We start from the raw sequence: 72,089 nt of genomic DNA, 5'->3' as shown, positions 1-72,089 counted from the left end.
GCCGTCTTCCCTGGTTGACCTCATCCTTCTGTCTGCCCGGATTTATATACGGATCCGTGAACGCCTCCAAGAGGTTCAACGGGAGGGAGCCCTTCCTATGCTTTTCCCTATGTTGCAGCAACCCCTGCTGTCCTCAGATGTCGAACGTCCTAAGAAGTCGGTAATAAAGGATCAGTATAAGTTATCTACCCAAGAGAGACAATGCAGATGCACATCTGGACTCTGTCTTTATTGCGGTCTTGATGGCCATCTGGTGCGCCTGTGCAGACAAATATCCCAAAACCTTGGGTTGCTTGGAGTGACGACCTTGGGTAAAGATGGACTTCCGTCTAAATTGTCCATACCTGTGACCATAGTGTCCGGCGAGAGAACGCATCAGGTCTCTGTGTATTTGAACTCTGGATCCGCTGCTAATTTCATCCGCAGAGATCTGGTGGACCTTCTACAATTGTCCACCACCCCTCTGGAGAGCTCGTTGACAGTTGCTTCAGTAAATGGACCACCTCTGCCAGATTCTGTTATAGCTGTGACCAAGCCACTGAGGCTCCAAGTGGGAGGTCTTCACTCCGAACTTCTGCCTTTCTATGTCCTGCCCAAAGCTGTTAACCCTGTGATGCTAGGCCTGCCTTGGCTCCGTCTGCATGCCACAGTTCTGGACTGAAATTCTGGAGAGGTTCTCCAGTGGGGCCCTGAGTGTCAAGGTCGTTGCCTGGTGCGGATTCGTTCTGCTCAGCCTTCGCTGCCTCGGTCATTGGCAGGATTGTCGGGTCATTATGCTGCCTTTTCGGACGTCTTCGGCAAGAAGGAGGTGGAGACATTGCCTCCACATCGGGTGTATGACTGCCCTATTGAACTGATTCCTGGTGCATCCCTTCCCCCTGGTAGGGTATATCCTCTCTCCTTGCCAGAGACTCTGTCCATGTCCTCCTATGTGAAAGAGAACTTAGAAAGGGGCTTCATACGAAAGTCTTCCTCCCCGGCAGGAGCCGGGTTCTTCTTCGTCAGAAAGAAAGATGTCTCTCTTCGTCCTTGCATCGACTACCGTGGTCTCAACCAGATCACGGTGAAGAATAAATGTCCGTTGCCACTGATCTACGAACTGTTTGATCGTATACGTGGTGGAATTTTTTTTTCTAAACTAGACCTGCGTGGGGCTTACAACTTAGACCGGATTCGCCAGGGTGATGAATGGAAGACTGCATTTAACACCCGTGATGGATACTATGAGTATCTAGTAATGCCCTTCGGCCTGTGTAATGCTCCCGCGGTCTTCCAGGAGTTTGTGAATGACATTTTCCGTGACCTCCTCTATGTTTGTGTTGTAGTCTACCTTGATGACATCCTGATTTTCTCCCCAGATCCTATGACGCACAAGAGACATGTCCGTCAGGTTCTGCTATGTTTAAGGGAGAATCGTCTGTACGCCAAGTTGGAGAAGTGCGTATTTGACAAGGATGCTCTACCCTTCCTGGGCTACATCGTCTCGAATCGAGGTCTCGAGATGGACCCTGAGAAGGTAAAGTCTGTCCTGGAGTGGTCACATCCTCAAGGCTTGAGGGCCATACAGCGCTTTCTGGGATTTGCTAACTTCTACAGGCAGTTTATTCCGAACTTCTCCTCACTGACTTCTCCCATCTCTAACCTTACTAAGAAGGGTATGAAAGTCAAGGTGTGGACTCCCGAGGCAGAGTCCGCATTCAATAGCCTGAAGTGTGCCTTCACGTCAGACTCTATCCTCCATCATCCGTTTGTCTCTCTGCAGTTCTCGTTGGAGGTGGACGCATCCTCTGTCGGTGCTGGTGCGCTCCTGTTCCAGAGAGGTCCCAAGGGCAAGTCAAGGGTATGTGGATACTTTTCCAAGCTCTTCTCTTCCGCAGAACGCAACTACTCGATAGGGGATCGGGAGTTACTGGCCATCAAATTGGCTCTGGAAGAGTGGAGACATCTACTAGAGGGCGCAGCTCATCCGATCTTGATTTTTACGGACCACAAGAATCTGACCTACCTCCAGACAGCCCAACGGCTGAATCCTTGTCAGGCCAGGTGGTCACTGTTCTTTGCCAGGTTTCAGTTTGAGCTTCATTATCGCCCGGCCGACAAGAATGTGAGGGCTGATGCCTTGTCCAGGTCTTTCGAGACAGAAGACACCATTGAAAGTCCATAGAACATTATCGATCCATCTTGCATTGTCTGGGTCAATCCCCTGCAGATTGGGGACATTCCTTCAGGGAGGACTTTTGTGCGCCTGGCTGATCGTGGAAGAATCCTCAGCTGGGGACACTCCTCTAGACTGGCAGGTCATGCGGGGTTACTTAAGACCCGGGATTTGATTGCTCATCATTTCTTGTGGCCCACTCTGCCCCAGGATATTGTGGACTTTGTTTCTTCCTGTGCTGTATGTGCAGCCAACAAGGCCACCCACTCCAGACCTGCTGGTCTGCTCCAGCCATTGCCTGTGCCCAATGCTCCCTGGCAGCATATAGCGATGGACTTTATCACGGACCTGCCTCTCTCTGCTGGACACAGTGCTGCCTGGGTGGTGGTGGACCGATTTTTGAAGATGGCCCACTTTGTTCCTCTGACCGGTCTTCCTTCTGCTCCTCAGTTTGCTAAGTTATTTATTCAACACATCTTCCGCCTGCACGGCTTGCCACAGCATATTGTGTCTGTTCAGGGGGTTCAGTTTACCTCAAGGTTCTGGAGAGTCCTCTGCGGACTTCTTGGCGTGAAGTTGGACTTTTCTTCTGCCTACCATCCTCAGTCTAATGGTCAGGTCGAGAGGATCAACCAGATTTTGGAGAACTACCTACACCACTTCATCTCCAAGCAGCATGATGACTGGGTGCAGCTGCTCCCATGGGTGGAGTTCTCCTACAATAATCACACCAGCGAGTCTACTAGGAATACACCGTTCTGCATTGTCTACGGCCAGCACCCACGAGTTCCTCTTCCGGTGCCTGATACTTCCGAGGTACCCGCAGCTGACTCCATGTTTAGAGACATTTTACAGATCTGGCAGCAGACTCGATCCTCCATCCTAATGGCAGTGGAGCGCATGAAACAGAAGGCTAACACAAGGAGAAGAGAGCCTCCTCGGTTTCTTCCTGGCACTAAGGTCTGGCTATCGTCTAGGAATATCCAACTGAGGGTACCGTCATGTAAATTTGCCCCCAGGTTCCTCGGACCATTCGAGGTCCTGCAGCAGATCAACCCTGTCGCCTACAAGCTTCGGCTGCCTCCTACCCTCAGGATTTCCAACTCTTTCCATGTCTCCCTCCTGAAACCAGTGATCCTGAACCACTATTCCAAGACTCCCAGCCCTGCGGTTGCCTCCAGCGGCCCCTCTGACATCTTTGAGGTCAAGGAGATCTTGGAGACCAAGAGAGTGAGATGAAAGACTTTTTATTTGGTGGATTGGAGGGGTTTCGGTCCTGAAGAGAGGTCCAGGGAGTCAGAGGAGAACCTCAATGCCCCTACTCTTCTGAAGAAATTTCTCTCTCGCTCTAGTCCCAAGAAGAGGGGGCGTAAGAGGGGGGATACTGTAATGTCCGTGGCTGCGGTCTGTCAGTCCCAACCTCCCCCTGACAGCCGCAGCCACGAGTCGGCAAGCGCTGGCCCCAGCCTCCTCCTCCGGAGACGGCAGCATTCGCTTCCACTCACCTCTGCCGGATCCCGTAGGGTGCGCGCGCACACTCGTGCCTGCTCTTAAAGGGGCAGCGTGCGCACCGCACCTCATGGGCGAACTTTGACCCGTGAGTACCCTGGACTATAAGAGGGATCCAGTCCCCTACTTCTATGCCTGAGCGTTGTTGTGTTCCGTATAGTTTGTCTATGCAAATGGTCCCCTAGTGTTTCCTGCTCCCAGTGTTTCCTGTTCCTCTTCCTGTGACCTGTATCCTGATCTAGTGCAATGCTTAGCTGTAGTCGTGCTGTGCTGGATACCACGCCTGTCCTGCTTCTCCACGCCTGATGTCTACCTGCTGCCTAGTTCCTGCCAAGCTACTGTCTGTGCTGCCACAGGTACCCTTTATAACTATAGACTCTGACCTGCGCCAGCTGCCTTGCCGCCAAGGCGGTACAGCCCAGTGGGTCCATTCTTGATTTTGAAAGGTGAGGATAGGAAACCAGAAGAACATACAGTTGCACTAGGTGAAGAATATAGGGAAAGTATTGCCGATAAAAAAGGACCTGTAAAACCAAATTTCTGTAAAACCAATCTTAAGTATCCCCAATGGACCCTGTCATAAGCCTTTTTCGCATCCAGGGATAAGAGCAGAGAAGGCGTTCGACAAGAATGAATAACATTAATTATGTAAAACAAATCTCCTTGTGCCATCTAAAGTTTGACGACCTTTAATAAAACCCACATTATCGGGATGAATAATTGAGGGAAGAATGTTTATGAGTCTGTTCGACATCAATTTAGCCATTATTTTAAGATCAGAATTTAATGAGGATATTGGTCTAAAGTTTGAAGGTGAATCTGGAGATTTCCCTGGTTCCCTGAAGAGTAACAATTATTGCATGAAGCATCTCACTTGGGGTGTTACCAGTGGACACATTATTGGTTAAACATTTTAATAGATAAGGAGATATTATGTGAGAGAATTTTTTTTATAGTATTCATTCGTGAGACCATCAGGTCCAGGAGATTTGTTGAGTTTTAAAGACTTTACTACCTCTGTAATCTCCCTCTCAGAGAGCTCATTGTTCAAGATTTTTAATTGGTCAGTAGTAAGTGAGGGTAGATCCATACCTTACAAGAATTTATTTATGCCCTCTAGATATGGTCGAGGGGTATTGGGATAATTTTGTAGATTGTATAAAGAGGAATAATAGCTAGTAAATTCATTAGCGATATGGAGAGGGTTGAGGATTTTTTGTTAGTTTTTATCTAAAAGGTAAGGGAGTCCGGATTTGGCTGCTTTTTTCTTTAATTTGTTTGCCAAAAGTTTGGAATTTTTATTATTTTGCCAATAGTTTGCAAGTTTAGATTTCTGGAGATGGAGTTCATAAGTATTTTGAAGGATATGGTACAATTGGTGACGAAGGGTTTTGATTTCTTCGGTTAGTTTAGAGAAAATGTTAGTTTTATTTTTGTTTTCTAAAATAGATATTCTGAAAGTTCTTTGACACGAGCCAATCTGGTTAGTTTTTCGAACGCGGCTAATTTGAGAAAGTGACCTCTTATAACAGCCTTATGGGCGCACCACAAGGTGGTTTTAGAAATATCATCAGTAGAGATGAGCGAACTTATGAAAAGTTCGGTTCGGCAGGTTCGCCGAATTTCATGAAAAAGTTCGATTTGGACCGAACTAGTTCTGACCGAACCTGTAATACAAGAAAGCCCCTAAAAATCGTGTATAACACTGTTTAAAAGCCCTAGAAGCCCTGTATAACACTCTTAGGTCACCCATGAGTGTATCCAAGTACTTTTGAGCTGTCTTTAAGGCAAAGTTAGTGTCAAAGTTACGCCAACATGTATGGCTATAGGAAAACGGATGGGACGCGGTGATAACTAACAGAACTCTTGTGCATGTTATATGCTTAATGCATTGTTAAAAAAGGTACAAAAATTAACCATTTTTTGCGGCAGATGCCTGCCAGGGTTCATACATATAAGGTAGTAAAAGAAGAAGCAATGGCTTTTGACAAGCCCTCAAAAAATTTACCCTTTATGGTGGCAGATGCCTGCCGGGGTTCTTCCATACATGGATGTAAAAGCAACAAGCAATGGCTTTTGACAAGCCCTCCAAAAATTTACCCTTTTTATTGGCAGATGCCTGCCGGGGTTCTTCCATACATGGATGTAAAAGCAACAAGCAATGGCTTTTCACAAGCCCTCCAAAAATTGACCCATTTTATTGGCAGATGCGGCTTGCTCTCTGAGGAGTGAGGAGGTGCTTTGGTTTTGGGTGTGTTTTTTTTTTGTATATACCTTCCCAGGGACTCTGCTTTATTACCTGCCCAGGTTTGTTACACCTGTCTGGGCTTGCAGAGTGCCCTGAGGGGGGCTCCATCCGGAGATGGAGTCCCGGTCCTCCACCCTCCGGAGTAGGCCGGTGGGGGGTGGAGGGACATACCAGCCGGCTGGGAAAGTGGAGCCAGCCCTGGGGGAGAGAAGGTCATCTCGGGGCTGCAGCAATGTGGCCTCGTCGCCCCCCAGGGCTGGGGCATCGCAGCATGCTGCAAAGAGAGCAGAGGCGATGGAGCACTCTCCAGGAGAGGGACCAGCAAGATCGGGCCCGGAAGACCATGGCAGCAGGGACCCCGCGGAGTGGGGGTCACTGAGGCCGGGAGAGGAGGCTACCACTTTTGGCTCCCGCCTGGTGGCCCACCTCGAGGAGTATAAAGACCTGGGTAGGTCCCTGCAGCGCCTCCGTGGAGAGCTAGCGGTAGCCCGGCAGAGGGCAGCGAAATCCTCTGGCGGCAGGAGAGCCAAGTTTTCGGCGCAGGTCCGCTCCCTGCTCCGGGAGGTGAAGGAAGTGGAGGAGAGGAGAGCGACCATCCTAAAAGGAGGAGGCGTTTTCGCTGAAAAGTTAAAAAATGAGGACCGTTTTACGGAAATGGCGGTTAGAGGAAGCGGTCAAGGAACCTCGGCAGCAAGCATGGAAGCTGCCATGGAGGAAACCCCTGTCGAGCCGGTGCCTGTCCCAGCACGGGAGGAGTCGGACGCAGAGGCGCCGCGCGAGTCGGGGGATTTAACGGCAAGGACTATTTCACAGAATATGGTACGTTTACCGGGGAGCAGCTCCGGGTCAGAGGAGGAGCACCCCCCCGGTCTACTGACACAGATCTGCGACCAGGAATCCCCTGTGTCGCTGGAGGGGTTCAGTTTCGGCTCGGAGCTGCCCCCAGAGGAAGAGGAAAAAAGTGCAGCAGCAGAGAAACGGAGGAAGAAAAAGATGCGGCAGAAGCTGAGAGAGGAGAGGCGGCTGAAAGAGGTGAGACTCGTGTATGTCCATGGGTCTCCCCTGCACTCCGGGTCACAAGAGATTCTGGTTCGGAGTGCAGAACCCGCAAACCCCCCAGCCCCGGCTCCTGCAGTGGGGTCGGGGTGGGAAAGCGGGAAGATCGCAGCGAGGACGGGCAAAATGGCGCCGGACGGCGCTCGCTGTGAAGTGGGCGGCACTGGCGGCCAGAGCGCAGCAGGGGGCGTGGTCCCAGAGCAGGCTGACGGCGAGCCCCGGAGACCGGTGCTTGGCGTGAGCCGAGTATCGGAGGAGGGGGCGGACCGGAAGTCAGCGGCGGCGCGGTCCCGTGGATCGGGTGCCTGTAACGTGGCCGGTCCTGTCACACCGCGACCGGTCAGCGTAATAGGTCTGCAGGCACCCGATGCCTCGGATAAGGGCGGAGCCAAAGCCTCTGGCAGAGGCGGAGCCAGTCACTCCGGAGTGGAGGAGGGGAGTGGCTTGGCAAATGTAAATCCAGAGTTGCTGCTGAAAAGCAGCTCAGAAATTAAAGTGACAGTACCAGTAAATGAAAAGTGTAAAATAAAAGTTAATGAAGAGCGTAAAATAAAAATTAATGAAGAAGGTAAAGAAAAGAGCAATGATGTAAATAAAGAGGTGATTAATGAAGTATATAGTGATGTAAATAGAGAAGTGTCTTTTCCTGCCCTGGCAAGTGATATGGACACCGATGATGCGGAGGGTTGCTTGGAGGTTCCGCTTATGTCATCTGGCGGCCCCTCCGTAGCTGCACCTGATGATGCAGAGGTGGGAGTTGGAGTCAGGGCAGGGAAAGCGAGTGAAAAGAAAAAAAATGTTGAGCCTGGCTTGGCCAAGGGAATGACAGGGTTGCGAGAGAAAGTGTCAGCTGGAAATGTGGGAGGGCCTGGTGCTCCTCTTCCCAGTGCCCCAAGCAGGACTTATGCCGGGGTAGTGGGGGGGGGCCACCAGCCCACCCACCCTCGTCCTCAGGCCCTGGGGAAGGTCACTTGCAACAGCGCCTCCTGCAGGCCTTAAGGGAGGGGAAGCAGTCCCTGACTGTAGGGGGTGTGCAGAGGGACCTATCATTCTGCATAGATAGGTACGGGTTGGAGGCCTTCCGAGAGAAAAGAGGAGATCAGTGGTCGCTCCCGACAACCGGGCAGGCTGTGGTCAGGAGGAATGTGGTCCGTCTCCGGTGGCGTGGCAATGAGATCTGTCCCCCCAGGAAAACGGTGGTGGAGCTGCTGCTGGGGATGGGCTTCAGGGCACGTGACATCTTTGCCCTGATACACCCTCATGGCTCAGCTGAGTTCGAAATCAGCTTTGTTCAACCAGGAGGCCTGGAGGTCTTCTGGGGGAATTATGAGCTGGTGAAGGACGAGCCCGGCTGGCGGGATTTTGCTGCACAAGCGATATATATGTCCCTGTGTTTTTATCGGTTCTGTACAAGCGATATCCCGCCAGAATGGTCTCAAGAAGGTGACCGTTCTCACCCGTAACGAGTCACTTTCTTGCATTGACATCATGACCTGGTTAAGTCATTTTGGAGAGGTGGCGGAGATGCCCAGGAAGAATCTGGATGAGTTTGGCATCTGGTCAGGGGCCTGGACGTTTATGGTTAAACTTAGGCGTCTGGGGCAAACTGTGTCCCACATTCCATCCTCTGCTTTCCTTGGGAGGGATCGCATCCTGGTCTTCTACCAGGGGCAGCCGAGGCTGTGTCACCGGTGTGGCGACCACTCACACTTGAGCGCAGGCTGCACGGTGCAGAAGTGCGCTCATTGTGGGGGGGGGTAGGTCATCTGGCCGCATCGTGTGACCAGATTAGGTGTCACCTGTGTGGTGACTTAGGTCACCCATTCAGTAGGTGTCCTCGCTCCGTGGTCAATGTTGTCGCCAAACCTGCAGGAGAAGAGAGTGGGGTGGCTCCTGTGGGTGAGGGGGCATGCAGAGACGGCGGGGCAAAAGGGCAAGTGAAGATATCAAGGAGAGGACTCCAGCCTTCCTACCATCGAAGGCTGGAGAAAAGGCAAAAGGAGAGGGAGCTGAGGGAAGCCCAGGCAACTGGGCGGACCTCTGGCCTGAACCCGGAGCCTGCCCTGGAGACGGATGCCCTTGGGGACACTGAATTGGATGAGGAGGTCAGGAGGATCCAGAGGGAGCAAGCGGCTGAGGACTCTCAATCCTCCCAATATGAAAGTGTTGGTGAGGAAGAGAGGGTACAGCCTAAAAAAACACCTGGGACACAGGGCAAGATCTTGAGCGGGCCAAAGTCATCTGGCCATGCCCCGGCCACGGAAGGCAACATCTGCACCCCTCTGGTGCTCTCCCCCAACCGCTACCAAGCCCTCATGGATTTTCCAGCTCTTCAGCAAAGTGAAGAGGAGGGTGAGGTAGGGGTCTCAGAGGGCGCCGGACACCTTCCCCCGAGAGGTACAAAGGCCTCTGGGGCAGGGGTCAACCTGGGGCAGGGGGACGAGGATGGGAGTGTGAGTGAGGGGGGGAGTTCCTCCAGGAGGGGATGGACTCCACCACCTCCAAAAAACGTGCTAAGAAAGGGAGAGAGTCTGGGGGGTCCTCCTCAGACCATGACAGGGGTGGGAAGAAGAAAGCCATCTAATTTTATCATCCAGGATGGCGGTACCCACACCGTTGACGCTGGCTTCCATTAATGTCGCCAGCATTAAGTCAGATATGGCTAAATTTATGGCCTTTGATTTTCTCAGCCGAGTTGAAGCTGACATTTTGTTTTTGCAAGAGACCAGGCTGGCGCTTTTGGCAGACGTCGTAAAAGCCAGGAGGGATTGGCGACGCGGGCCCTCCTACTGGTCTCTTGCGGCCGAGCCATATAGCGGTGTGGCGGTTCTTTTCACCGCACCGGTAAAATGCCGACGGATGATAGAATTAGAAATGGGAAGGTGCCTGATTTTAGATGTTCTCATAAAGGGACAAGAATTGCGATTAATCAACATCTATGGTCCCCAAACTAAGTGGGACCGGAAAAGTCTCTTTATGAGGATTAAGCCTTTCCTTTTTTCTAGGCGACAGGTCATCTTTGGAGGGGATTTTAACACTGTCGTTAGACCCCGCGATAGAGGAGGTTCCATAGACAGACTGGCCTACGATAGTATAGCCTTAAATAGCATAGCTAGCGAGGCTCGCCTGGTGGATATCCACATCAGGCATACCCCAGGTCACCCCGGGTTCACCTATCAAAGAGGAAGCTGTAGGTCTAGGATAGATAGGTTTTTTTTGAAGGAGGAAGCCATTTCTTCACCAGTGTCCGTTGTTGAGGTGGAATTCTCCGACCACTGTATGATTTTGTTTTCTCTGAACATTGCAGAATCCCTTCGGATGGGTCGAGGTATATGGAGGCTGAATTCTACTCTCCTGGAAGAAACGGAAATAAGACAGGCCTTTGAAGATTTTCTCCAGGACCAGGTACCTTTGTTGGATCTAGGTGGCACTAAGTCTGAGTGGTGGGAGTTGTTTAAATATCGGGTGTCAGGATTTTTCCGCCGGCTTTCAGGCCTCAGGTCCATGAGCAGGTACCGCCTGTATCAGGAGCTGAGGAGGAAACTCGAATGTCTGGTCTCGGACGGAGGTAGCCAGGAGGAGATCTCCGGGGTGAAAGCGTTGCTCAAGAGGTGTCAGTATGATAGGCACGCATCTTTGGTTCTTGAGAGGGATTTCGGGAGGTACCGCTCGCCCGACCCCTACAGGAACTGTAAGATGTCAGTGAGTCGTAAAATAGTGACAGGACTAATAGACAGTACAGGGTCCCTGAGGAGATCCAAGTCAGGGATTCTGGAGGTCGTTAGATCCTTCTACTCTCACCTTTTGGGTAGGCAGGATCCAGACCGGGAGGAGATGTCGGCTTTCCTGGCTGAAACTATCCCTGAGCCGGGAGAGGACTCCTCCCTTAATGTTTTGATGGATCCAATCAAAGAAGAGGAAGTAATGCTGGCGATTGACGGACTAGGTCTGAAAAAATCGCCAGGGCCGGATGGCTTAACATCCGAGTTCTATAAGACCTTTAAAGGAACCCTAGTTCCTCTCTTGACAGCGGTATTTAATGAGTGTCTATCCTCGGGCACTCTGCCAAAGTCAATGAGGAGGTCAGCTTTGATTGTTCTATCAAAGGGTAAGGATTCGACCCGTATTGAGAATTGGCGTCCCATAGCGCTCCTCAATACGGACAGAAAGGTTCTCGCAAAGGTGCTGTTTAATCGGTTGGTGAAATTTGCACCACGGCTCCTTTCGCCGGTCCAGCATTGTTCCGTTCCAGGCCGCAGCACTTTTAGTGCTGTCCTCAGTGTCAGAGAGGCAGTGGAGCGGGGAAATTCTGGCCAGTGGAAGGGGTACGTTCTGTCCTTGGACCAGGCCAAAGCATTTGACCGAGTGAATCATGAGTATCTATGGTCGGTCCTTCTGAGGTATGGTCTGCCGGGAGGGTTTGTCAATTGGCTCCAGACCTTATACGCTGGGGCAGAGACATTCGCGCTGGTTAACGGTTGGGTTGGAACCCCCTTTGAGGTTGGGTCTGGTGTCCGCCAGGGCTGTCCTCTGAGTCCCCTGCTATATGTGTTTGCGATTGACCCTTTTTTAAGAAGGGTTGACCGTGGACCATTGGCGGGGATCGGGGTAGGCTTGGAAGGGCCGGAAGCCACTCAGAGGGTGGTTGCATACGCGGATGACGTCTCCATTTTCGTCTCCTCGCAAGGGGAGGCGGAGTGGGTGATGTCAGAAGTGAAATGTTACTCACGGGCATCTGGGTCCAAGGTTAATCGTGACAAGTGCGTGAGTCTCTGGCTGGGAGGAGGAGATCCTAGTTTTGGTCTCCTGGACACCCTTCCAGAGCCTCAGGGGTCTGCAAAGATCTTAGGAGTGGAATTTGGCCCGGGTGATTATCCAAAGAAAAACTGGGATGGCAGGCTAAAGTTAGTTGCCCAGAAGGTCGACCAATGGAAGGGTTGGTCCTTAACCCTTAGAGAAAGGGTTCACTTGGCCAAAGCTTACCTGGTGCCCATGTTGCTCTACCTTGGCAGTGTGTGCATCTTGCCAGAACCTCTCTGGGCTCGGGTCTATAGCCTGTTCTTCCAACTGTTATGGGGGAACAGGCTCAACCTAATTAGGAGAGATGTTACGTATCTACCAAGAAAACTAGGAGGGTTAGGTATGGTTAACCCAGTGGTGTTCCTAGTGAACACCTTTGTTAAGATCAATATGGCAAACCTCTGGCAAGAGAGGGCTCCTTGGTGGATTCTCTCCTGCAGGGAGTGGTTTCAGCCCTTCTTCCAGGAATGGGAGAGAGGAGGCCAAGTGAAAGACCTGCGTACACCCCACGGACAACTCCCAGCTTATGCCGCCCTGGTCTTAAAGATGGTACGCCGGTGGGGTCTGGGGGTGTGGGAGATCAGGACCATGCCGAGGAAATTCCTCGACAGAAGGGTTCTGATGACCCACTTCCAGAAGCCCCTGGCACTCAAAGACTGCCCAAGTAGTGACCTCGGGGAGGGATTAAAACGTTTAAATTCGGTGAGGATTCCCCAGAAGTTTTGGGATCTGGCTTGGCGCTGCTTCCACGGGAGACTGTACGTAAGGGGCAATTTGAAGTACAGAAACACTGACGACAGAGGATGTCCTCGGGAGGAGTGTAGCGATACACTAGAGAGTATGGAGCATTTCTTGCTTCATTTCCCCTTTAATGCAGAGGTTTACAAAAGGGTGGGTGCCTCCATCGGCTGGCTCGGCTTAGCCAACCTCTCCTACGCCGGGTGGGCTTATGGTATGTTCAGAGACCTAGGTGGTAGGGACCGTAACATTTCTTTTTTAGTTAGCATAGTGGTTAGGCACTTTACCTGGAATGCACGGTGTTTAGTATCTACGCAGAGCAAAATCCTTCTGGTGGAAGAGGTTGTAGGGAACATCATCGGTGACCTGGTGAAGGTACGTTCTTTGGAGGTTGATAGACTGGGAGAATTCAAAGCCTCTCGCTTATGGAGGGGCTTTTCTTTTGGGGTGCCTTAGGGTATTGGCCTTCAGGGGGAGGGGGGCTCATCTGGCTCGTCTGGGGGGGGGGTCCGCACTCGCTTAGGCACAAAAAAATTAAGCGATAGGGAAAACAATAGGGAAAGGAGGGCGAGTTTAGGGCTAGATCAAACATAGGGTAAGAGAAGGGACAGCATTAGGGGAAAGCGATAGGGGAAGCGATAGGGAATGGTGTCGGCGTGGGTGGATCCTATCCCCGGGGGGGTCGGGTGGGTCTCTTTCTCCTCTTTCTGGTGGTAGGCTGGGATTGTGCACGGCAGAGTTTTTTGTTTTCAGTACATAAAGGCAGTATAAAGGCTTACAGGAACCGAACTTGGAGCTTTCGGGTTGTGTTTTTGTTGTTATGTATATGCGAGGGAGAGTGACAGGGGTTTAGATAGGTTGGGTGGGGGAATGGGGGGGTGTGGGGAGGATTATATTGATTGTTCTTTTTTCTCCCGCTCGGGCCCGGACTATGCAGAACATGAGAGGACATGGGGCGAGGGTCTGAGTGGGAGGTTTACGGTGTGGTGGCGGAGGCCAACATCAGGACTAAGCGGACATGAGAGGACATGAGGCGGGGTGTTGGCCTGGTGTGGTGAAGGGTTAGTTTAGTTAAAGTTAGGGCTAGTATATATATATAAAAAAATAATTTTTTTTTAAAAAATATATAGGTATATAGGTGGAAGTGTATATAGGTGTATATATATTGTTATGTATATGTGGGTGTATATTAAAGTGTGTTGTATGTATATAAATATGGGTATGTATGTTGGGGGGGGTTGACATATTCCGGCTGATTGTTTCAAATGAGTACGGAAGGGAGTGAGTGGGGGCGAATGGATACTGGGAGGTGGCGGGGGGAAACGATAAAGGTTGAATGCGGATGAGTGTAGCTGGATGAGGAATTGGCCAAGTCCAGGAATATTGAGGAATACAGTGATGTATTAAAAAGTATGTATATAATGTCTCATGTTTATGTTTGTATATGTTGTATTTTGGTTATGTTTTACATCGGCTGATGTTGTTGTTATGTTTTTTTACTTTTATAATAAAAGAGTTCCATACATAGATGTAAAAGCATTAAAGCAACAAGCATTGGCTTTTGACAAGCCCTCCAAAAATTGACCCTTTTTATTGACAAGGGTGAGTAGTAGCAGCACATTAAAAGACACTGGACGACAGTCACAGGACAAAGCCCTGTGGTGGGGCAGGCCTGCTTGTAGCAGACGGGCGGCAGTGGAGGTGTATTGGTGGTAGTAGAGGTAGCCAACACAGACAGCAAGGGTGGTAGACTGGTAGTAGCAGCAGCACATTAAAAAAAGAGACTGGACGACAGTCACAGGACAAAGCCCTGTGGTGGGGTAGGCCTGCTTGTAGCAGACGGGCGGCAGTGGAGGTGTATTGGTGGTAGTAGAGGTAGCCAACACAGACAGCAAGGGTGGTAGTAGTAGTAGCAGCACATTAAAAAAAGAGACTGGACAGTCACAGGACAAAGCCCTGTGGTGGGGCAGGCCTCAGGCCTGCTTGTAGCAGACGGCAGTGGAGGTGTATTGGTGGTAGTAGAGGTAGCCAACGGACAGCAAGGGTGGTAGTAGTAGTAGCAGCAGTAGCAGCACATTAAAAAAAGAGACTGGACAGTCACAGGACAAAGCCCTCTGGTGGGGCAGGCTTCAGGCCTGCTTGTAGCAGACGGCAGTGGAGGTGTATTGGTGGTAGAGGTAGCCAACACAGACAGCAAGGGTGGTAGTAGTAGTAGCAGCACATTAAAAAAAGAGACTGGACAGTCACAGGACAAAGCCCTCTGGTGGGGCAGGCCTCAGGCCTGCTTGTAGCAGACGGCAGTGGAGGTGTATTGGTGGTAGTAGAGGTAGCCAACGGACAGCAAGGGTGGTAGTAGAAGTAGCAGTAGCAGCACATTAAAAAAAAGAGACTGGACAGTCACAGGACAAAGCCCTCTGGTGGGGCAGGCCTCAGGCCTGCTTGTAGCAGACGGCAGTGGAGGTGTATTGGTGGTAGTAGAGGTAGCCAACGGACAGCAAGGGTGGTAGTAGTAGTAGCAGTAGCAGCACATTAAAAAAAGAGACTGGACAGTCACAGGACAAAGCCCTCTGGTGGGGCAGGCCTCAGGCCTGCTTGTAGCAGACGGCAGTGGAGGTGTATTGGTGGTAGTAGAGGTAGCCAACGGACAGCAAGGGTGGTAGTAGTAGTAGCAGCACATTAAAAAAAGAGACTGGACAATCACAGGACAAAGCCCTCTGGTGGGGCAGGCCTCAGGCCTGCTTGTAGCAGACGGCAGTGGAGGTGTATTGGTGGTAGTAGAGGTAGCCAACGGACAGCAAGGGTGGTAGTAGTAGTAGCAGTAGCAGCACATTAAAAAAAGAGACTGGACAGTCACAGGACAAAGCCCTCTGGTGGGGCAGGCCTCAGGCCTGCTTGTAGCAGACGGCAGTGGAGGTGTATTGGTGGTAGTATAGGTAGCCAACGGACAGCAAGGGTGGTAGTAGTAGTAGCAGCACATTAAAAAAAGAGACTGGACAATCACAGGACAAAGCCCTGTGGTGGGGCAGGCCTGCTTGTAGCAGACGGCACTGGGGTGGATTGGTGGTAGAAGTAGTAGCAGCACCAACAGCGGCACATTAAAAAAAGAGTGGACGGGACTGAATCTCGTAGTAGCAGGCGGCAGTAGCAGGCGGCAGCGGCAGCAGCAGCAGCAATGTCAGATCTAATCAGTGGCATCAGGCACAGGGGTTTTAAAATCCTCACCGATCCACGCTTGATTCATTTTCAGAAACGTGAGATTTTCCAAGCTGTTGGCGGACAATCTTGTTCGCTTAGGGGTGACGAAGCCCCCTGCCGCGCTGAATACCCTCTCTGATGCTACACTGGAGGGTGGACAAAACAGTACACCCATGGCAAACTGGGCCAGTTCTTGCCAATGATCCAATCTGCTGACCCAGAAGTCCATGGGGTCTGGGATTAGCATTTCTGACGGAGAAAGGGCACAGTCCAGGTACGAGTGAACCTGGTTGTTTAGGTGCTGCACCTGGTGATGGTGAACATCCCTTTGGTGACTACGATGTGTGTCAGGTCGGGGTATTGGATGTAAAAATGTTGTCATCATATTTTCCAAACTGAATTGGCTGCTGCTGCTGCTGCTGCTTCTGCTGCTGCTGCCGCGGCTGCCGCCTATTGCAGAGGTAGCTCTGCCAGAGGCGGTGGAACGATGAGACAGTGGGGAGCTGAGAGTGGCCCCCCGGTCAGACATGCTTGCAGCGGGTGTTTGCCGTTTGAAAACAGTGACAAGCTGGCTGCATAGCTTCTCTCGATAATAAGCCAATTTTGCCTCCCTCTCGGAAGGCGAAAAAACTCCCCCATTCTGGCTTTATACCGAGGGTCTAAAAGTGTGGCTATCCAGTACTCATCTCATCTTCATGCTAACAATACGACAGTCAGCACGCAAGTAACGAAGCATACAGCTCGCCATCCTGGCCAGCGTTTCAGAGGGCCCGGTTGGTTCCATCTCCGCCCCATACTGCCATGGTTGTCCATCATCAAGGTCGTCGTCAGACTAGTCATCACCACCATCACTGTCAAGTTGCGCGGCTGCCTCGTCCCCTATCCCTTCCTATGATTCCATCTCCAAATCCAGCTCCTCTTCAGGTCCTGTTTCCTCATCCTCATCCTCCTCCTCCTCCTCAACATCCATAGCCAGATGTGATCCTTCCTCCATCCTTTGCTGAATCATCGCTGTGAGTGTTTGCTCCATAATGAATATCAGCGGCATAACATCGTTCATTCCGCTAGCGTCACGGCTCACAAATCGTGTGGCCTCTTCAAAGGGCCTCAAAACGCGACATGCGTCTCTAACCAGCTGCCAGTGCCTGAGCTCGAAATTACACTGGCTCCAAACGCTGCCCGTCTGCTGCATCAGGAAATCATTCACGGCTTTCCGCTGTTCGTACAGACGGTCCAACATGTTCAGGGTGGAATTCCAGCGTGTTGGAACTTCGCAAATCAGGCTGTGTTCTGGGAGATTGTTTTGACGCTGCAAGTCCAGGAGGGTGTGCTTAAATGCATACGAACGTCTAAAGCGAACGCAAACCCTCCTGGACATGGCCAGCACACCCTTCAAACCAACATATGACTTTAAGAAGCGTGTTATGACCAGATTGATCAGATGTGCCATGCAAGGAGCGTGTGTCAAGTGACCTAGACGCAGTGCAGCCACAACGTTCTTGCCGTTATCAGAGACAACATTGCCCAGTGTGAGTTTCAGAGGAGACAGCCAGCGTGCGATTTCCTCCTTGATGCACAGCAGCAGCTCCTGCCTTGTGTGGCTTTTCTCGCCCAGGCTCAGCAGGTGTAAGACAGCGTTGTGGCGCTTCACCTTGCACCTATGAAAAGAGGAGGGAGGAGGAGTGGAAGATACGCTGTGTCCTGTCGGGGACGGGAAGACCTCCAAGGAGGAAGGCAAGGAGGAGGAGAAGGAGTAGGAGGAGGAGGATGGTAGGCGCCTGGTGTCCGGAGTTGAACCAGAAAGATACAAGCGTGGAGGTGGTAATGCCTGGCATTGCTGCGGTGGTGCATCGGACTGCAAAATATTGACCCAGTGGGCCGTGAAAGACATGTACTGTCCCTGCCCATAGTTGCTGCTCCACGTGTCGACGGTGGCATGTACCCTGCTGCACACGGATAATTGCAAGGACTGGCACACCTTTTCCTCCACATGCTTGTGCAAGGCAGGGACAGCTGTTTTGGAGAAGTCGGCTAGGTATTCGCCACCTAGGCTGAGCGCACGCCATCAATTGCTTGAAGCCGGTGGAGTTGACCAGGTGGTACGGCAGCGACTGCACCACCAACAACTTAGCCAGGTGTGAATTAAGCCGCATGACAAGTGGATGACTGGGTATATATTGTTGCTTATTGGACAACGATTCCGTAATGGATAACTGACGGGACGTAGGAGGAGCACTAGATGACAGTGATGATGATGATGACAACGACATGGTGGATAAGGCCTGGCTACTACTTAGATGACAGGGACTCGGAGCAGCAGCAGCAGCGGAAGAGGGGTCTTCATTAGATGTACATGATGATGGTGGGGCATGTCGATTGTCCCACATGGCCTTGTGATGCCGCTCCATGTGTTTACGTAGAGCAGTAGTTCCTACATTGCTGCCCTGCCCACGCCTTACTTTCTGCTTGCAGATACGGCACTGTGCCATGTTTTCGTCCTCCGGGAAGGTACAGAAATATTACCACACGGCAGAGTACCGTAAAGAGGTAGTACCACGTCCACCACCACCACCACCACCACCACAACCACCCGAGCTTGCCCCTTGTCTGGCAGGCTTTTTTCGGAAGCCTACACCAGCATCTGTGTCGCCGTCACCGGCTGACCCTACCGCTGCAACGTTTTGCAGATTGACTTCTGCCCCTACCTCGGCTTGGCTGTTTATCACGTCCAGTGCCGCCACTACTACCCTCCTCCTCTGACGACGTCATCACCTCGTCACCTGGTTCCCACGTCCTGTCTAAAACAACATCATCATCATAGTCTTCCTCATCATCCCCGCCACTTCTGTCACTGTGTTGTTAATGTGATGTGACATCATGGCGGGCTCCATGCCCCCCCTCATTACTGCATCTGCTACCACGGCTACCACCACCAACACCCCCACTACCGCAGCTATGCGTCTCGGACACCGCTTCCACCTCCACCACCGCCGCAACACACTCCGTTGGCTGACTCGCGGAAAACAAATCATCATCATCATCATCACTATGTTGTTCAGTATCTTCCTTCGCACCCGAGGAGATGTCTCTTAGGACTCTCAGGAAAGATAGCTTCCCGCTAGGAAGGGGGAGCGAAGACATAGATGATGGAATGGAAACGCTAGAAATACCTATATTACTACTGTCACTGTGCCAAGGAACTGTAGAGGATCTGGAATCCAACCAAACCTGGCTTGAAGCCAGATCGTCAGAGTCTTCCTGCTGAGATGACCGCGAGCCAGCCAACCAGTCCACAATGGCCGTATTGTCTAAAGTAACCCGCCCACCGGAGGAGATGGACAAGTCTGGCTTGGTGATACTACTACCAGCAGGCACATGGCAGCTGCTACTAGTGGAACTGGGCACATGTCTTGTGCCACAAATGCTGGTACTGGGTCTGGCACCAACAGATCCAACATTTGGACTGGTAGAGGAGACGGCATGGGTGTTTTTTCCTCTACCCCGTCCTTTCACAACCTTTTTTTTCCCAGACATTTCAGAGGCCCTTCTAAAAGCGTATTCACACACTGACACTGGCTTGGCAAATGGCAATGAATGAGAATTTCTATCAGCCACGCCGCAGTGCACTCAGGGAATGCTGGGCCTTGTAGTACTACTACTACCACTACTACAAAGGCTGCCTGTATTGCAAGTTGTATTGTTATTTGTTTGTTATGTTAACGGGCCGGGGATGAGCCCCTTCTAAAAGCGTATTCACACACTGACACTGGCTTGGCAAATGGCAATGAATGAGAATTTCTATCAGCCTCGCTGCAGTGCACTCAGGGAATGCTGGGCCTTGTAGTACTACTAGGCTGCCTGTATTGCAAGTTGGATTGTTTGTTATGTTAACGGCCGGGGATGAGCCCCTTCTAAAAGCATATTCACACACTGACACTGGCTTGGCAAATGGCAATGAATGAGAATTTCTATCAGCCACGCCGCGGTGCACTCAGGGAATGCTGGGCCTTGTAGTACTACTACTACCACTACTACTAAGGCTGCCTGTATTGCAAGTTGTATTGTTATTTGTTTGTTATGTTAACGGGCCGGGGATGAGCCCCTTCTAAAAGCGTATTCACACACTGACACTGGCTTGGCAAATGGCAATGAATGAGAATTTCTATCAGCCTCGCTGCAGTGCACTCAGGGAATGCTGGGCCTTGTAGTACTACTAGGCTGCCTGTATTGCAAGTTGGATTGTTTGTTATGTTAACGGGCCGGGGATGAGCCCCTTCTAAAAGCGTATTCACACACTGACACTGGCTTGGCAAATGGCAATGAATGAGAATTTCTATCAGCCTCGCTGCAGTGCACTCAGGGAATGCTGGGCCTTGTAGTACTACTAGGCTGCCTGTATTGCAAGTTGGATTGTTTGTTATGTTAACGGCCGGGGATGAGCCCCTTTTAAAAGCGTATTCACACACTGACACTGGCTTGGCAAATGGCAATGAATGAGAATTTCTATCAGCCACGCCGCAGTGCACTCAGGGAATGCTGGGCCTTGTAGTACTACTACTACCACTACTACAAAGGCTGCCTGTATTGCAAGTTGGATGCAACGGGGATGAGCCCCTTATAAAAGCGTATTCACACACTGGCTGAGTAGTGAGTAGTGGATGAGCCCCTTCGATTTCTGGATTCCTGCCTTTTAGATTCCTAAAGCTTTCCCTTACTGCACAGAGATGCTATCCCTACAGCTCCTGTCTGTAAAATGGCCGCTGAGCTCCGTGCATAGACTTTTATTGCAGGCTTGAGCCCGCCCCTATGCTGCCTCCCGATTGGCTGGGAGAGCCGTTTGCAAGGCATTATGGGGTAGCCTGATGTCAGGTGATCTTGTGAAATCCTCCATTTTAGATGTAACATGTGGCAGGCGCCAAAATGTAGCCGGGTTCGGTCAAAACGGGTTCGGCCGAACCCGGTGAAGTTCGGATTCGCTGCGAACCGAACTTTTCCGGAAGTTCGGACCGAAACCGGGTTCGGTTGTCCCGGTTCACTCATCTCTAATCATCAGTATTGTTTCATGAAAAATATTCAGATAGAGCGTTTTCTATGGTAGATTCATACGATTCATTGTTGAGAAGATAATTTTTTATTCTCCAGGAAGATGTTGGAGGAGAATTAAAGGATTCTTGGAAGGTGATGGATGTCGGTGCGTGATCTGACCAAGTAATCGTATCAATTGTTGTGCATGATATTCTATGTAATAACCATCTATCTACTAGTATCAGATCTGTATGAGAGTATGTATTATGTGAGTTAGAAAAGAAAGTATAATCTTTTTCGGATGCATGAGTGATTCTCCAAGCATCATATAATTCTTCTGTGTGTAATAAGTTACGAAGGTCACAATTATTGTCTCTAGGATGTGAGGGATTTCTGTCAAGAATAGGATAAGAAAAAAGGCAGCGTCCGATTAAAGTCCCCACAAATTATTACGCTGCCTTTTTTCTTTGATTAAACTATATCAAATAATTTTTTTGTAAATTTGTGTTGATGGGTATTGGGTGCAAGAAGATTAACTATGGTAAATGGTGCATTGTTAATGAGACACATAGGGTATGTGCACACGTAGTGACCAAAAACGTCTGAAAATACAGAGCTGTTTTCAAGGGAAAACAGACCCTGATTTTCAGACGTTTTTTAAGCAACTCGCATTTTTCGCGGCGTTTTTCGCGCCGTTTTCGCGGCGTTTTTTACGTCCGTTTTTGGAGCTGTTTTCATTGGAGTCTATGAGAAAACAGCTCCAAAAACGTCCAAAGAAGTGTCCTGCACTTCTTTTTACGAGGCGTAATTTTACGCGTCGTAATTACCGTACGACGCATAAAATTACGCGTCGTGCGAACAATACAGCGTTATACCCATAGAAAGTAATGGGCAGATGTTTGACGACGTATTTGAGACGTATTTTCAGACGTAAAACGAGGCAAAAAACGCCTCGTATACGTCTGAAAATAGGTCGTGTGAACCCAGCCATAATCACCAAATATCTACCGTATTTATCAGAGATCAAAGACGTTAGTTGAAAGGCAATAGTATCTCTGAAAGCTATCAAGACTCCTTTTTTTTTTTTCCGTTGCGTGAGAGTAAAATATATGCGGGAAATGTCTATTACATATTCTAGGGGCATCAATTTAGTTTAAATGGGTTTCTTGGGCACACATTATGTATTTTTGTTTAACGCATTCTTTCCAGAACAGAGACCTCTTAAAAGGGCTATTGAGACCCTTAACCGCTTCCCGACCGCCCACAGTAAATTCACGTCGGCGCTTGCTGGGCTCTGTGCAGCGCAGACGTGAATTCACGGTGGGTGTTAAAAGCGCGATCCGGGTGTCTCAGAGTAGCGCTGACACCCGGATCGCGCTGTTATCCCCTGCCTCTAGTCCCGGAGACATGACCAGGACCTAATTGGTTCAGGTCCCGGTCATGTGATCGCAGGGAAAGTTTGTTGTAGCAACGAACTGGAAAGTTTGTTACTACAATAAACTGGAAAGTTTGTTGCTACAACAAACTTTCCCGGGGACCGATTGCAGGTGCTGCAATCGGTTATAAGGCAAGACCGGAGGCCATACCACAGCCCCCGGGTCTGCCATGCACAGCAGCCTATGAGAACCAGCCGGAGGCCGGTCCTCATAAGCTTCCTGTCAGTGTGACTCTCAGCGTCACACTGACAGTTTATAATACGTTACACTACCTAGGTAGTGTAATGTATTATAGCAGCCATCAGTGCTGCAGATCTTCAAGTAAAAAGTTAAAAAAAAAGTAATAAAAATGTTTTATAAAAGTGTAAAAATAAGTTATAAGTTACAAAAACAAAAAATGCTTTTTTTTCCTATAATAAGTCTTTTATTATAGGAAAAAAATGAAAATGTTAAAAAAAGTACACATATTTGGTATGACCGCGTTCACAACGACCCAAACTATAAAACTATAATATTATTTTTCCCGCACGGTGAACAACGCAAAAAAAATAATTAAAAAACAATGTCAGAATCACTATTTTTTTGGTCATCAACCCTCCAAAAATATAGAATAAAAAGTGATCAAAAAGTCACATGTACCCTAAAATAGTACCAATAAAAACTACAACCCGTCCCGCAAAAAACAAGCCCTTACGCAGCTTTTTTGACTAAAAAATAAAAAAGTTATGACTCTCAGAATATGGTGACACAAAAAATTTATTATTTTATCGAAAAGAGTATTTATTGCGCAAACGCCACAAAACATAAAAAAAACTATATACATATGATATCGCCGTAATCGTATCGACCCGCAGAATAAAATAAAATGTCATTTATAGCGCACGGTGAAATGTGTAAAAAAAAAAGACAAAAAACATTGTCAGAATTTGTTTTTTTTGTCACTTTGCTTGCCAAAAAAAATCTAATAAAAAGTGATAAAAAAAATCACATGTACCCTAAAATGGTACTAATGAAAACTACAGATTGACCGGCAACAAATAAGCCCTCGCACGGCTCCAGTGAAAAAAAAATAAAAAAAGTTCAGGTTCTCAGAATATAGCGACAGAAATTGTGCAGTGTCCAAAAGCAGATAAGATCGGGCGCCATTTATCAGTGCCACATTGGCCACATATCTGCGGATTATTATTTATTTGCCGAATTATTATACCCTCTTATTATGTCCTGATGTACTCTGCCCAATTTACACATACCCCCACATCATAAACTGAAATACCGGCAAAACCCCAAACAGAACAGTTACCAAGCAATATCTGCGCTCCAAAAGCCAAATGGCGCTCCCTCCCTTCTGAGCCCCACAGCGTGCCCAAACACCAGCTTACGTCCACATATATGATATTTTATATCCGGGAGAACCCGCTCAACATTGTACGAGGTATTTGTCTTCAGTGGCACAAACTGGGCACAACATAATGTGCATTAAAATGCCATATCAGTGGAAAATTTTAATTTTCACTTTGCACCATCCGCTGCGCATTAACGCCTTCACTCACCACGACTTAATAGCATGTCGTAGTGCGGAGGGTTATATAAGGAGCGGGCTCATGCGCTGCACCCGCTCCATATTCTGCAGGTGTCCGCTGTGTGTTACAGCTGACACCCGGGACTAATGGGCAGGAACAGCGATTGCGCTGTTACAGGAGCCTGTAAAAATGATATTATACTGCAACACATTAGTACTGCAGTGTATTGTACCAGCGACCTAATGATCGCTCGTTCCAGTCCGTAAAGGGACTTTTGGGAGGTTTACACTGTTTTGGTACCTCAGGGGCTTTGCAAATGCGACATGACACCCGAAAACCATTCCAGCTAAATTTGAGCTCCAAAAGCCTAATATTGTTCCTTCCCTTCTGAGTCCTGCCGTGGGTCCAAACAGCAGTTTATTACCACATATGGCGTATTGCTGTAATCAGGACCAATTGCTTTACAAATTTTGGGGTGATTTTTCTCCTTTATTCATTGTAAAAATTAAACATTACTATGTTTTTTCAGAAAAAAGTAGATTTTCATTTTCACGGCCTAATTCCACTAAATTCAGCAAAAAAACAAAACTGTGGGGTCAAAATGCTAACTATACACCTAGACAAATTCCTTGAGGGGTGTAGTCTACAAAATGGGGTCACTTTTGGGGGGTTTCCACCGTTTTGCTCCCTCCAGGGTGTTGCAAACGCGACATGGCACTGAAAACCAATCCAGCACAATAGGCGCTTCAAAATCCAAATGTCGCTCCTTCCCTTCTGAGCTTTGCCGTGGATCCAAACAGCAGTTTAGTACCACATATGGGGTATTTCTGTAATCGGGAGAAGTAGCTTTACAAGTTTTGGGGTGCTTTTTATTCTTTATTCCTTGCAAATATTATTTTTTGATTTTTTCAGAAAAAAAGTAGATTTTCACTTTCACAGGCAAACTCCAATAAATATAGCAAACGACCTGTGGGGTCAAGAGGCTAACTATACCCTTAGATAAATTCCTTGAGGGGTGTAGTTTCCAAAACCATGTCACTTTTGGGGGATTTCCACTGTTTTGGCACTACAAGACCTCTTCAAACCGGACATGGTGCCTAAAATATATTCTAATAAAAGGAGGCCACAAAATCCTCTAGGTGCTCCTTTTCTTCTGAGGCCGGTATTTCAGTCCATTATCACACTAGGGCCACATGTGGGATATTTCTAAAAACTGCAGAATCTGGGCAATAAATATTGGGTTGCATTTCTCTGGTAAAACCTTCTGTGTTACAGAAAAAAAATGTATTACAAATGAATTGCAGCAAAAAAAAAAAAATTTGTCAATTTCCCCTCTACATTGCTTTAATTCCAGTGAAACGCCTAAAGTTTTAAGAAACGTTCTGAATGCTGTTTTGAATACTTTGAGGGATGCAGTTTTTAATATGGGGTGATTTATTGGGTCCATCTAGTACATAAGGCCCTCAAAGCCGCTTTAGAACTGAACTTGTCCCTGTAAAAATCGCCTTTTGAAATTTTCTTGAAAATGTGAGAAATTGCTGCTAAAGTTCTAAGCCTTGTAATGTCCTAGAAAAATAAAATAATGTTCAAAAAACTATGCAAATATAAAGTAGACATATGGCATATGTGAAATAGTAACTATTTTGTGTGGTATTACTATCTGTTTCACAAGCAGATACATTTAAAATTAGAAAAATCATCATATTTGCAAATTTTCTCCAAATTTTGGTGTTTTTCACAAATAAGCAATGAATTTATTGACCAAATTTTTCCACTAACATAAAGTACAATATGTCACGAGAAAACATTCTCAGAATCACTTGAATAGGCAAAAGCATTCCAGAGTTATTACCACATAAATTGACACATGTCAGATTTGAAAAAATGGGGCTGGTCCTGAAGGCCAAAATGAGCTCGGTCTTGAAAGGGTTAACATTTAATAACCATTTTGAGAATCTTGCATACGCTATAAAGACATTACTATGAAAATTACTTATGACATCACATTGCTCAATGGAAACATCATATCTAGAATACAAAAAGACAAGAGCTTTTTTTGGGTAAAAAAGTCTCGGTTCTACGTGAACCCGTCTGGACATCCTAGGATAGTCACCTGACATGGGGGGGGGGTGGGTCTAGAAATACAAGATCAAAAAGATAATAAAAGTGTGCATCAGCAGGATACATGAAGGGATTGGTATAAAAAGGAAAGGCACGTATCTTTTAGAAGGGCACTTATCACAACTACTTATTTCTCCAAATTGTGGATTACAGTTCAAGTAACAGGAAGAGAGGGAGATTCATGGCGTTCTTCAGTGGACCATTCCTGTTGAATAGTAGCTGGTTTCTTCCTCTTTGGTGATTTGTTATCGCCATCTTGTGGAGGATCTAGAGACCATTTCTTAAGTAAACTGGCTGCTTCTTTAGGAGAGGAGGCAGAGTGAGTCATACCATTGTTTCTTATTATCGTTTGACTGGAGAGCTCCACTTGTAGGGTATATTATGTTGTCTCAGAACCTGGGTTGTTGGAGCAAATTCTCTGAGCCAGTGTGGCTATTGATAAAACTGCATATAGTGAAATGTATTGAAACCTTTCAGGAAGATTTTTAGTAGTAGCTGCCGCCTTCAGTAGCGCATCTTTAAAATTATTATTTTTTATTATAGCCAGAACATCACAAGGAATTGCGGGAGCCAGGTGTTTGGGTTTAGGGACCCTGTGGGCCCTGTCGATAAGTATGTCTCTTTCTGAGGCGTTGGAAATCAATCCTGTGAATAAATCAGCTAAGTATTCTCTTAGCTTGTCATCTGTAATATTTTGAGGTATATTCCTGAATCGAATGTTGTTTCTCCTGGATCGGTCTTCCAGGTCAGCTAATTTCAGCTTAATAATTGTTAAATCATCTTCTGCAGCATTATGAGCGTCCACCAGACTATTATGAGCTGTGGTGAATTCCTCCATCTTGTCCTCCAAATGTGCCGTTCTTTCTCCAATAGCTATCAGCTCAGTACGGAGAGATGATATTGCACTTTGAATGTCTACATGTATAGTATCTTTTAACTCATTCAGCAGGAATTTCATGCCAGAGATAGTGATAGGAAACTCTGCAGAAGAAATGGACTGTAAGGGAGCATCAATGCTTGGGGAAGATGTGGTAGCAAATTCCCCCATAGATTTGTTGCAGCGATTTTAGAGAGGCAGAGGAGTTTGTCGGCGGGTCTCACCTTGGTTGGACTGCTGAAGGGTTGGGATCAGTGGCGGATTATCATATGGGCGTTTCGGGCGGCCGCCCGGGGCCCGAGGCTCCCAGGGGGCCCATGGCAGCCCGAACCGCACATCATCTGCAAAAATCTATTCAGCGCGCTAGCGCTGCTAAGTGCCGAAGATGAAGAGGAGCAGGGAATTGGCCGGGAAAGGGGTAGGACACGCCTCCCTGACAAGTGCGGGCCGCCGCCATTGAGTAACAGAACAGCGACGGACGGCTGTTCTGTTACTCCAAAGCAGCAGGAGGGAGAAGAGCCGGGCGGGCGGTCACCGGCGCTGAGGTCAGTATAGGCTTATCCTCCTGCCCAACTGGTTCCTGACCGCTGGCTGTATTTTTACGGCCAGCGGTCAGGGACGGGTCCTTAAAACCCGAGCCATAGACTTTCTACGGCTCGGGTTTTAACTTGCTGCCCGCGCGATCGGGCAGCTGAATGTCGGGTCTCCGGCTGTCAGTGACTGCCGGGGACCCTGAGGAGAAGATAGGAGCAGCTTTCGCTGCTTCTGTCTTCTCTGATCTCTTTTACACAGCGCTCAATGAACGCTGTGTAAAGGAATAGAGACAGCAGCAGCGGCGCTGTCTCTATTCCTCCCGGTGATCATGTGACTGGTCACATGATCGCCGGGTGCCGTTAGTGGCAGACTGTTGCTGGGTCTTACTAGACCCAGCACAGCCCTATTAGTGACAATCGTCACTATGAGAGGGCTGATTTCCCCTGTAACTGGGGCTGCTGTGCAGCTCCAGTTACAGTGGAAAAGATGGTGTAACAAAGAAAAAAAATATATAAAGTTCCCCAAAGGTCTTTTTTGACCTTTGGGAGACAGACCATAGTAATAAAAAATAATAAAGTAAAGTGCAAAAAAAAATGTAATAATAAATACACATAAAATACCCACCCCAATAAAAACGTCGCCCTCCCCCCCCCGCCAATCATTGTTGTAACGCTAGCGCTGACCCAATTACCCTAATATAGACATGTAATATATTAAAATTTACGGTAGACAATGACGATTACAAATAAAAGGTCTATTTTAGGGTAAAACTATGTTATTAACAAAAAAAAAAATAGCTGAAACGTAAAAAAGCTTATTTTTTTACTATTATTTTCAAACTTTATGAATAAAAATTCTAAAATAGCAAAAAAGGTGTGTATAAAAACGATAAAAAACGAAACCTGCATTATCTACGGAAAAAACGTCGCAAAAATCACGTCGGTTTTATTTTTTTTTAATAAAAATGTGTGTTTGGGGCAACTTTGTAATTACGTTTTATTAAAAAATATTTTAACTTTTTGAGATACAGCTGCTTTGTATCCTGTATCCGTCAGGTCAGCAGGACTGACGGGATCAGTGAAACGGGCCCTGCGCTAAATTATAATCTTAAATGTGATAGATTTGAGGTGGATCCTGCGTGTCACTGATCCTGTCAGTCCTGCTGACCTGACGGATACAGGATACAAAGCAGCTGTATCTCAAAAAGTAAAAATATTTTTTCATAAATCACACTGATACACACACATACACTATATATATATATATATATATATATATATATATATATATATATATAATTATAATATAAAGTTTTTAAATGTGTACATAACCTTGTGGCACTATATACAAGGGGGAGCGCTGTGTGGCACTATATACAAGGGGGAGCGCTGTGAGGCACTATATACAAGGGGGAGCGCTGTGAGGCACTATATACAAGAGTGAGCGCTGTGAGGTACTATATACAAGGGGGAGCGCTGTGAGGCACTATATACAAGTGGGAGCGCTGGGAGGCACTATATACAAGGGGGAGCGCTGTGAGGCACTATATACAAGGGGGAGCGCTGTGAGGCACTATATACAAGGGGGAGCGCTGTGTGGCACTATATACAAGGGGGAGAGCTGTGTGGCACTATATACAAGGGGGGCTGTGTAGTGCTATCCACAGTGGTATGTGTGTGGCGCTCTTTATAGGGGGGGCTTTTTGGTGCTATTTACAAGAGGGGGAGGGCTGTGTGGCGCTCTCTACAGGGGGGCTGTACGGCACTATCTATAGGGGGCTGTGTGTAACGCTCTCTACGAGGGGGATGTGTGATATATAGAGGGGGCTGTGTATGGCGATATCTATGGGGGTGTGTAATATCTACAGGGGCTGTGTGTGGCACTATGTACAGGGGGCTGTGTGTATGTGGTGTTTTACAGTGTGTGGTATTATTATATGCAGTGTTTGGTGCTATTATATTTAGGGGCACAGTATGTGGCACCATGATAACTTTATTTTCGTTTATAGGTGTGGAAATGTTGGAAAAGTGAGGAGACGTCTGAGTGGCAAATTCTGCAGAAATGAGTCATGGCCGGGAGAAGTCGTCATGAGCGCTGGACCGGATGGAGAAGAAAAGAGGAAAAAAACTACTAGAATCTGAGACGTCGTAACCTGTGAGTCACTAGATTTAAAGAGAATCTGTCACCTTTCCTGACATGTTTATTATAGGAATCCTTGTATTTAACAAAAAGTCTTTCTGCAGTCCAGGACTGATAGACAATTCCCCTTGTCAGGAGGTTGTGTCCCTGCACAGTGTGATACTCTCAGTATGTAGGGACACCGCGCTGTGACAAGGGAAATCGTAACACTGTTAATGCTTGCCCAAAAAGGTAGTGTTAAAAATAGTTACGGCGCGGCAGGGCGGCGGTGAGGAAGGGGGGCCCAAGTTTGGGTAACAGCCCAGGGCCCATGGTCTACTTAATCCGCCACTGGTTGGGATCCTCACATTACTGACCGCGCTGGAATGAGGAGCAGGTTGGGGACTCCTTGTCTGCAGTGAGGAGGTCGATGCGCCACGCGGTCCGTTGCCATCTTGGTTCTGTACTGCGCTGGAGAAGAAGGAGGTAAGTTTGGCCGGGCTTCCCAGCTTTCGCCTTGTCCTGGTCATGTCGGCGGATTCACTAGGCTAACAGCCGGTTAGTGAGAGTAAGTAGGGTGATTTTTTTTGGCCATTACGTGCCTGTTTTGAGTCATTTTGTCCCACTGATGCACAGAACTAACTTTTCCTGCTGCTAGTCCGCTCTACATCCGGCAAAGCTCCGCTCTCTAATTATTATGCTGTATTTCCCTGTTTTAGAAACACCCTACATGTGGCCCTAATCTATTGCCTGGACATTTGACAGGGCTCAGGAGTGAAAGCGTACCATGTAAAATTGAAGCCTAGTTTGGTGATTTACAAAGTACTGGTTCACAATTGCAGAGGCTCCGATGTGAAATGATAAAAGAAACCCCCGAGAAGTGACCCCATTTTGGAAACTACATTCCTCAAGGCATTTATTAAAGTGTGTAGTGTGCATTTTTACCCTACAGGACTTTCCCATAAAGGATTGCGTTGGGGATGGTGCAAAGTAAAAATCTAAATTTTCCCCTCGATGTGCTATTTCAGTGGCAAATATGTCGTGCCCAGCTTGTGCCACTGGAGAGACACATCCCAAAAATTGTTAAAAGGGTTCTCCCGGGTATGGCGATGCCATATATGTTGAAGTAAACTTTTGTTTGGGCACACTGTAGGGTTCAGAGGGGAGGGAGCACCATTTGGCTTTTGGAGTGTGGATTTGCTTGGTAGTAGATTTGTTTGAGTATTGCTGGTGTTTCCGTATGTAATGCGGGGCATATATAAGCCGGGCGGAGTATATAAGGGGCATAGTCAGGTGGTATAATAATGGGGTTATTAAAAAACAGTAAAAATAATCCATAGATGTGTGTTACGCTGTGACACAATCCTTTCTGCACAGGCCGGTGTTGCACTGATAAATGTCCTTCCTTATCCCCCTTTTGGTCCACACTCCGCACATTTGCAGTTTGAGGAATTTTACTGGGAAGTATTTTCCTGGTATAATACGGGTGCCCTCGCTTCCAGCAGATGTTTGGGCTCTCCCCTTCCTGCTTCCCTAATTTTAGGGCCTTAATAATTTCCTCTTGAAACAGAAGAAATGTTCCCCTCGGGCACAACCGCATATTTTTTATTTCCTGACTTATTGAAGCCTTAACTAATTTTATTTTTTTCATAGACGTAGTGGTATGAGGGCTGTTTTTTTTGCGGGACGAGCTTTAGATTTTGTTGGTACCATTTTGGCATACATGCGACTTTTTGATCACTTTTTATCCTATTTTTTGGGAGGCAAGGTGACCAAAAAACTGCAATTCTGGCATAGTTTTTTTATACAGCATTCACCATGCATTATAAACTACATGTTAACTTTATTCTGCGGGTCAGTACGATATCGGCGATACCTAATTTATAGAACTTTTTTATGTTTTACAACTTTTTGCACAATAAAATTACTTTTGTAAAAAGAATGTATATTTTCTGTTGCCATGTTGTGAGAACCATAACGTTTTAATTTTTCCGTCGATGTAACTGTATGAGGGCTTGTTTTTTTTGCCAGACAAGCTATAGTTTTTATAGGTACCATTTTTAGATACATGCAACTTTTTGATCACTTTTAATTCCAATATTTGTAGGGAAAAGTGACCAAAAAACATAAATTCTGGTATAGTTTTTACAGGTTTTTTTACGCTGTTCACCGCGTGGAATAAATAATAATATTTTTACAGCTTAGGGTGTTACGGTAGCTGCGATACCAAATATGTATGGTTTATTTTATTCAATTTTCAATAATAAAGGACTTGATAAGGGAAAAAGGGGCGATTGTGTTTGATTTTATTACTTGAAACTTTTGTTATATGTTTTCAAACTTTTTTTTTTACACTTTTTTTATACTTTTTTTTTCAAGTCCCACTAGGGGACTTGAAGGTTCAACTGTCAGATTTTTTTTTTCTAATACATTGCACTACCTATGTAGTGCAATGTATTAGATCTGTCAGTCATTCACTGACAGCAAGCAGATTAGGCATCGCCTCTGGGCAGAGCCTAATCGGCTTCCATAATGGCAGAGCAGGAGGCCATTGTTAGGCCTCCTGTTTCAATAGCAGCAGTTGGCAGCTCTGATTGCATGGCAGTGTTGCCGATCTACTAGCAACCTCTAAGATTCAGTGATCACTTTTGATCGCTGCATCTAAGTGGTTAATGGCAGGAATCAGAGCTAGCTTCGGTTCCTGCCATTACAGGTGGTTGTCAGCTGTAACATACAGCTGACATCCACTACTGATGACGCCGACTCAGCTCCTGAGCCAGCGCCATCTTGTCGTCGGCTACGGAAGCCTTTTAGCCTGGAAGAGTTCAGTGCTAAGAAGACCGAGAGGCCAGTATTAGGCCTCCGGTTTCCATTGCAGCCACTGGAACTCCAGCAATTTCATTGCTGGGGTGCCCATGAGCTGCAAACAACTTAAAGAGGCTCTGTCACCACTTTATAAGTGGCCTATCTCCTACATAAGGTGACAGCAGTGCTTTTTATTTTAAAAAAACCATCTGTTTTCACCACTTTATTAGCGATTTTAGATTTATGCTAATGAGTTGCTTAATGCCCAAGTGGGCATATTTTTACTTTAGACCAAGTGGGCGTTGTACAGAGGAGTGTATGACGCTGACAAATCGGCATCATACACTCCTCTCCATTCATTTACTCAGCGCATAGGGATCCTGCTAGATCCTTATGTGCTGTCTTATACTAACACATTAACGATACTGAAGTGTTTAGACAGTGAATAGACATTCCACGGGATGTCTATTCACAATCTCTGCACTTTGTTACTGTTTCTATGGTAGTTGCAGCAGAGCAAAGCGTAATCTCGCTGTAACCTGTCATTTACTGCGTAATCTTGCGAGATCAAGCTTCCTCTGCTGTAACTACAACAGACAGAGTAACGAAGTGCAGGGATTGTGAATAGACATCCTGTGGAATATCTATTCACTGTCTAAACACTTCAGTATTGTTAATGTGTTAGTATAAGACAGCCCACTTGGTCTAAAGTAAAAATACGCCCACTTGGGCATTAAGCAACTGAATTAGCATAAATCTAAAATCGCTAATAAAGTAGTGAAAACAGATCGTTTTTTTAAAATAAAAAGCACTGCTGTCACCTACATTATAGCGCCGATCTCCTTATATAGGAGATAGGCCACTTATAATGTGGTGACAGAGCCTCTTTAAATGCATTGATCGCTTTTGACCGCTGCATTTAAGGGGTTAATGGCGGGGATCAAAGCCGATTTTGGCCATACAAATTAGGAGGGGGTTAAAGGCGGGGATCAAAGCCAATTTTGGCCATGCTCACAAATTAGGATGGTAAAAACCCGTTCCAAACAGGACGTGACCAGGTCAGAGAATGCTACTGAAGGGATGTGCCTAGGTGTGTTAAATAATGATAGCCACTCCCATTAAAGAGGCTCTGTCACCAGATTTTGCAACCCCTATCTGCTATTGCAGCAGATAGGCGCTGCAATGTAGATTACAGTAACGTTTTTATTTTTAAAAAACGAGCATTTTTGGCCAAGTTATGACCATTTTTGTAGTTATGCAAATGAGGCTTGCAAAAGTCCAAGTGGGTGTGTTTAAAAGTAAAAGTCAAAGTGGGCGTGTATTATGTGCGTACATCGGGGCGTGTTTACTACTTTTACTAGCTGGGCGTTCTGATGAGAAGTATCATCCACTTCTCTTCAGAACGCCCAGCTTCTGCCAGATCACGCTGTGACGTCACTCACAGGTCCTGCATCGTGTCGGACACATCGGCACCAGAGGCTTCAGTTGATTCTGCAGCAGCATCAGCGTTAGCAGGTAAGTCGATGTAGCTACTTACCTGCAAACGCTGATGCTGCTGCAGAATCAACTGTAGCCTCTGGTGCCGATGTGTCCTCGCTCGTCTGACACGATGCAGGACCTGTGAGTGACGTCACAGCGTGATCTGGCAGAAGCTGGGCGTTCTGAAGAGAAGTGGATGATACTTCTCATCAGAACGCCCAGCTAGTAAAAGTATTAAAAACGCCCCGATGTACGCACATAATACACGCCAACTTGGACTTTTACTTGTAAACACACCCACTTGGACTTTTGCAAGCCTCATTTGCATAACTACAAAAATGGTCATAACTTGGCCAAAAATGCTCGTTTTTTAAAAATAAAAACGTTACTGTAATCTACATTGCAGCGCCGATCTGCTGCAATAGCAGATATGGGTTGCAAAATCTGGTGACAGAGCCTCTTTAAGCTTGAGGGGAGTGGTGTGTGGGGTATGGAAGTAAATGTGTAATGGAAAACAATACTGTATATGGTATACATGTCAAATATAGGGGACATTACTAAGTGTAATGTGTAGGGGTCAGGGCTGTGAGTTATACAAAGACGTGAGTGCAGTGTGTAAAACATTGTGTTTGGATAGTGAGGCACAGCATATATCGCCGAATAGCAACCTATTTAGAACGCCCATACTGTAAGAGAGCGGGCTGCCCTGCATGCAATGCCAGACACCTGTACACCATGCTCTCCCAGCACCATAAGACCTGGCCGCGTCCTGAAATAAAGTATGTACAGTGTAAGTAACCATGAAAAAACATGGGGTATTGGTTTTCAGTAGCATTCTCTGACATGGTCGCGTCCTGTTTGGAACGGGTTTTTACGCTCCTAATTTGTGAGTATGGCCTTTTCTGTGTTTTTAATTATATTCTATGTCCCAAATTTTTTTGCAAAGCCAATTTTGGTACCCCGCTATTACAGCCAGATGTCAGCTGTAATACACCGCTGACATCCGGCGATGATGGCACCGACTCAGCTTCTGAGCCGGTGCCATGCATTTGTCATATGGATATGACAAAATTCAGTTAGAACTAGCTTTCCATGATGTGGTCTATGAATAAATTAATAAATAACTTTTATTGTTTTTACATTAAAAGGAACAATTGATTAAAAGGTCCAGTGGTGCAAAATGGTATGTGTGAGTGACCCCTCAGTTCACACACCCTTGGCTATGAATTAATGATAAGGTAGTATATAATATGGCTGTCAGTATGCTCCGTTAGCAGTATTTGGTGATTAGACTGTAACTGCCACAAATTGCAATGCAGATGAAGCTATTGAGCTATAAATTATACCGATCACTCTGTCTTGAAATTGAGACTGACTGTGTTACTTAGATTGAAGTTATGTCTGTTGCACTATGCAGCGATTAGCGCAGCTGGGCTGGTCTTGAAATGCCCTGCTGCGTGTTGGGAAGAAAATTAGTGATATAATGTAGTAAGCGAGGTGAGGCCCCGCAACCCTGCGTTAGTGTTAGTGCAACAATGTGAACAGTCACTTAACCGCACCCTCAGAAGAAGCCAGAATTCTGGCGAAACGCGCGTCGGGTGCTTAGCAACAACTTTTAACTAATCCTTGGTGCATTACTTGGCCCTAGCTGTCTAGGCTTCACCATTCGCTCCACGATCCTCTCATGTGCGTTCACGGCTGCTAGCTGCTTGCTGGTCTTCCGTGCTCGAGGCTGCAGTGCGCCCTGCTGTTGTTTCCAACCAGCTGGGTTGAATTCTGTCTGGCTTAGTGCCGGCTCCCGGTGGTGCTTCACATCCACCTGCGGGTACTGACAGCAGCCCCGCCGCACACATTTAGTCGCTCTCGGGGTGAGGTTCGGTCCCGGACCTCAGCCCTTGCCGCTCTGCTCTTGCCCTGGTTTGTGCTGAGGCATACTCTGCTTTAGCACATAGGCAATTTGCAGGCGGTTAATGTGACACTGCCCCTCGGCTGACAGCTGAGGACGGCGACTGTCACAATAGCAGAGTCACTATTGTGAATGACTCATTGCCTCTTAGCTGACAGCTGAGAGTATTCTTATTTACACACACGGCCGTTCCCCACGCTGCTGCTCTGACTCGCAGGGACACCAGCGTGAGGGTGCGGTTAAGTGACTGTTCACATTGTTGCACTAACACTAACGCAGGGTTGCGGGGCCTCACCTCGCTTACTACATTATATCACTAATTTTCTTCCCAACACGCAGCAGGGCATTTCAAGACCAGCCCAGCTGCGCTAATCGCTGCATAGTGCAACAGACATAACTTCAATCTAAGTAACACAGTCAGTCTCAATTTCAAGACAGAGTGATCGGTATAATTTATAGCTCAATAGCTTCATCTGCATTGCAATTTGTGGCAGTTACAGTCTAATCACCAAATACTGCTAACGGAGCATACTGACAGCCATATTATATACTACCTTATCATTAATTCATAGCCAAGGGTGTGTGAACTGAGGGGTCACTCACACATACCATTTTGCACCACTGGACCTTTTAATCAATTGTTCCTTTTAATGTAAAAACAATAAAAGTTATTTATTAATTTATTCATAGACCACATGCTGTTTCCCCCTTTTCCTTTCCTGATCTAACTCAAATTAACTTGGTGGTGCACACCAATGTGGTCTCTCGGACACGATATAATATTGTGTAACAGGTGATCCACACCAATCTTTAGCTTTCCATGATGTATCCATACGCCAAATGTCGGGAAGGGGTTAAAAAACGTGTCGTGTAAAAAAGGAAGAATCAGGTCAATGTGCCGAAAACGTGCCAAAACATGCCTAATTCCCATAGTGAATAGGAGTCCTAATTGCGCGCCCAAAAAATATGCCTAAAACGCACCAAAAACGCCTGTAATTTAAAAAGCGCTTTGCAAAAAGACTAGCGTTTTTGACGCATTTACACATTGTTCTTTTTTAGCGCCATGTGAACAAGGCCTTCTACTGTATTAGTCATATCTGACTGTTTATCTACATACATACTGTATACAATTTGTGATTCTTTTTTTTTTTAGTTTGTGTTTAGCTTTTACTCTAAGGCCAGATTCACACGAGCGTGTTCGGTCCGTGATATACAGTCCGTATGTCGGCCGCATTTCCTGTACCGAACACACTGCAGGGAGCCGGGCTCCTAGCTTCATAGTTATCTATGATGGTGTCACTGCCTCACTGCGGGACAACTGTCCTGTACTGAAAACATGATTACAGTACGGGACAGCTGTCCCGCAGCGAGGCAGTGACACCTAGCGTCATAGATAACTGTTCGGTGTGGGAAATGCGGCCGACATACGGACCATATATCAGGGACTGAACACACTCGTCTGAATCCGGCCTAAGGGCATGACCACACGTGGCGGATTTCCTCCGCAACTGTCCGCATCAATGCCGCACAGAATCTGCGTTGCAGATTCTGCTGCGGATCTGCACAAAATGTGCAGTAAATTGATGCGGACTAGCTGCTGCGGACTGCGGTAAAAGTACTTCCCTTCTCCCTATCAGTGCAGGATAGAGAGAAGGGACAGCACTTTCCCTTGTGAAAGTCAAAGAAATTCATACTTACCGGCCGTTGTCTTGGTGACGCGTCCCTCCTTCGGCATCCAGCCCGATCTCCCTGGATGACGCGGCAGTCCATGTGACCGCTGCAGCCTGTTATTAGCCTGTGATTGGCTGCAGCCGTCACTTACACTGAAACGTCATCCTGGGAGGCCGGACTGGAGACAGAAGCAGGGAGTTCTCGGTAAGTATGAACTTCATTTTTTTTTACAGATAGATGTATATTGGGATCGGTAGTCACTGTCCCGGGTGCAGAAACAGTTACTGCCGATCGCTTAACTCTTTCAGCACCCTGGACAGTGACTATTTACTGACGTCTCCTAGCAACGCTCCCGTCATTACGGGAGCCCCATTGACTTCCTCAGTCTGGCTGTAGACCTAGAAATACATAGGTCCAGCCAGAATGAAGAAATGTCAAGTTAAAAAAGCAAGACGGATCCGCAGCACACATAACATGTGCATGACAGCTGCGGACTTCATTGCGGAAATTAGAATCTCCATTGAAGTCAATGGAGAAATTCCGCCATGAGTCCGCCACTGCTCCGCAACAGACAGAGCATGCTGCGGACACCAAATTCCGCTCCGCAGCCTATGCTCCGCAGCGGAATTTTACGCCTCGTCTAAACGAACACTGCTAAATTAAAGTGTAAGTCAATGGACAAACGGCTCCGCTGCGGATTAACGCTGCGGAGTGTCCGCAGCGGAATTTAAGTGAAATTCCGCCACGTGTGAACCCAGCCTAACAGTGTGGTTATACTGTATACAAATATCTGCAAACAGCACGATATTCATGTCAATGTCTGTTTATAGTGTATTTGGAACTGCTACTGCTGTTTTCTAACTTTGCATATTCAATGTAAGAAGAAAATCAAACATATTATCAACTAAATGATGTGCGCAAAAAGATCACGGCCTTTCAGTTCTGGGATTCTAAGCCAGGATGTGGACTCAGTGATGGCATCATTTCCTCTCAGTTTGCGTGAACTTGCTGGAAAAGGCAGGAAAATGTGACATCTGGGTAATCCCCGTCCCTCTTCAAATGAGTTTAAAAGTGCATCTCTGAGTTGGAAGTAGATGAGCTTCAAGTGTACCACCAGTAACATTGTTTAGGATGTGGGGCATGTTATTTAGGTATTTTGATTATTTAGGTAAGGAGCGAGATAAGCGGCTATAAACATATCTAACACCACTTATCTAAGGAAACAAGTGAACAGACGGTTAAAAATCCAATCTGTCACAGCTGGGTTGTTACAACAAACATCATGTTGGCAGATCTCGTAAAAATTGACAGGAGAATGAAAGGAGAATACTAGGCTGCAAAGCACCTCTATCTCCGTTGGTGGAAAAAGTTACTGTACAGGTTCAAATAAAACCTGTCCAATCCATCTTTGATGGGAGACTGTTAGGGAATGACACTCGATCCCGATCATCGGCCCGTGTGAAAGGTCGCAGCGATCAGCCGACAATCAAGCAAACGCTTATTTATCAACTGATGTAAAAATCATCGTTGTGAGCCGCACTTCTCGCTGTGTAAACAGAGGACAGTAATGCAAACTCTATGGAGATGAACCATCTGTGTAAATGAGCAATGGTGAATACCAGATCATCAAATTAAATGAATCCTTTATACAAAAAAAAACTGAATGACCACCCATGCATTCCAGGAACTGGTCAAGTTGAAAATATTGCTACTTAGTGTTTAGTGCAATTTTTTTGGGAGTAAATGGGTTTAAAGGACATAAACACCGACACTGACCAGAGCTTGTACAGAGGTACATGAATAGGTACGTGTCAATCCTTCACCATTTCTCCCTACTAGATACAATAAAAGATGGACTCCTGAGGCTCAATATATGTGTGACAATAACCTTAATTGTACTACAATTGTAGGTTATAATTTTTCTGTCTTTGCTGTGATGGAATCCTCTTAACATGCACTGACTTTCTGGGGCTTGGGTTTATATACAGAGGCCAATCTGAGCACACAGGGCTCCAGTATAAAGCATGGTGGAGGGACCCAGCAAAACTCTGAGACATTGAGGAGAAAGTTTATGTAAGACTACCTCAGACTACCTTTACAGCTCAGTCTACCCGTCCTTATTACAGATCCGATAACACTCAATGTGCTGCTATATGGTGCCCATAGAGGAGAATGCCGCTGTAATATGGCATACAATGGAGAATAGCACAATGCTTTTTTCTTTCAATACCTACAGAATACATGGTAACACAAACCCCAACATATAAACATACAAATAAATGACAACCACAACTTTATAATTGGAAATATAGGCCGCGATGTTTATTAAGGGTTACCCAAGAATAAATAATTCAATCCAACATAACCATAAAATTATTGAAAATTCATTAATCAATCATCATCAAATTATTGAACCAAGTCCCCCCAGCATTAGCTGGGAGACTAAACCCCACAAGCCATGAATCATCGATACATGGCCCCCCCCAAACATCGCAGCCATTTTTCAATAACATTTTGCAGACCTAAATTAAAAATATCAATCCCCACTTCAGAAAGATGAATACCATCTGACCTATAAAGGCCTGAGGTAAAACCCTCCAGATCAATATGTCTGTATGAAAAACCCCCTAAAGAGGGTAAATACTTCTCCATTGCTCGATTGACTCTCTTTCTTATTTTCTCTAAATATGAACATACCTTACCTGTCCATAATAATCGAGGAACAATTTCCGAAAAAATTAAAACAGAACTGGGAAACATACATTGTATTACAGCTAAAACCCAAAAATATTAAAAACATTATTGATTCATCCAAACCTAATCTGGCTGCTTCCGTAGCAGCCCCAATTCTAAAAGAATGGGATGAAAATGTAAAATCACCCAAGTCTAATGAAACTAAACATTTCTTAAAAATTGAAGTAAATTGGAACCTAGTTAATGGAGACATTTCCTGGTGTAACAAAAAGGGGCCTGTAACTGCAGGTCTAATTTTAAACCATTCCTGAATATTTAGTACCGGACAAATTTCAGAGCCTTCAAACTTATTTAGACGAATCCAGAAACCACGACCAGACTGATCCGTTTTTGATTTTCTCAAGAAAATAGATGCAAACGAACTTCCCAACTGAACATCTTTACAATCTAAGCCAGAACTAACTTTATTATTAATCGATACTAATTCACCTATTCTTAATGCTGCAAAGAAGGCGACTACAAACGCTGTGCGAAATAAACAAACTTCAAAACTGTCAAAACCAATCTGCTCCAAAGCAGACCACAATTTAGATCAACAGAAATAGGTCTCCTACCATCTGAGCAAGAAAAATTCCTCCGATAACCCTTCAGTAATTGCCTGACTGGAAAATAATTGATTGGTTGGGAACCCAATAATTTCCTAAAAAATGAGATTCCTGCCAGGATTTATGAAATGTAAGACGCAGAAAATTCATTCTGAATTAAATCACAGATAAATGATAAAAATAGACCAACATCATCATGTAAATAATCGACCTCTAAATTTGCACAAAAGGAAAGCCAATCATTCCATGCAGCTGAATACTCAGCCCATGTTCTAGGTGCTAATGAATTTCTAATATTAGAAGAAATCAATCCCAGATCAAGTCCCACAAATGAATTGGGCATGGGATCCCTTCTTCCTCTGCCTCCGGAGCCAGCTCTCGAAACTTCTGCCACTGACAACGAGACAGAGAATCTGCTAAATTATTACTTCTTCCTTCAATATAACTCGCTTTCAACCATATATTAAAAGATAGACAACACAGTACCAAATGTCTTAACAGCTTAGTGGTAAGATCACATTTTGATGACAACGTATTTATAGCAAATACAACTCCTGTTGTCTGTAAACAAACAAATTCTAAATTCAAAACCCCAAATTACAATAGCAACTAGCACAGGAAAAAGTTAGAGTAACACTAAATTCTTCTTAACTTTATTCAATATCCAAGAATCCGGCCAAGTCTCTGCCGACCATCTACCACACCAGTATGCTCCATAGCCACTACTACCTGCTGCATCCGTGAATAAACAAAGCGAGTCTGTATCTTCAAAATCTTGCTGCCAGCAACTGTGACCATTGAATTTGCTCAAAAATTCAAGCCAAATTCCCAGATCGTCTTTCAAGTATCTCGATAATCTGATATGAGCCCTAGGCGACTTCAAACCCCGCGTAGCAAAATAAAGTCTTTTAGAAAAAACGCGTCCCATTGGAATAACTCTGGTAGCAAAATTTAATAAACCAAGTAAAGATTGTAGTTTCTGTAGCGTAGTTTTCTTTTTTGCTAACAGCTCAACCAATAAAACTCTGATTTTTAACAACTTATCTACTGGTAATCTAAATTCCATATTAACCGAATCTATAACAATACCTAAAAACTCTAAACAATAACAGGGCAAAACCGTTTTTTCTTTAGCAAGTGGAACTCCAAAATAACTAGCCACTTCAATAAATTTATCTAATAACTCTAAACATGAAAACGAATCAGCGTAACCAACAAACAAGAAATCATCCAAATAATGTAATATACCTCCATTAGGCATCTGTTCCTGAACTACCCAATGCAAAAATTTAGAAAAAGCTTCAAAATAATGACAGGATACTGAGAATCCCATCGGGAGGCATTTGTCAAAATAAAATGCATCATCAAACTGGAAACCTAAAGAGTTAAAGCCACTAGACTTAACTGGTAATAATCTAAAAGCTGATTTTATGTCAGCCTTGGCTAATAGAGCTTTGTGGCCAAACTGTCTTAATAAAGCCACTGCCTGATCAAATGAAGCGTATGTAACTGACGCTCTTCCTTTATCTATCTCGTCATTTAAAGACGTCTTCTCCGGGTAAGAAAGGTGATGAATTAGTCTAAAAGACCCAGCCTCCTTTTTAGGAACTATACCTAAAGGTGATAACCTGAAATTACTAAATGGAGGAGCACTAAATGGGCCAGCGATCCTGCCTGACTCTAATTCTTTACACAACTTTTCCCTAACAATAGCTTTATGCATATCTACTGATTTCAAATTTTCAACCCAGCAGCAGCCATGACCAATAAACATTGGAATTTCAAAACCTTCATTGAAACCCTTAAAAATGAGCTCAGCTTTCTCCCTGTCTGGGTAACGCTCGAGCCATGGGCGCATTCTTATTAGCATCACTGGCGTCCATGCTTTTTGATAACAACTCCTTGGTTCTTGACTGTTGCTGCGCTGACTGACTCGCTTTCTTGAAACATTTACACATGGGGTGAGCGCCCCCACAAAAGGAACACTCGTGTTTATACCTACAACTACTAAACCATTTGCAAGTTGTTTCATTAAAAGCGAAACATACCCCTTTCCTAAGGTTACCTTGAGCAGCATTTTGCTGTTTAACCGGCGCAGCTCTTTGTGGTAACATTAGATTGAGCCAAAGACCCACATCTTTAACCCCCCAATTAATGGACGGGTAAACTGCTAACTTCTGTCTAAACATTTCGTCATAGTTATACCATGCCATACCGCCAAAATTGCGATAAGCCTCAAGAATAATGTCAATATGTTGAAATAAACCACAACACTTATCCGGATATTTCTCACCTAAAACTGCAGAATAAATACAAAACGCCTGTAACCAATTATTAAAAGATCTTGGCATACTACGCTTCCTATCATCCTCGTACTTTTCATCTTTCTTATCACTACGCACAATATGTTCCTTAGCTGAGGGCAATAGTGTTAAGACTTCAATAAATTCATTACGCCAAATGCGCTCCTTAATATTCTTCAACAAATGAAAACCTAAAGGTGACACTTCACATGAAATTGCCTCCTTAACACAAGTCTCTACAACTCCTGCACCTCTGTCTAATAAAGGAACAACACTAACAGACTCAGAAACCTGTGGCAAAATGACAGAAGTATTACCATTACTCTCTGTCACTTTATCATTTGAGCTGTTCTGTTCACTCCATGCTCCAGCTGCTGTACTAGGAGCTGCAGCTTTAGTAATAAAATCTGATAAAACCTTCATAAAATTAAAAAGATAGACATTTTGGTTAGCATTCATCTCACCATTCGCTGGGTCCATTGCAGACTGATTTTCTCCCGACCTTGAACCGGCAGGTGGAGCTAAGCCCTGCTGGTCCTGACGAAATCCCTCTCTAGGCTTTGCAGCTCGTCCTGAGGAAGCTGTACTGCGCTGCTGCTGTGAGGCGCTTTCCCGCCCTTCTGACTCCGTAGGACCCTGGAAACTCTGCCTCGTCACTGTCCCACTCCGTTCTGACGACACCGACCGCTGACGCTGTCTCCCCTCTGCTGACAGGCAAAACTCTGCCCTTTGGCCGACTGAACGACCACTGCTTCTGCTCCTGCTGCCATGAGGAGGCGGTGAGTAAATTACCCGGCTCCTCCTTGTCCTCTTGGTCGGCCTCCTGTCAGTCTCTGTAAGGCCCGGCTCCTCCTCTGTAACCGCCTCACTCCGCTCCGTTACATCCTGTGGTAGTCTTCCTCCTTGTTCCGGTGGCAGCTCTGCTACATTAAGGCATCTTCTTAGCCATTCCTCACCTCCCGCTGACTCCGCTCTCTGTAATAGCTGTTGCATAAGGTCCTCCATGGCTTGTCTTGAATCTTCTTCAAACGGCCTGGAACACTGCCAGACACCAGAATTTAAACAGGAAATCTTCCCGCCGTTGCTGCTCGTTATCCAATCAGTAAAAAGCGTGGGCTTCACGAGCGCAAGGTGGAAAATTCCAGAACCTGCTCGTACATTCCTGTACAGCTGACCTGAACCTGACCCATGCAGGTAAATACCAACTGTAATAATAAAAGAGGGGTGGGGAGGAAGAAACCAAACCAGAAACCACCAACCTTTAAATCAAAAATTATATGGGGCTGTGATACCATGTGTCCCCCAAGCGATTGCTATGGGGGGCCCTGGAATTAGAGGTATAGTATGGACCCATAGAAAACTATGGGTGCCATATTATGGATCTGAACAGCACAGATACATAAAGCAGCTGTTTCAAAATGCTAAGATTATAATACTTGTAAGGCTATCTCACTTCTGAGACCACACAACTAAATCACAGAGGATGAAAATGTCCCATCACAATCAGTGGCGGATTAAGTAGACCATAGGCCCTGGGCTGTTCCACAAGCTTGGGCGACCCTTCTCCACCACCACCCTGCCACACCGTGTCAGTATTAAACACCACCTTTCTGTGCGAGCGTTGACAAATGAGTGTTACGATTCCCCTTGTCAAAGGGCTGTGTTCCTACATACTGACAGTCTCCAAACATCGCTGACAGTATCACACTGTGTATCACACATCCTCTTGACAATGGGAATGGTAACACGCATTTGTCTATTAGTCCTGGGTACACAAAGACTTTTTATAGAATGCAAGGATTTCCTATAACAGACATGTCAGGAAAGGGGACAGCTCTATAAATCCAATGACTCACAAGTGATTTCTTCTGTGATGGGAGTCGTTCTCTTTTCTTCTCTCCTCCATCTGACAGAGACCGTTATGGCGACTTCTCCTGATGACTGCAGAGTTTCCTGATGAGAAATCTTTGCCCCTCCATTCTGCAGCCATTTTCAGCATCTACAGCAACACAAAAATTCAGAAACGAAACACCCTAAATTGTTTTATACCCCAGTCCAAGCCCCTAAGCAAATTAAGATCCCAAGCCCATACATTAACTCAGACCATTAAATTCAGTCCCCAAGGGGTAACTAAACTTTTAAAAAACTTTTGCCGTTTCATAGTGATATGTCAGAAGTTTTGATCGATGTGGGTCCGAGCACTGAGACCCCCACCGATTACTAAAACAAAGCTGCAGAAGCGCTCGGGTTAGCACTGTTCCACTTAATTTCTGATAGTCTTTCCTCGGAGCGGGATCTCTTACTCTTAGACTTTCTATTGAGCCCGTACACCGCTTGCTCGGCTATCAGAGGAAAGACAATCAGAAACAAAGCGACACAGCACTCACCTGAGCGCTCCTGCCGCTTTGTTTTAGCGATTGGTGGGGCCTTAGTGCCCGGACCCCACCGATCAGAACTTTTGACATGTCACTATGATTTGTAAATTTTTTAAAAAAAAGTTTAGTTACCCTTTAAGCAGTCAGATACCCCTCCCCTTGCAGTAAAATAACTCCTGAGGGCTATATGGGGGTATTATACTGCAAGAGGGGGTCAGTGCATCTGACTGACTGCTGAGTGCTCTATGTGAGGATCTGAGCGTCTGACTCCTATGGCTCTGGGGGGAAGGAGTTATCCCCCCATAGAGACCTCAGCAGTCATTCAGACACTCTGACCCGCACCCCCCTTGCAGTATAATAACTAGCGAGGGCTCTATGGGGGAGATTATACTGCAAGGGGGTGGGGGGTTCTGAGCATCTGACTGACTGCAGAGGGCTGTATGGGTGGGAAACAATTTCACACACAAAAATGTAGAAACTAAACACCCTATAAACAATTCACACTAACAACACACACTATATATTCAAACCACACACACTATATACACATACACTACACACACTACACACACACACTTACACTATATAGACTTAAATTATACACACTATAAACTCTATAAACACAGCACACACTATATAGACTTACACTATATACACTATACACACTATATAGACTTACACTATACACACACACACACACACACACATGCACACGCACACTATATAGACTTACTTTATACACACAATAAACTCTATACACACAGCACACACTATATAGACTTACACTATATACACTATACGCACACACACACTATAATATAGACTTACATTATGCACACAGCACACACTATTTACACACTATACAATATATACACTATACACACATATATGCATTATACACACACACTTACACTATATACACTTACATTTAACACTATAAACCACATACACACTGCACACACACTATATAGACTTACATTATACACACTATATACACTTACATTATACACAAAGCACACACTATATAGACTTACACTATGTTCACTATACACACACACACACTATATAGGACTTACACTATATAGACTTACATTATACACACAGCACACACTATTTACACACTATACAATATATCCATTATACACACATATGTGCAATATACACACACACTTACACTATATACACTTACATTTAACACACTATAAATCCTATACACACTGCATACACTATATATACTTACATTATACACACTATAAACACTATATACACTTACATTAAACACACAGCACATACTATATAGACTTACACTATGTTCACTATACACACACTACATAGACTTACACTATACACCGTTCCCTGGCCGCAATTGACTTCCCATGTACACGCCCCCCCTCATCACCAGGTAAGACCGATGACCGCGAGAATTCGGCCGGCAGCAGCCCTACATAGTTTTTTTAACTTATGTGTGGTTTGGGCGGCCGTGGGCCACCTGGGAGCCTTGGGCCCACGGGCGGCCGCCTGAACCGCCCATATGAGGATCCGCGACTCATCACAATAGACTTATGTCATAATCATCATCAATCGCTTAAAGGAAGAATTAGTCAGTATGTATGATTTTATCACTGGCGTTATCAAGAGTTAGAAGTGAATAAAAAGAAGACTATGGGGCACTTCCTGAATTTGAGAGCCACGTAGCGGGTCACAGATGTAGCAAAGTAATGCGACATGACTGGGCGGGGAATTCATGAGCATCAGGTTTAAGGGATTAATGTTAGTGCAGGGTTAATATCAGTTTTGTATCAGCCACTAGGGGGATTTAGGAATGAGCTAGTATTATAAATTGGTGTGGGGGAGGGGCTAATGTAGGCGCAGGGATTTAACTATTTAAAGGGGTCATGCAGAAGGTAAAGTCCTCTTTCAGCATGAGACATGAGAGGAAGAGAGGAAGAAGTTCGCATCTGCCCTCCCTTTTTTATTTGGTTAGCTTGGAGTGGGTAATTGGTTTTCTTTTGTATTGACGACAGGTACAAGGTCTTTAGGGGCTAAGAAGGTTGAAAAGAGCAGAGCAACTGCAATTTTATTTAAGTAAAATGTTACAATATGGATATTTGGAACTGTGAAGGTACAGCTAGATTTGGGCTCCTGGCGGACTGGTACCTCAGAAGTGTGCAGAATTTTATGCTTTCTTTTTGAATAAATTTGATGCCCTTGGGTTGGTGTGGATAGCTATGGACAATGTTCACAGAGCATTGGAGAATTTTATGGAGTAAGTTGGTGGAGTATTGTAAATAAAGGACGCAGTTGCGAACTGCCATCTTCACTCACCTCCCGACGGAGGCGACCACAGACCTCTGTCTTCTTGCCTGCGTCTCCCTCCTCAGAGACGCCAGCACACACGGCTGTCCTGCTCTGAAACATCTGTAAACAGTTACCAATTATCCCCAGATCACCCTGCACTATAAAAAGAGCTCTGCCCTTACACTCCTTGCCTGAGTGTTGTTGTTGTATTCTCATGCTGGTCCCTTAGTTGTATCCTGCTCCCAGTGTTCCCGTATCCTGCTTCCTGTATCCTGTATCCAGTGCTGTGTTTGTTCCTGTGCCTTATCTAGTGTTGGAGTCACGTTGTGTCATCTGAAATGCCTGCTGTCATATACCACGTCTGGTATCATCCACCACGTCTGGTGTCATCTGCCATGCCTGCTGTCATATACCACGTCTGGTATCATCCGCCACGTCTGGCGCCATCTGCCACATCAACTTTCATCCATGCCAGAGCCTCTGCTACTGCCTGAACTCTTACAGGTACTCTTGTGCTAAGGACTTTGCATAGACTTTATAGACTGTTTAGCCAGCTTCTACTACGCTACGGTGGTGCGGCCTAGTGGTTCCACATACCCCCAGACCGTGACAAGTATGACTTCAAGGACCCTTCCTGTCAAAATAAGTATTGTCAGTAAAATGTTTAATGGGTTAAATATTTATACTTAATCGTATAAAATGTGTAGGATATGTAATTTATTGTAATCATTATTTTTTTCTGTTTGTAACAGTTGTGTTAATAAAATTGACTGCTGCGGCCTTTTATACCATAACAGGTGTCTTCATTATTGAAAGGGTTTTCTTTGGCTAAAGAAGGGTATTGGTACAATGCATTCAGAAAGTCTTCAGACCCTTTCAGTCTTTTTACATTTTGTTATGTTGAGGACTTCTGCTAAAAGTAAAATAAAAAATAGGTTTTTCCCCATTATCTGCACTCAATACCCTATAATGACAAAGTTAAAACAGAATATTAGTTAATCTTTGTTAATTTTTGAAAAAGGAAAAACTAAAATCTTGCATTGACATAAGTATTCAGACCCTTTACTCAGTACTTAGTTGAAGAACCTTTGTCAGTGATAACAGCCTCCAGTCTTTTGGGTATGATGCCACACGGTTTGCACACCTGGATTTGGGGATTTTCTGAAATTTTTCTCTCCAGATCCTCTCAAGCTCTGTCAGGCTGGATGGGGACCGTCAGTGGACAGCCATTTTCTGGTCTCTACAGAAATGTTCGATTGAGTTCAATTCAGGGCTCTGGCTGGGCCACTCAAGGACATTCACAGAATTGTCCCTAAGCCACTCCTGTGTTGTCTTGGCTGTGTGCTTATGGTCATTGTCTTGTTCGAAGGTGAACTTTCAGCCCAGTCTGAGGTACAGAGCACTCTGGATCAGGTTTTCATTAACCTCTTCACGACTGCCATACGGCTATATACATTCTAACTGCCGACGCCCCATGCAGTTAGTACATGTATAGACATTGGCAGCCTGGAAGGGGTTTAATGAATGCAGTGCTGCTTCAGCATGAGCAGCACTGCACTCTCATGTGTGCGAGGGCTTTGAGAACCCCAGAATACACCCCCCACTCTAGATAGTGCCACCCACAACCCCCGCAAAACCCTCTGTAAATAGTGCCACCTAAGCTCCCTCCAGCATTGGAATCTCCGGCCAGCGCTCTGGCCAAGGATTCCCCTCCTAGAAGGAGCCCCCGCCGTCTTCCCATCTCCACTGTAGATTGTGCCACCCCCCCTGCAGATAGCAAACCCCCCGACCTGCTCTACATAGCATTGCACGCCCCACTGTAAATAGCACCACCTGAGCTGAGTCTAGGAGCGGAATCCCCTGTGTCAGATCACACTGGCCGGGGATACCGCTTCTAGACAGAGCCCCTGTCGTCACTGTCCATTTGCACAGTGACGTTAGTGGCTCTCTCAAGGAGCGGAATCCCCGGCCGACACTCTGGCCGTGGATTCCGCTACTGGAGAAGCCCCTGGTGTCACTATCCATATACGGTGTCACATCGCTCTGTGTCGGGGATTCCTCTACTTGGACAGTGAGGTCAGGGGCTACGAAATCCCTACTCTAGCAGGGGATTCCGCTCTTAGAGTTAACCCCTGACGTCACTGTCCATATATGGAGAGAAACACCAGGGGCTTCCTGTAGGAGAGGAATCTTTGGCCAGAGGGATTCCACTCCTACAGGGAACTGCAATGGTGCTATTTACAGGAAGGGGATGCTATTTACAGGGGGGGGGTGGCACTATCTGCAACGGGGATATTGCTAAATACAGGGGGGATGTTGCTATCTACAGGGGGTGACGCTATTTACAGAGGGTGTGGTGCTATCTACAGGGGGTGCTATATACAGGGGGTGTGGCACTATCTACATGGGTACTGTGGCCTTATATTGTCACTCTGCAGGGGACACTGTAACGCTATTTACATTGGCACTGTGTGTGGCACTAAGTGGGCATTATCTAGAGGGAGAACTGTGGCACTATTTACATTGGGCACTGGCACTATTTATGTGGACAATGTGGCACTATACTACAGCGGTATTGCGTCACTATCTACATGGTCGCTGTGGTGTTTTCAGGGGGTTGGGACAAAAAGCCCTAATGAATAAAATTCATCCATTTGTTTTACGTCCGTGAAAAGCGGATGGCAAATGCCGGTTAAAAATGGTCAGACGGCCGGGAAATGGATTAAAATTTTGAGACACATTGATGCAAAACAGCCATGAAAAACTGACAGTTGATTCATTGTTGACTGCCATTTTCTTCACGGTCGTGTGTATATAGCCCTCTTCACTCTTCCCTCACAGCGATCCAGGTTAACGGAGAGAGAAGAGGACTAATTGTTACAGAGCTTACAGTGTATATATACACTACCGTTCAAAAGTTTGGGGTCACCCAGACAATTTTGTGTTTTCCATGAAAACTCACACTTATATTTATCAAATGAGTTGCAAAATGACTAGAAAATATAGAAATAATGATTTTTATTTGAAATAATAATTTTCTCCTTCAAACTTTGCTTTCGTCAGAGAATGCTCCATTTGCAGCAATTACACCATTGCTGACCTTTGGCATTCTAGCTGTTAATTTGCTGAGGTAATCGGGAGAAATTTCACCCCATGCTTCCAGACGGCCCTCCCACAAGTTGGATTGGCTTGATGGGCACTTCTTGCGTACCATACGGTCAAGCTGCTCCCACAACAGCTCTATGGGGTTGAGATCTGGTGACTGCGCTGGCCACTCCATTACAGATAGAATACCAGCTGCCGGCTTCTTCCCTAAATAGTTCTTGCATAATTTGGAGGTGTGCTTTGGGTCATTGTCCTGTTGTAGGATGAAATTGGCTCCAATCAAGCGCTGTCCACAGGGTATGGCATGGCGTTGCAAAATGGAGTGATAGCCTTCCTTATTCAAAATCCCTTTTACCTTGTACAAATCTCCCACTTTACCAGCACCAAAGCAACCCCAGTTCATCACATTACCCCTCCACCATGCTTGACAGATGGCGTCAGGCACTCTTCCAGCATCTTTTCAGTTGTTCTGCGTCTCACAAATGTTCTTCTGTGTGATCCAAACACCTCAAACTTCGATTCGTCTGTCCATAACACTTTTTTCCAATCTTTCTCTGTCCAATGTCTGTGTGCTTTTGCCCATATTAATCTTTTCCTTTTATTAGCCAGTCTCAGATATGGCTGTTTCTTTGCCACTCTGCCCTGAAGGCCAGCATCCCGTAGTCGCCTCTTCACTGTAGACGTTGACACTGGCGTTTTGCGGGTACTATTTAATGAAGCTGCTAGTTGAGGACCTGTGAGGCGTCTATTTCTCAAACTAGAGACTCTAATGTACTTGTCTTGTTGCTCAGTTGTGCAGCGGGGCCTCCCACTTCTCTTTCTACTCTGGTTACAGCCTGTGTGTGCTGTCCTCTGAAGGGAGTAGTACACACAGTTGTAGCAAATCTTCAGTTTCTTGTCAATTTCTCGCATGGAATAGCCTTCATTTCTAAGAACAAGAATAGACTGTCGAGTTTCACATGAAAGCTCTTTTTTGCAAGCCATTTTGAGAGTTTAATCGAACCCACAAATGTAATGCTCCAGATTCTCAACTAGCTCAAAGGAAGGTCAGTTTTATAGCTCCTCTAAACAGCAAACTGTTTACAGCGGTGCTAACATAATTGCACAAGGGTTTTCAAGTGTTTTCTAATCATCCATTAGCCTTCTAACACAGTTAGCAAACACAATGTACCATTAGTACACTGGAGTGATGGTTGCTGGAAATGGGCGTCTATACACCTATGTAGATATTGCATTAAAAAGCAGACGTTTGCAGCTAGAATAGTCATTTAGCACATTAACAATGTATAGAGTGTATTTCTGATTAATTTAATGTTATCTTCATTGAAAAAAACTGTGCTTTTCTTTAAAAAATAAGGAAATTTCTAAGTGACCCTAAACTTTTGAACGGTAGTGTATATATATCTATCTATCACATACATACATACATACATACATACATACATACATACATACATACATACATACATACATACATACATTATATATATATAATACAAAAGTGTTTTCTCTTTAATTTTTAGTGGTTTGTCTGCTCATAATAAAAATTAAAAACACTGAATTAATTAAACTAATCTAGAAAATGAAAGCCTCATAAGTCTTGTAAAGAACAAAGTAAAAATAGTTGTGATCTTCAAAGTGGTTCCAAAGATATTATAGTTTAACGAAGTGCATATCAAAAATGGCAAATTTGACCTGGACACAGGTCATGAAAGGGTTAATATCTCTGTACTTTGCTCCGTTCATCTTTCCCTCAATCCTGACTAGTCTCCCTGTCCCAGCCACTGAAAAACACCCCCACAGTATGATGGTGCCACCGCCATGCTTCACTGTAGGGATAATATTGGGCAGACATGACACTTAGAATTGTGGCAAAATTTTAATCTTGGTTAAATCTTGGTTTCATCAGACCACAGAATCTTGTTTCTCACAGTCTGAGAGACCTTTAGGTGCTTTTTTGCAGACTCCAGGCGGCTTTCATGTGACTTTTACTGAGCAGAGGCTTCTTTCTGGCCAGATTGTTGGAGTGCTGCAGTGATGGTTGACCTTCTGGAAGTTTCTCCCATCTGCACGCAGGATCTTTGGAAATCAGCCAGAGTGACCATTGTGTTCTCGGTCACCTCTCTTACCAAGGCCCTTCTCTAGTTTGGTGGGGTGGCCAGCTCTAGGAAGGGTCCTGACTGTTCCAAACTTCTTCTATTTAAGAATTATGGAGGCCACTGTGCTCTTGGAGATTTTCAGTGCAACAGAAATTTTTTGTGTACCCTTCTCCAGATCTGTGCCTCCACATAATTCTGTCTCTGAGCTCCACTTGCAATTCTTTCCTCCTCCTGGCTTGGTTATTGCTCTGATATGCATTGTCAGCTATGAGACCTTAAATAGACAGGGGTGTGTCTTTCCAAATCATGTCCAATCAAATGAATTTACCACAGGCGGACTCCAATTAACCCCCCTTAACGACATACCACGTACATGCACGTGGTAGCTCCTAAGGGGAAGTATTGAGCGGGCTCACGGGCTGAACGGGCTCCATACTCAATACTCCATAATACAGCCGACACCTCACTGCAACGGGCGGAATCAAAGATCACTTGGATTTTGCTTGATTAAAACCTTAAATACCACGGTCAATCGTTGGAATCAGGGGGGCGGCCCCCTCCACTACGCGATTGGGGGTTGCTGATGGTCGTCATGTCAGCCTGGGGGCCTAATGAAGGCCCCAGGGTTAGCCATCTTTGTGCTCAGGGCTTCAAAGGAGACTGTCAGTTTAGCAAAGTACTGCAATACAGTAGTATTAGCGGACCAACAATTGCTGGTTCAAGTCCCCTACAGTTAAATAAAGTTTTTTTAATGTTCAAAAACAAAATAAAAGTTAAAAAAAAAAACCTTTTCCCATTTTTTCCCTAAAGTAACCTTAATAAAAAATAAAAGTTAACATAACTGGTTGCCACATCCATAAAAGTCAGAACTATCACATCATAGCACTGTTTAACGCGCCCGGTGAATGCAGTAAAAAAAAAAATATATATATATATATATATATAGGAAATACAAAGAAGAACCGCACCACAAATCTTGAAAAATTCACCTCTATCAGGGGTTTCGTGTGTGCAAGCCTCCAGACCACGACCAATAGTCCAAATTTCGGAATTCAAAAAATAGGCAGCACTCCACAGCATAGTAGTCAAAAAAGTGAAAAACGTTTATTCACCCATGTAAGATTGCTACGTTTCAGTCCCAATCTGGACATTCCTCAAGCAGAAAGGTCCAGATTGGGACTGAAACGTAGCAATCTTACATATGGGTGAATAAACGTTTTTCACTTTTTTGACTACTATGTTGTGGAGTGCTGCCTATTTTTTGAATTCCTATATATATATATATATATATATATATGTTAAGGATCTGCCAGGCACAGCTTCTGTATCCACGCCCATAAGTAATCAGTCTGCACCTGCTTCTATGTCTGTGAGACTGACTCCATCTTCCACCACTCAGGATTGCAGGCTTAGGAGTGGGAGAGCCTATCACAGCCTGGCCAGACGGAGCTAGGTCCCGCCCTCTGTCTATTTATACCTGCCTTTCCTGTTCCTCCTTGCTTGTGATTCTTCTCGTTTTGTTAGAATGGTCTCTGCTTCTATTGTGGGGATGACAAGCATCAAGTGAACACCTGTCCTAGGCGTAAGAATAAGCAGCCGGAAAACTTCCGCGCCTAAGTGATCATCGGGGAGGTCACTTGGGCGCACAGGTATTTCCCGTAAATATGAAACGTAATAAATCTTGCTTCCCTTTCAGGTCTCTTTTGGTGGTAGGTCTGCTACCGGCAGTGCCTTCGTGGATTCAGGGTCGTCTGCTAATATCATGTCTGTGGAATTTGCTATGTCTCTAGCTATGCCTTTGATTGATTTGCCTAAACCTGTCCCGGTAGTGGGTATCGACTCCACTCCTCTTGCTAATGGTTATTTTACACAGCATACCCCTGTTTTTGAACTCCTTGTTGGCTCCATGCATTTGGAGCAGTGCTCTGTACTGTTGATGCAGGGATTATCGTCCGATTTGGTTTTAGGCCTTCCCTGGTTGCAGTTGCATAATCCCTCGTTTGACTGGAATACTGGGGATCTTACCAAATGGGGTAATGAATGCTTGACGTCATGTTTTTCTGTTAATTCTATTTCTCCCCCTGAGGAGGTGAACACGCTACCTGAGTTTGTTCAGGACTTCGCTGATGTTTTCTCACCAAGTATCCCCTTCCTTTGATTCCTGATCTCTTTAATCAGGTTCAGGGGGCCCAATGGTTCTCTAAGTTTGATCTACGGGGGGCGTATAACCTTATCCGCATCAAAGAGGGGGATGAGTGGAAGACTGCGTTTAACACGCCCGAAGGTCATTTCGAATACCTCGTCATGCCCTTTGGGTTGTGTAATGCTCCCGCGGTCTTCCAGAATTTCATAAATGAGATTTTAAGAGATTACCTGGGGGTATTTCTCGTATTGTACCTTGATGACATACTTGTGTTTTCCAAGGACTGGTCCTCCCACATTGAGCATGTCAGGAAGTTGCTCCAGGTCCTTCGGGAAAACAAACTGTTTGCGAAGACCGAAAAATGTGTGTTTGGGGTGCAGGAGATACCATTTTTGGGTCAAATCCTCACTCCTCATGAATTCCGCATGGACCCCGCCAAGGTCCAGGCTGTGGCGGAATGGGTCCAACCTGCCTCCCTGAAGGTGTTACAGTGCTTCTTGGGGTTCGCTAATTATTACAGGAGATTTATTGCTAACTTCTCGGTCATCGCTAAGCCTCTTACGGACCTCACTCGCAAGGGTGCTGATCTCCTCCGCTGGCCTCCTGAGGCTGTCCAGGCTTTTGAGGTCCTTAAGAAGCGCTTTATCTCGGCCCCGGTGTTGGTTCAGCCCAACCAAATGGAGCCATTTATTGTGGAGGTTGACGCGTCCGAGGTGGGAGTGGGGGCTGTCTTGTCCCAGGGTACGAGGTCCCTCACCCATCTCCGTCCCTGTGCCTACTTCTCCAGGAAGTTTTCGCCCACTGAGAGTAACTATGATATTGGCAACCGCGAACTCTTAGCCATTAAATGGGCATTTGAAGAGTGACGCCACTTCCTGGAGGGGGCTAGGCACCAGGTAACGGTCCTTACAGACCACAAGAATCTGGTTTTCCTAGAATCTGCCCGGAGGCTAGACCCGAGACAAGCTCGATGGGCGTTATTTTTTACCAGATTCAATTTTTTGGTTACCTATAGGGCTGGGTCTAAAAATATTAAGGCTGATGCACTGTCGCATAGCTTCATGGCCAGCCCTCCTTCGGAGGAAGATCCTGCTTGTATTTTGCCTCCAGGTATAATTATTTCCTCTATTGATTCTGATTTAGTCTCCGAAATTGCGGCTGATCAAGATTCAGCTCCCGGGAACCTTCCTGAGAACAAGCTGTTTGTTCCCCTGCAATTCCGGCTAAGGGTACTTAGGGAAAATCATGACTCTGCACTATCTGGTCATCCAGGCATCCTGGGTACCAAGCACCTCATTGCCAGAAACTATTGGTGGCCTGGGTTGCCTAAAGACGTTAAGGCCTATGTCGCTGCTTGTGAGGTTTGTGCTAGGTCCAAGACTCCCAGGTCCCGACCAGCGGGCTTACTACGTTCTTTGCCCATTCCCCAGAGACCTTGGACCCATATCTCCATGGATTTTGTCACCGATTTGCCTCCATCTCAAGGCAAGTCGGTGGTGTGGGTTGTAGTAGACCGCTTCAGTAAGATGTGCCACTTTGTGCCCCTCAAAAAACTACCCAATGCTAAGACGTTAGCTACCTTGTTTGTCAAACACATCCTGCGTCTCTATGGGGTCCCTGTCAATATTGTTTCTGACAGAGGGGTACAATTTGTTTCTTTGTTTTGGAGAGCCTTCTGTAAAAAGTTGGAGATTGATCTGTCCTTCTCCTCTTCCTTCCATCCTGAAACTAATGGCCAAACTGAGAGGACTAATCAGTCTCTAGAACAATATTTAAGGTGTTTTATCTCTGACTGTCAATATGATTGGGTCTCATTCATTCCCCTCGCCGAATTTTCCCTTAATAACCGGGTCAGTAATTCGTCAGGGGTCTCCCCCTTTTTCTGTAATTTGGTGTTTAATCCTCGGTTCTCCTCCGTTTCACCTGGTAGTTCCAACAATCCCGAGGTAGAGGTCGTTCATCGGGAACTGTGCATAGTCTGGGCCCAGGTTCAGAAGAACCTAGAGGCATCCCAGAGCATTAAAAAAACTCAGGCCGATAGAAGACGTTCTGCTAACCCCTTGTTTATGGTCGGGGATCTGGTGTGGCTATCGTCTAAGAACTTGCGCCTTAAAGTCCCGTCCAAGAAGTTTGCTCCCCGGTTTATAGGGCCGTACAAGGTCATTGAAGTCCTCAATCCTGTCTCCTTCCGACTGGAGTTGCCCCCATCTTTTCGATTGCACGACGTGTTTCATGCCTCCCTCCTTAAACGCTGCTCCCCGTCCTTGGCTCCCTCGAGGAAACCTCCTGTCCCCGTTCTCACCACTGAGGGGGTAGAATTCGAGGTGGCCAAGATTGTGGACAGCAAGATGGTCCAAGGCTCCCTCCAGTACCTGGTCCATTGGAGAGGATACAGGCCTGAGGAGAGGACTTGGGTACCCGCCCGGGATATTCACGTTGGGGTATTGGTCAGGAGGTTCCACCTTCGTTTCCCCAATAAACCAGGTCCACCTAGAAAGGGTCCGGTGGCCCCTCATAAAAGGGGGGGTACTGTAAAGGATCTGCCAGGCACAGCTTCTGTGTCAACGCCCATAGGTAATCAGTCTGTACCTGCTTCTATGTCTGTGAGACTGACTCCATCTTCCACCACTCAGGATGGCAGGCTTAGGAGTGGGAGAGCCTATCACAGCCTAGCCAGACGGAGCTAGCTCCCACCCTCTGTCTATTTATACCTGCTTTTCCTGTTCCTCCTTGCTTGTGATTCTTCTTGTTTGGTTTCCTGGCCCTGCTGCAGCTTCTTGAACTATTTGTCCCTGCTTCATACTGACCCTGGCTTACTGACTACTCTCCTGCTCTGCGTTTGGTACCTCGTACACTCCTGGTTTGACTCGTCTTGTTCACTACTCTCCTGCTCTGCGTTTGGTACCTCGTACACTCCTGGTTTGACTCGGCTCGTTCTCTACTCTTGTTGCTCACGGTGTTGCCGTGGGCAACTGCCCCATTTCCCTTAGCTTCTGTGTACCCTTGTCTGTTTGTCTGGCGTGCACTTATTGAGCGTAGGGACCGTCGCCCAGTTGTACCCCGTCGCCTAGGGCGGGTCGTTGCAAGTAGGCAGGGACTGAGTGGCGGGTAGATTAGGGCTCACTTGTCTGTTTCCCCACCCCCATCATTACAATAAGAAAGCAAAAAATGGATCAGTCCTGAAAGGGTTAATTCATTTCTAATGAAAAACGTATGACCAAATGTGGGGTATTTCCGTACTCGGGAGAAATTGCTTTATAAAAAATTGTTGTTTTTTTCCTCCTTTATCCCTTGTGAAAATGAGAAAATTCAACATTTTAGTGGAAAAAAATGTGATATTAATTTTCGCGTCCTAATTCTAATAAATTCTGCAAAAGACCCATGGGGTCTAAATGCTCACTATACCCCTAGAAAAATTCCTTGAAGTTTTTTACAAAATGGCGTCACTTTTGGTGGGTTTCCACTGTTTAGGTCCCTCCAGTGCATTGCAAATGCCACATTGCACCGAAAACCATTCCAGTAAAATCAGAAATCCAAATGGTGCTCCTTCCCTTCTGAGCCCTGCGTGTGGGTCCAAACAGCAGTTTATTACCACATATGGGGTATTGTCGTAATCGGGAGACATTGCTTTACAAATGTTGGGGTGCATTTTCTTCGTTTTTCCTTGTAAATATAAAAAATATATAAAAAATTTCTATGTTGTTTCAGAAAAAAAGTAGATTTTAATTTTTACAGACTAATTCCAATATATTTAGCGAAAAACCTGTGTAGTCAAAATGCTAACTATACCCCTAGATAAATACCTTAAGGGGTCTAGTTTTCGAAATGGGGTCGTTTATGGGGAGTTTCTATCGTTCTGGCAGGTCAAAGCTTCTCCAAATGTACAGTGGGGCCTAAAACATTTTCAAGCAAAATATGAGTCCTGAAAGTCTTTGGGTGCTCCCTTCCTTTTGGGCTCTGCCGTGTGTCCAGGCAACGCATTAGGGCCACAATGTGGGCATTTTTGAAAACAGGAGAAACAGGGTGATAGATTTTGTTGTGTGTCTTCATTCTCATGGTCGCTTTACAAAGTTATCGGTCTTCAAACTGATATTTTTATGAAAGAAGTGAAATTTTTTTTCACCAGCTATGTATTAAATTTAGCATAAAACTGTGGGGTCAAAATACTTACTATACCTCTAGATAAATACCTTAAGGGGTCTAGTTTTGTAAATGGGGTCAATTGTGGGGGTTTCCATCATTCTGAGACCTATGAGCCTCTGAAAACCTGGCTTGGTGCAGGAAAAGAAAATGTACTTAAAAATGTATAAAATTATTATTCAATTTGTAAGTCCTCTAAATTGCTGAAAGAGATGGAAATATATATTTAATTAAAATAATTGTACAGTATATGTGTACATATGTGACATATTGCAGTTAAAAATAGGGAAAAATTGTAATTTTTACAAAATTTATTCCATTTTTCTATTTTTTAATTAATTTCCGCAAATTGTATCAGTCTACTTTTACCACTAAAATAAAGTACAACATGTAACGAAAAAACAATGTCAGACACATTCTTTTGCCATGACTAAGAGCAACATGTTTGCTCGAAACGCGTAGGCTAAGGCTATACAGCCCACTACCACATACACTTTGAGACTGCGTCTCCGTGTGTTTTTTAAATTGTTTTTGCAATAAAATTGGGAATATATTTCCTTTTTAAAATCAACACAGCGCTGGATTTTTCTCTCCTTTTCCGAATGTCAGAATTACTTGGATATTCAAAACTTTAACAGAGTTAGGCCCCATGCACACGAACGTAAAAACGCCCGTAATTACGGGCCCACAGACTTCTATTGGCCACGGGTACCTCCCCGTAAGCTTACGAGAAGGTGCCCGTGCCGTTGAAAAATATAGAACATGTCCTATTTCAGGCCGTAATTACAGCACGGGCAGGCCCATAGAAGTCTATGGGGCTCCCGTAATTACGGGTGACTACGTGTGTGCACCCGTAATTACGGGAGCGTTGCTAGGCGCCGTCAGTAAATAGTCACTGTCCAGGGTGCTGAAAGAGTTAAGCGATTGGCAGTAACTGTTTCAGCACCCTGGACAGTGGCTACCGATCATAATATAGATAAAGCTGTAAAAAAAAAAGACGTTCATACTTACCCAGAACTCCCTGCTTCTTCCTCCAGTCTGGCCTCCTGGGATGACGTTACAGCCCATGTGACCGCTGCAGCCAATCACTGGCTGCAGCGGTCACATGGACTGCTGCGTCATCCAGGGAGGTCGGAGTGGATGTCAAGAGAGGGACGCGTCACCAAGATACCAGCCAGGTAAGTATGAATTTCTTTTACTTTTATTACGGAAAGGGCTGTCCCTTCTCTCTATTCTGCACTGATAGAGAGAAGGGCTGCCGATTAGTGCAGTGCAATTTTGCAGCCAAAAACGTGCCCGTAAATACGGGTGGAATACTGGTGACACCGGACCCGTATTTACGGGCACGGGTCGGTAAATACTGGTGCAATACGGGTCGAATACGTGTGACCAAGGACCCGTATTTACGCCAGTATTTACGGGTGGACAAAAATATGGTCGTGTGCATGAGGCCTTATTCTCTGATAAAGTCAGACATACCAGATTTGACAAATCTGACTTGGTCATTAAAGAGGCTCTGTCACCAGATTTTCAAACCCCTTTCTTCTATTGCAGCAGATCGGCGCTGCAATGTAGATAACAGTAACGTATTTTTTTTTAAAAACTTGGATTTTTGGCCAAGTTATGACCATTTTTATATTTATGTACAACTGGGCGTGTTTAAAGTTATGTCCAAGTGGGCGTGTATTGTGTGTGTACATCTGGGCGTTTTTACTTGTTTTACTAGCTGGGCGTTGTGAATGGAAGTGTATGATGCTGACGAATCAGCATCATCCACTTCTCTTCGTTACCACCCAGCTTCTGGCAGTGCACAGACACACAGCGTGTCCTCGCGAGATCACGCTGTGACGTCACTCACTTCCTCCCACAGGAACTTCATCGCGTCGGATGAGCGAGGACACGCTGTGTGTCTGTGAACTGCCAGAAGCTGGGTGGTAACGAAGAGAAGTGGATGATGCTGATTCGTCAGCATCATATACTTCTATTCACAACGCCCAGCTAGTAAAACAAGTAAAAACGCCCAGATGTAACGAACACAATACACGCCCAGTTGGACATAACTTTAAACACGCCCAGTTGTACATAAGAAAGGCTCATTTGCATAAATATAAAAATGGTCATAACTTGGCCAAAAATGCTTGTTTTTGAAAAAAAAACAACACTTTACTGTTATCTACATTGCAGCGCCGATCTGCTGCAATAGGAGATAGGGGTTTGAAAATCTGGTGACAGAGCCTCTTTAAGGTCCAAACAGGCCCGGTCATTAAGGGGTTAAAACATATGCCATCGAGAAAGTAATAGGTTCTATACGAGGTGGTAATATGAAGCAGACACTACTGGACAGAGAAGCTTTCTGGATATACAGCCTCAAAACCAGATTCCCCATGTGGCTTAATCTCAAGAGGGAACTTATGTTCCACTACTAAGTGATCAAAAATTAGGTTTAAGCTATTTGATATATATAATTTTTTCTATACCTGATTCATAGTTCCAATATATTACTCCCCACCGTTTTAATATATTATTCTTCATCATTTTTTATTTTTTTTCTCTGTGTCCAGTGGTGTCTACTTTATGCCCATAACCCTGGGTTTTATTGCATTCATATTATGTTTTCTCAGATTAAAATGTAAGCTGATAGACTACAATAATAGATAAGTTATGTCTCTGTACTGTATGTAATACAACGTTCAACTTTTTGACTAGGACAACAAAGTGCATTCATAGATCTCAATATTTTGCTGCATTATACTTCTCTAGCATTTTCCTATTAGCTATGATATACTGTTTGTAAAGTATAAATATTCAATAGTGAAGGGCGAAGTTGCCACATGTCATTTAATTATAACATTCAATATTTTATATCTAACATCTCCTCTAGAAAACATTATAATGCAACTGGTTACATCAATCGCTAAATTACTTCCTAGAATAGCCTAGATAGCAACATATATATATTTTTTCATATACATTTTTTTTATTTTGTCATAGCCGGGCATTAATAGTTCTGAAATAGCCCGCTAGGTTGTCCTTACAAACAGTCCATTATGTGCTATACATTAGCTGTACATCAGAACCTCCAAATATTTAGTTATACCAATAGGGTGCTGCCTTATGTTATATTTACACATGTTGGGAATAGCAGTATGGCTTCTCAAGTAATCATTTTGACATATATATTTGTGAATATTTTAACCTGTTTGACAGGGGACAAAACATTTGTTCTCTCCAACAGACATTTTAACATTATTTTAAATAGTTCTTCGTTGATTTATGTATTTTGTGTACAAACTCATTGCTCACACCCTGATATTTCTCCTTTTTATATCCGGTATTCTCAGATCTGTCATCTCAATTTAGTAAGTCTATACCATAAACAAACATATCGAGTATATCTTCTATTACTATAAACTAATAAGGGAAGTTCATTTCCCTGAATTAGATAGCTCTCTCATGTATTGAGTGATAAAACACACACACACACACATATATATATATATATATATATATATATATATATATATATATATATATATAAACAATTAATCACGTAAACAATATATATTACGAAATAGAGGGATTACATAGTTGATACACACGGTGTCTCTTGCTTCCGGGAGACACAGCTGATGAATAGAGTCCATCCAAAATACACAGACCGGATATAAAGGCCAGGAGTGGATACTGAGTTGTACACATGCCATGATTAAGGACACAGGACGTGTTAGAAACGGGTAGGCGAATTAACTAAAGGCAATTTCAATCTTCCTCCCTTATTCCTCCTGCACTTTCTTACTTCATCTTCTTTTAAAAATTTGTTATATCAATGAAAGTGGAACGTCGATTCCTTTTATCTACCTTCAAGTGCTGCATTATAGTTCTGTCTTCTCCTTGCTGTTTGCTGCTGGCCGTGCGGGAATCTAGGCGCTGTCTGTCCAGGGACACAACCAACGGTGAGCTGGAGGATAAACCTCCCCCCCTTCCCTATACTAGTTTTTTGCATGCAGATTTATAATCCGCACCGCAGGTCAATTTATGCATGTATTCTGTGCAGAATTTTGCCGCAACGTAAGGACAGGGCTGGGATCCGGACGGTTCGCCCCGGTTCCCACGAACCGGTTGTTAAAATGGCAGCTGGTTCACAGAACCGGGTGAAGTGGGAAGCCGGAACCGGTTCGGTCCCCTGCACTCAATTTTATCCACGTCCTTAGGACGCGGATACAATTGAGTTGAATAGCGCTGCCCTGGCGAGGTACATGATGCCTCGCCATTCGGCGCTTTAGTGATGATGCAGTCGGCGCGATGACGTCATCGCGCCGCTGCATCGTTTTCGATGGAGGAGGACTGACGTCGCTGGAGGATGGCGCGGCTACGGGGCAGGTAAGAATATGTTTTTTTTTCCTTCTACTGTGGGCACTTCATAGGGGACTATACAGGGAGCTATATAGGGCAGTGGTTCCCAAAAGTTGTGTTTTTTTTGCTACAAGCTCCGCCTCCGTAGCAGACGTGACGCGCGGACGTCTGTTACGAGTACTGCCCACCGCTTCCCACTAGAAACCTGATGGAGGGAGAGGAGCCGTTAACGCTGGGCAGGGTAAGTATTTTTTTTCTTTACTTTGTTAGCAGTTGTGTGAGAGAAATGGAGCCAGAATGCCGGAAGTTGTAGTCCTCTCCTCTTATACCTCCTCTCTGTAATGTCCTCTGATATCCCATAATAACAGCCTGGACATGTTGGTAGTTGTAGTCCTCTCCTCTTATACCTCCTCTCTGTAATGTCCTCTGATATCCCATAATAACGTCCTGGACATGCTTGTAGTTCTAGTCCTCTCCTCTTATACCTCCTCTCTGTAATTTCCTCTGATATCCCATAATAACGTCCTGGACATGCTGGTAGTTGTAGTTCTCTCCTTTTATACCTCCTCCCTGTAATGTCCTCTGATATCCCATAATAACAGTCTGGACATGCTGGTAGTTGTAGTCCTCTCCTCTTACACCTCCTCTCTGTAATGTCCTCTGATATCCCATAATACCAGTCTGGAAATGCTGGTAGTTGTAGTCTTCTCCTCTTATACCTCCTCTGTAATGTCCTCTGATATCCCATAATAACAGTCTGGACATGCTGGTAGTTGTAGTTCTCTTCTCTTATACCTCCTCCCTGTAATGTCCTCTGATATCTCATAATAACGTCCTGGACATGCTGGTAGTTGTAGTACTCTCCTCTTATACCTCCCTGTAATGTCCTCTGATATCCCATAACAACAGTCTGGACATGCTGGTAGTTGTAGTCCTCTCCTCTTATACCTCCTCTCTGTAATGTCCTCTGATATCCCATAATAACAGTCTGGACATGCTGGTAGTTGTAATCCTCTCCTCTTATACCTCCTCTCTGTAATGTCCTCTGATATCCCATAATAACAGTCTGGACATGCTGGAAGTTGTAGTTCTCTCCTCTTATACCTCCTCCGTGTAATGTCCTCTGATATCCCATAATAACAGTCTGGACATGCTGGTAGTTGTAGTTCTCTCCTCTTATACCTCCTCCCTGTAATGTCCTCTGATATCCCATAATAACAGTCTGGACATGCTGGTAGTTGTAGTTCTCTCCTCTTATACATCCTCCCTGTAATGTCCTCTGATATCCCATAATAACGTCCTGGACATGCTGGTAGTTGTAGTACTCTCCTCTTATACCTCCCTGTAATGTCCTCTGATATCCCATAATAACAGTCTGGACATGCTGGTAGTTGTAGTCCTCTCCTCTTATACCTCCTCTCTGTAATGTCCTCTGATATCCCATAATAACAGTCTGGACATGCTGGAAGTTGTAGTTCTCTCCTCTTATACCTCCTCCCTGTAATGTCCTCTGATATCCCATAATAACAGTCTAGACATGCTGGCAGTTGTAGTTCTCTCCTCTTATACCTCCTCCCTGTAATGTCCTCTGATATCCCATAATAACGTCCTGGACATGCTGGTAGTTATAGTCCTCTCCTCTTATACCTCCTCCTGTAATGTCCTCGAAAATCCCATAATAACAGCCTGGACATGCTGGTAGTTGTAGTCCTCTCCTCTTATACCTCCTCCCTGTAATGTCCTCTGATATCACATAATAACAGTCTGGACATGCTGGTAGTTGTAGTCCTCTCCTCTTATACCTCCTCTCTGTAATGTCCTCTGATATCCCATAATAACGTCCTGGACATGCTGGTAGTTGTAGTCATCTCCTCTTATACCTCCTCCCTGTAATGTCCTCTGATATCTCATAACAGCCTGGACATGCTGGAAGTTGTAGACCTCTCCTCTTCTACCTCCTCCTCCTGTAAACTTTCTCTGATATCACATAACATCCTGGACATGCTGGGAGTTGTAGTTCTCTCCTCTTACATCTCCTCCCTGTAATGTCCATTGATATCACATAATAATAGCCTGGACATGCTGGGAGTTGTTGTTCTTACACCTCCTTATTTATTCCTTCCCCAGGAGTAAGCACACTTTCTCTCTGTGATGGTCACTTTACTAGAGGGCCACATGGTCATTTTATCGGGGGGACGACTGAGGCTGATGGTGGCTTTACTGGAGGGGGTTGATGGTCATTTTACTGGGGGGACGGGGACGGAGGCTGATGGTGACTTTACCGGGGGGGGGGGCTGGGGCTGATAGTCACTTTACTGGAGGGGGCTTATGGTCTCTTTACTGAGGGGTCATTATACTGTGAGTGGAGGGCTAATGGTCATTACTGTGAGTGGGGGGCTGATGGTCTTTACTGTGAGTGGGCGGCTGATGGTCATTTTACTGTGAGTGGGGGGCTGATGGCCATTACTGTGAGTGGGGGCTGATGGTCATTACCGTGAGTGGGGGGCTGATGGTCATTTTACTGTGAGTGGGGGGCTGATGGCCATTACTGTGAGTGGGGGGCTGATGGTCATTACTGTGAGTGGGGGGCTGATGGTCTTCGAGTGGTTTCCGCCTCTGACCTCCCATTGAAATTAATAGGAGGCAGAAAAGATTTTTAGTTTCTGCCTTACAAAAAACGTTGTGTTAACATACCCTAAGCCTGGGTTCACACAACCTATTTTCAGGCGTAAACGAGGCGTATTATGCCTCGATTTACGCCTGAAAATACGGCTCAAATACGTCGGCAAACATCTGTTCATTCATTTGAATGGGTTTGCCGACGTAGTGTGCCGACGACCAGTAATTTATGCGTCGTCGTTTAAAAAGCTGTCAAACGACGACGCATAAAATGACTGCCTCGTCAAAGAAGTGCAGGACACTTCTTTGAAACTTAATTTGAGCCGTTTTTCATTGAAGTCAATGAAGAACAGCTCAAGATTACGGGCGTCAAAGACGCCTCGCATAATGCGAGGAGGAGCTTTTACGTCTGAAAGACGCAGCTGTTTTCTCCTGAAAACAGTCTGTCTTTTCAGACGTAAAAGGAAGCTAGCGTGTGCACATACCCTAAATACCCAATTACCTCAGCAAATTAACAGCTAGAATGCCAAAGGTCTGCAATGCTGTAATTGCTGCAAATGGAGCATTCTTTGACGAAAGCAAAGTTTGAAGGAGAAAATTATTATTTCAAATAAAAATCATTATTTCTAACCTTGTCAATGTCTTGACTATATTTTCTAGTCACTTTGCAACTCATTTGATAAATATAAGTGTGAGTTTTCATGGAAAACACAAAATTGTCTGGGTGACCCCAAACTTTTGAACGGTAGTGTATATATTGTGAGACAGTGACAGGTAAAGTCATTGAGGGAAGGTACATTTCCCCTAGAATCCTGTCATATGTATCCTAGGCTCCAGGGAATGAGTAGTTCTTGCAATAGAAAGCTGTAGCTTTCCAATCTCGGCTTAAGGAAAAGCCGGAAAAAGGGCCTGGAGTTGGATTGGAGAAGAGCAGGGCGGGTTCCCCAATCCCTAGTCCATCTCTGTTTGTAGGACAAGGCTGCTGCTCAATTAGCTGCACCTGTAGCCTGTGTATAAAAAGGTGCAGACACAGTGTGTGTGAGTCTCACCCCTGACTCAGACTGGAGACTACTAAGGCTGGAGTAGCCTGTATTCTATGTGAGTAAAGACCTGTGTTACTTTGTGTCCAGTGCCTGGTAGGAAGGCACTCGGTATAGTTAGATAATATCTTGTTTAGTTAGTGCTCAGACAAGCAGGATTTATTTTGTATTTTGCCTTGTTGTACAAGAGGCTGTTTCTTTGACAAGAATAAAAACCAGGCAAAGCCCTGTTATGACTTTTAATGCACGGTGTCCCTGTCTCTGGCTACAAAGAAACCGCTGTACCAACCTCTCCTGATGCTAAACCCTCACATATGGTGGCCGATGCGGGCGCAGTATTAAAGAGACATACACCTATTTAAAAGGACTTTTGCTGCTCCAAGTGGAAAATCGTTGCTAGGGGCAACAACACAATTTTTTCTCCCCGAGAGTGCTTGGAAGTGTATGTCTTGGGTGAAGGCGGCAACAGGGCTAAAAGAGACTGTTAAAATGGATGAAATACTTAAACAGCTGATTCAGTCTAATATCAACCAGGGGAAGATAAGCACAGCTCTGCAAGAAGCCAGCGCGACTCAGCGAATGGTGCATGAGGAAGCCATGCGTGACCAGGCTAAAACAAATATTCTGCTGGGTGAAGCCCACAGACTGGCCTTAAAAGAACAGCAGCAAATTAATCGCTATTTGCAAGACCAAATTCAGGCCTCAGTGGAGAGGTCAGTGGGGCCTCATGGTTTGCGCCAAACCACTCGTGCAGCGGTACAGACATCTCTGCAGAAGATGACATCCACCGATGACGTTGAGGCCTATCTCAGGGGCGTAACTAGGAAAGACTGGGTGTCACACAACCCCCCCCCCTTGTAGATAGTGCCTTTTTTACAAACCCCCCCTGTAGACAACGCCATACAGCCCCCCTGTAGACAACGCCATACAGCCCCCCTGTAGATAACGCCATACAGCCCCCTGTAGATAACGCCATACAGCCCCCCTGTAGATAACGCCATACAACCCCCCTGTAGATAACGCCATACAGCCCCCCCTTTAGATAACGCCATACAGCCCTTTGTAGATATCTACAGAGGGGGCTGTGTGGCGCTATCTACAGAGGGGGCTGTATGGCATTATCTACGGGGGGACTGTATGGCGTTATCTACGGGGGGACTGTATGGCGTTACCTACAGGGGGGACTGTATGGCGTTACCTACAGGGAGTCTGTATGGCGTTCCCTACAGGGGGGTCTGTAGGGAACGCCATACAGCCCCCCCTGTAGGGAACGCCATACAGCCCCCCCCTGTAGGGAACGCCATACAGCCCCCCCCTGTAGGGAACGCCATACAGCCCCCCCCTGTAGGGAACGCCATACAGCCCCCCCTGTAGGGAACGCCATACAGCGTCGTCCCCCCTGTAGGGAACGCCATAATGCGTCCCTCCCCCCCCTGTAGGGAACGCCATACAGCGCCCCCATCCCCCTGTAGGGAACGCCATACAACGTCGTCCCCCTGTAGGGAACGCCATACAGCCCCCCCCTGTAGAGAACGCCATACAGCATCCACCATCCCAAAAAAATGCGACCTACAGTGTGTCCTAATAAAAGACATGTATCCCCTATCCACAGGATAGGGGAGACATGTGTGATCGCTGGCAGCGATAGGGAGAACGGGGGACCGAAAGTCCCCCTCAAGTTCTCCATGACTAACCTCTGACTTCCGGCGTCTGCGCAGCTCTGTAGAAATTAATGGAGCGCTGGTCACGCATGCGCACAAGCGGGACCGGCGCTCCATTCATTTCTACGGAGCTGCCGACACAGACCCCGGATGTCCGAGGTTTGTGATGGAGAACTTCAGGGGACTTTCAGTCCCCCGTTCTCCCTATCGCTGCCAGTGATCATACATGTATCCCCTATCCTGTGGATAGGGGATCATGTCTTTTGCTTAATGGCAGAGCAGGGAGATACCTCCCTGCTCTGCCGTACTGTTCAGTGGCGTCCCGCTGTAGCAGCCATAGCGGCTGCTAGCGGAGCCTCCGGCCATGGTGGGGGCCCGTGCCGGCGGGCGACACGGGCCCCCTCATGCCGCGGGCCCCGTAGCAGCCGCTACTGCTGCTACGGCGGTAGTTACGCCACTGGCCTATCTCATGGTGTTTGACCGAGTGGCAGAACGAGAGAAGTTACCTTCAGATCAGTGGGCAGCAGTGGTGGCACCTTTCCTAACCGGAGAGCCGCAAAAGGCGTACTTTGATCTCAATGAGCAGGATGCCAAGGATTACTCCAAGCTGAAGGTTGAGATCCTTGCCCGTCTGGGTGTTAATATGAATGTGCGTGCTCGACGGGTGCACAACTGGACTTTCGTGGAACACCTACCTGCGCGATCACAAATGTATGATCTTGTCCATCTTGCAAGGAAATGGCTACAGCCAGAGGAATCAACCCCTGCGCAGATCGTGGAGAGAGTGGTGCTTGACAAATACATCCGCTCCTTACCACCGAAGGTTCAGCGTTGGGTCGGTCAAGGAGATCCTACAGATGCGGAACAGCTGGTGAACCTGATTGAAAGGTACAGAGCTACTCAGGATCTACTCCAAGAAGTACCGCCTGGATGTTCTAACCCCAGGAACAGCAAATCGTGCGGAGCACCCGGTAAGACTGTTCCATTTACTAGAGGGGTGAGAAATGTCTTTAAGGGAGGTGGCTCAGAAGGGGAGCAGACGGAGGGAAGAAATCCCAGAGAGACACTGAAGGCCAGACCAGGGTCTCAAGTTGGGGACCGGGGCCGCATACAGTGCTGGCGGTGTTATGGACCTGGGCATATTGCTGCCAATTGTCCCCTGACTACTGAGCCAATGGAGTGTGATGCAGCAAGGCGAATATCCTTGTTTGCACGTCCTGTTTGTTCTGCTGAGACTGTTTACGAGACTGAGCAACAAATGTGTGTCGTAAAAGTGGAAGGGTGTACTGTGAGTGCCTTGCTGGATTCTGGGAGTCTGGTTACCCTGGTGCATGCCAGCCTGATAGACCCTGGAACATTCAGCGGACATAGTATAGGGGTCCTGTGCATACATGGGGACACTAAAGAATACCCCACCGCTTTGGTCACTCTAGAGACTTCCTGTGGAACAGCTTGCCATGAAGTGGGTGTGGTCAACTCCCTGATGCACAGTGTGATCCTGGGGAGAGATTTCCCAGTGTTCTGGGACTTGTGGAGGAAGAAAGATGTAACCTCCACTGTAAATGTTAATGATGGTATTAATGTGTGCCCTGTGATTAGCCCAGAACCCTTTAACGAAGATGATGAGGTGCCAGCAGTAGGGGTGACCACTGAGCCTGATAAATTTCCTCTGTCTGTCTTTGCTGGTGAAACAGATGAGCAGGAGGAAATTTCTGAGATACCAGAGTTAAATATATCACGTAAAAATTTTTGGACCGCTCAACTTAGCGATCCCACATTGGTAAAAGCCAGGGAAAATAGTAAGGTATTAAATGGAGTGCCTCAACATCCAGGGGCTGATAAGGTGTTTCCACACATGGCGGTTAAACAGGCTTTGCTGTATCGGATAGATAACGTACGTGGGGAGGTTGTTGAACAGCTGGTGATACCCCAACCGTATCGTAGAACGGTGTTAGACCTGGCTCATAAACACGTGCTGGGTGGACATCTAGGTTGCGAAAAGACCAGAGAGCGTATCTTACAACGATTCTTCTGGCCGGGGGTATATACGGAAGTTCAGAGGTATTGAGAGTCCTGCCCGGAGTGTCAGATAACGGCTCCTATGCCACATTTTAGGAGTCCGCTGGTGCCTTTGCCTATCATTGGGATCCCTTTTGAAAGAATTACCATGGATCTGGTCGGCGTTTTAGTCAAATCCTCTAGAGGACATCAATATATCTTAGTGGTGTTGGACTATGCCACACGCTACCCTGAGGCAGTCCCTTTGCGAAATTCCTCTTCAAAAGCCATTGCAAGAGAGTTGTTTTACATGTTTTCCCGTACTGGTTTACCTAAGGAAATCCTTACCGATCAGGGAACTCCCTTTATGTCCAAAATCACCAAGGAATTATGTAAACTGCTGAAAATTAAACACCTGCGTAGCTCTATATATCACCCTCAAACTGATGGTCTTGTCGAAAGATTCAATAAGACATTAAAAGGCATGTTGAGGAGGGTGGTTAGTAAGGATGGGAAGGATTGGGACTGTCTTCTGCCCTATTTGATGTTCGCTGTACGTGAAGTTCCTCAATCATCCACAGGGTTTTCTCCTTTCGAACTTGTATACGGCAGACAACCCCGTGGTCTCCTGGACATAGCCAAGGAAACCTGGGAGCAAGAGTCCACACCTTATAGGAGTGTAATTGAGCATGTCACGTTGATGCAAGACCGAATCGCTGCGGTCATGCCGATAGTTAAGGAACACTTGGAGCAAGCTCAGGATGCTCAGAGCAGGGTGTATAACCGAACTGCTAAAGTTAGAAATTTTAACTCTGGTGATCGAGTGTTGGTCTTAGTGCCAACCATAGAAAGCAAATTTCTTGCTAGATGGCAAGGGCCGTATGAGATAATTGAAAAGGTGGGGGATGTAAATTATAAAGTTTACCAACCAGGTAAAAGGAAGACAGTGCAGTTATACCATGTAAACTTAATTAAGCCATGGAAAGAAAGAGAGACCCTCGTGGCAGTAAGGACCCCCTATAGTCCTAACCCAGATGTGTATGTGTCAGAATCCCTCGCAAAGCCACAGAAACAGGAGACAAAAGAGTTTGTGCAGAGAAACACAGACGTGTTTTCAGAACTGCCAGGACAGACCAGTATAATAAAACATGACATTGTGACAGAGCCTCAGGTTCGGGTCCACTTGAAACCCTACAGAGTCCCTGAAGCTCGTAGACAAGCCATATCTGAGGAGGTCAAGAAAATGCTAGACCTTGGGATTATTGAAGAGTCAAAAAGTGAATGGTCAAGTCCCATTGTATTGATTCCGAAACCAGATGGGTCATTGCGTTTCTGTAACGACTTCCGCAAATTAAATGAGATGTCAAAGTTTGACGCATACCCAATGCCAAGAGTTGACGAGTTAATAGAGAGACTGGGCCATTCAAGGTATTTTTCAACACTTGATTTAACCAAAGGCTATT

The sequence above is a fragment of the Rhinoderma darwinii genome, chromosome 3 (assembly GCF_050947455.1).
Source record: "Rhinoderma darwinii isolate aRhiDar2 chromosome 3, aRhiDar2.hap1, whole genome shotgun sequence".
In the NCBI taxonomy this organism is placed as follows: Eukaryota; Metazoa; Chordata; class Amphibia; order Anura; family Rhinodermatidae; genus Rhinoderma; species Rhinoderma darwinii.
This window is presented reverse-complemented; position numbering follows the sequence as displayed.